Genomic DNA, 72,089 nt, shown 5'->3' on the forward strand with positions numbered 1-72,089 from the left:
GATGAGAGTGTTACCTCAAGGATGAGAGTGTTACCTCCAGGCCAGGATGAGAGTGTTACTTCCAGGATCAGAGTGTCACCTCCAGGTTGAGAGTGTTACCTCCAGGATGAGGGTGTTACCTCCAGGATGAGAGTGTTACCTCCAGGAGGAGAGTGTTACCTCCATGCCAGGATGAGAGTGTTACCTCCAGGATGAGAGTGTTACCTCCAGGCCAGGATGAGAGTGTTACTTCCAGGATCCGAGTGTCACCTCCAGGTTGAGAGTGTTACCTCCAAGATGAGAGTGTTACCTCCAGGATGAGAGTGTTACCTCCAGGATGAGAGTGTTACCTCCAGGATGAGAGTGTTACCTTCAGGCCAGGATTAGAGTGTTACCTCCAGGATGAGAGTGTTACCTCCAGGTTGAGAGTGTTACCTCCAGGATGAGAGTGTTACCTCCAGGATGAGAGTGTTACCTCCAGGATGAGAGTGTTACCTCCAGGATCAGAGTGTTACCTCCAGGATGAGAGTGTTACCTCCAGGATGAGAGTGTTACATTCAGGATGTGAGTATTACCTCCTGGATGAGAGTGTTACCTCCAGCATGAGAGTGTTACCTCCAGGCCAGGATGAGAGTGTTACTTCCAGGATCAGAGTGTTACCTCCAGGATCAGAGTGTTACCTCCAGGTTGAGAGTGTTACCTCCAGGATGAGAGTGTTACCTCCAGGATGAGAGTGTTACCTCCAGGATGAGAGTGTTACCTACAGGATCAGAGTGTTACCTACAGGATCACAGTGTTACCTCCAGGATGAGAGTGTTACCTCCAGGATGAGAGTGTTACCTCCAGGATGAGAGTGTTACCTCCAGGATGAGAGTGTTACCTCCAGGATGAGAGTGTTACCTTCAGGCCAGGATTAGAGTGTTACCTCCAGGCCAGGATGAGAGTGTTACTTCCAGGATCAGAGTGTTACCTCCAGGATCAGAGTGTTACCTCCAGGATCAGAGTGTTACCTCCATGTTGAGAGTGTTACCTCCAGGATGAGAGTGTTACCTCCAGGATGAGAGTGTTACCTCCAGGATGAGAGTGTTACCTCCAGGATGAGAGTGTTACCTCCAGGATGAGAGTGTTACCTCCAGGATCAGAGTGTTACCTCCAGGATGAGAGTGTTACCTCCAGGATCAGAGTGTTACCTCCAGGATCAGAGTGTTACCTCCAGGATCAGAGTGTTACCTCCAGGATCAGAGTGTTACCTCCATGTTGAGAGTGTTACCTCCATGTTGAGAGTGTTACCTCCAGGTTGAGAGTGTTACATCCAGGATGAGAGTGTTACCTCCAGGATGAGAGTGTTACCTCCAGGCCAGGATGAGAGTGTTACCTCCAGGATGAGAGTGTTACCTCCAGGATGAGAGTGTCACCTCCAGGATGAGAGTGTCACCTCCAGGATGAGAGTGTCACCTCCAGGATGAGAGTGTCACCTCCAGGATGAGAGTGTCACCTCCAGGATGAGAGTGTCACCTCCAGGTTGAGAGTGTTACCTCCAGGATGAGAGTGTTACCTCCAGGATGAGAGTGTTACCTCCAGGATGAGAGTGTTACCTCCAGGATGAGAGCGTTACCTCCAGGATGAGAGTGTTACCTCCAGGATGAGAGCGTTACCTCCAGGATGAGAGTGTTACTTCCAGGATCAGAGTGTTACCTCCAGGATGAGAGTGTTACCTCCAGGATGAGAGTGTTACCTCCAGGCCAGGATGAGAGTGTTACTTCCAGGATCCGAGTGTTACCTCCAGGATCAGAGTGTTACCTCCATGATGAGAGTGTTACCTCCAGGATCAGAGTGTTACCTCCAGGACGAGAGTGTTACCTCCAGGTCAGGTTGAGAGGGTTAGGATGTGGATCTGGAGATAAGTGGGAGCTTCCGAGTGGCGCTGTGGTCTAAGGCACTGCATCGAAGTTGCTACCTGTGCCGCTAGAGATCCTGGTTCAAGTCCAGGCTCTGTTGCAGCCGGTCGCGACCGGGAGACCCATGGGAGAATTTTTTACAATTCCTGACATGTGAAATGTCAGAATAATAGTAGAGAGAATTATTTATTTGAAATTGTATTTCTTTCATCACATTCCCAGTGGGTCAGAAGTTTACATACACTCAATTGGTATTTCGTAGCATTGCCTTTAAATTGTTTAACTTGGATTAAACGTTTCGGGTAGCCTTCCACAACCTTCCCACAATCAGTTGGGTGAATTTTGGCCCATTCCTCCTGACAGAGCTGGTGTAACTGAGTCAGGTTTGTAGGCCTCCTTGCTCACACATGCTTTTTCAGTTCTGCCCACACATTTTCAATAGGCTTGAGGTCAGGGCTTTGTGATGGCCACTCCAATACCTTGACTTTGTTGTCCTTAAGCCATTTTGCCACAACTTTGGGAGTTTGCTTGGGGTCATTGTCCATTTGGAAGACTCATTTGTGACCAAGCTTTAACTTCCTGACTGATGTCTTGAGATGTTGTTTCAATATATCCACATAATTTTCTCACCTCATGATGCCATCTATTTTGTAAAGTGCACCAGTGCCCCCTGAAGCAAAGCACCCCCACAAAATGATGATGCCACCCCCGTGCTTCACGGTTGGGATGGTGTTCTTCGGCTTGCAAACCACCCCCTTTTCCTCCAAACATAACGATGGTCATTATGGCCAAGCAGATCTGTTTTTGTTTTATCAGACCAGAGGACATTTCTCCAAAAAGTAAGATCTTTGTCCCCTTGTGCAGTTGCAAACCGTAGTCTGACTTTTTTATGGCATTTTTGGAGCAGTGGGTTCTTCCTTGCTAAGCAGCCTTTCAGGTTATGTCGATATAGGACTTGTTTTACTATGGATATAGATACTTTTGTACCTGTTTCCTCCAGCATCTTCACAAGGTCCTTTGCTGTTGTTCTGGGATTGGTGTGCACTTTTCGCACCAAAGTACGTTCATCTCTAGGAGACAGAACGCGTCTCCTTCCTGAGCGGTATGACGGCTGCGTGGTCCGATGGTGTTTATACTTGCATACTATTGTTTGTACAGATGACCGTGGTACCTTCAGGCATTTGGAAATTGCTCCCAAGGATGAACCAGACTTTTGGAGGTCTACAATTTTATTTCTGAGGTCTTGGCTGATTTCTTTAGATTTCCCCATGATGTCAAGCAAAGAGGCTGAGTTTGAAGGTAAGCCTTGAAATACATCCACAGGTACACCTCCAATTGACTCAAACTATGTCAATTAATTATGAAGCTTGATATAATTACTGGAATTTTCCAAGCTGTTTAAAGGCACAGTCAACTTAGTGTATGTAAACTTCTGACCCACTAGAATTGTGATACAGTGAATTATAAGTGAAATAATCTCTGTTAACAATTGTTGGAAAAATGACTTGTGTCATGCACAAAGTAGATGTCCTAACCAACTTGCCAAAACTTTAGTTTGTTTAACAAGAAATTTGTGGAGCGGTTGAAAAACAAGTTTTAATGACTCCAACCTAAGTGTACGTAATTTTCCGACTTCAACTGTACGTACGGTCACACACACACACGTCACCATAAAGTTGGTTCCAGAGAACTTATGCCTAGCAACAGAGACCATGTTGAGTGGGTTTTAAGGTCCTGTTTGAGACGGTGTAGGTTCACAGGAAAAGCACAGAGGTGGTTGGTGGTTTATCACTATCTAGGTGAGAGGTGGAAGTGTATGACAGGTTTCAGTGGAACAGAAGAGGACACACACACACACACACACACACACACACACACACACACACACACACACACACACACACACACACACACCTGAAGAAGAGAGTGCAGGTAGTCTGTTCCAGGAACCACCTCTCCAAACTCCCCTCACAAACTTCACCATGGGGTTTTCTCTCTGCACAGGAAAGAACAGCAAGAAGACACATTAGTAACACATTGCTATGCTTTATTAAGCTATTGGTAACCTTGGTTAACCCAGAACTAAAGTATTGTGTAATTGGTCAGATGCTCGATTAAGTTCTTAAGAACGAGGGTGGAACCGGAACGAAGAGCTCCACCCTCTCTCTTCGCAAAGTTATGGACAAGTCTCTGGGACAAATGTCCCCCTGCCCTTCTGAATTTCCAAAGATGCTAACCAGCTGAGAAATTGTGATTTGTCCAAAACTCGTTATCTCTCTCATCCAATTGCATCATGATCTACGGTTTCTATGTTTAGCTAATAGGTAAAGTCTTTCTGAACAGACTTTCAACTCAATTATGTTGTAGTTTGGCCATAATTTATGAGCTCTCTGTCTCCTCCGGCCAAATGGCAAATGGCCCAAGACAATGTCTAAGGGTCAGCACGTCCTTCCCCCCCACTGAGGGGCCAAAATGTATCTCTCTCTACCTGTAGAGGCTGCTGAAGGGAGGATGGCTCATAATAATGTCTGGAACAGAACCGATGGACTGGCACCAAACACATGCAAAGAATGGGTTTGATGTATTTGATACCATTCCACTTGTTCCACTCCAGTCATTACCACGAGCCCGTCCTCCCCAATTAAGGTTACTGTAAACTTGTATCGTTTGATTTGGTTTTGGGTTGAAAAATTCACACCTTCAGATGTTATAAGTGAAGGTATTCTGTGCTCTCTCTTATCCTGTATCCAGTCCATGGAGGTGTTTAAAGATGTATCTATACATTCTGTGTCTCTATAGTACCAGTCAAAAGTTTGGACACAACTACTAATTATTATTTTTTACTATATATTTTTTTAAACTATTTTCTACATTATAGAATAATAGTGAAGACATCAAAACTATGAAATAACACATATGGAATCATGTAGTAACCAACAAAGTGTTAAAAAAATCAAAATATATAACAGAATTTGAGATTCTTCAAATAGCCACCCTTTGCCTCGATGACAGCTTTGCACACGCTTGGCATTCTCTCAACCAGCTTCACCTGAAATGCTTTTCCAACAGTCTTGAAGGAGTTCCCACATATGCTGATCAATTGCTGGCTGCTTTTCCTTCCCTCTGCGGTCCGACTCATCCCAAACCATCTCAATTTGGTTGAGGTCGGGGCGATTGTGGAGGCCATGTCATCTGATGCAGCACTCCATCACTCTCCTTCTTGGTAAAATAGCCCTTACTCAGCCTGGAAGTGTGTTGAGTCATTGTCCTGTTGAAAAACAAATGATAGTCCCACTGTCACGACTTCCACCGAAGGTAGTTCCTGTCCCTGTTCGGGCGGCGCTCGGCGTCGCCGGTCTACTAGCCATCACCGGTCTACTAGCCATCACCGATCTACTAGCCATCACCGGTCTACTAGCCATCACCGGTCTACTAGCCATCACCGATCTACTAGCCATCACCGGTCTACTAGCCATCACCGATCTACTAGCCATCACCGATCTACTAGCCATCACCGGTCTACTAGCCATCACCGGTCTACTAGCCATCACCGATCTACTAGCCATCACCGGTCTACTAGCCATCACCGATCTACTAGCCATCACCGATCCCTTTTTCCTTTTCTGTTTGTTTTGTCTTTGGTTCTTTTTCACACCTGGTTTCATTTGCCTTAATTTCTGTGTGTATATTTTTACCCTGTTGCCTGTCTAGGTTTGTGCAGGATTATTCTTTCATTGCACGCCTCTGAGAAGAGGGAACGCAACACCCTGCTACAACTCAACTCCCCGTGAAGTGAAAGAGGTATGGACTGTAGGTGCGAATAAGGATGACAAAAGTCAGAATTTACCGTTTACTAGGATTTATTTCCTTAAACGGTAATATGGGGAAAAAGGGGCTGGACGGAACCAAAGCAAAGAAAGTAAATATCAAAGCTCCCCCTATCCTATCTAACCTGCCTACCCACTACTTACCTAACTTAGCACCGCCTGGTGCCCTAACCAAAATACAAAGGGTGGTCCGCCCAGGTCTTACCTAGTGTGCCTAGACATTGAATATACTACGGGTATATGTATGCCCTCGGGCCTCTTGCCTAAGCACTCCCTAAGTGCCTTCCCCTTCCCCCCTGGGAACAAATGAAACAGAATAATTATTAACAATTTCACAAACACTTTACAACAAAACTGAGTAAACTAACTCAGACCACTAAAGAAGCTTTGACAAAGCAACAAACACAGAACTCTTTCTAATGATTTCTCCAAAACATTCAATCTCCCTCTAATCTTTTCTCCAAAATATTCAATCTCCCTCTAACCTCCAATCATTTTTCTTTCTCGCCTGAGCAGAACACTGGCTTTATATCTTCAGGTGGCAATGGTGATTAGAGTCAGCTGCTTCTTGACGAGGGGGCGGGGTCAGCTCCAATCATCAATTAGCCTGGGGTCGACCAATCAGCCGGTTGGGGAGTTTTCAGGAATCTATCTCCTGAAACACACACACTCAAATACAACACAGAAACTGGGGAACGTAACAATTGTGATGTGCTCGGTGAGGTTATGCCATGTTTTGTTTTCACGGATTCATAAGAGTGTGTTATTGTCGGAACATTGTTTGTTCTTCCGTGTGTTTGTACGGGTTCTTTGTTGTCGAGGGCGTTGTATCTTTATTTTTTGTGCCAGACCTGTGTTGAGGGACTTGCCAATTAAAGTACGCTTCTCAGACATCTCTGCTCTCCTGCGCCTGACTCCTTCACCTACCTCCTAAATGCAACATTATCACAGAATCCTGCACCACATTCAATGGAGTCAGCAGGAGCGGACGTGCTCCCAATATCTATGGAGGAGCGCGTTCAACACCACACGGCAGTGTCACACCGGCTTGGGACTGCCATGGATCAGGTGATGGCGACGATTGAAAGATGGGAGAGAGGTGGCCTTCCCACAGCTCCATCAGCCACACTCCAACCAGTACCACAACCCTCTCCTTCATTGGCTGGGCCCAGTGGTATACTCCTGAGGAAGTACGATGGAACGGCGGCCGGGTGCCAGGGGTTCTTACTCCAGATGGAGTTATACCTGGCAACCGTTCACCCGACTCTGTCGGGAGGTGAGAGGGTGAACGCCCTCGTCTCCTGCCTCTCAGGCAAAGCCCTGGAGTGGGCCAACGCGGTATGTAAGGGAACACCCCCCTGAAATGGACAAAAATGAATGGGAAGTTATTGGCACCGTACGAAACATATACACAATGTACAATACCACTCAATTCGGTGTTGTTTCATTCAAAACTGATTGCAAATGTCAAGTGGAACACTGCAAAAATCCAATAGATGGCGAGTGCGCTTTACCGTAAGTTTTCATATTGCAAATGTAACACAAGTCAAGACCCAAGAGTAAAATTTTGAAAATTTGAAAATTTAACAAAAAACTTAGCACCCCCTTAAAAAAGTGCTTTCTGTACCGTTTTTCGAAATTCTTGTGATATTTATATCAATTACACATGTATAAGAACTGTAATGAACATAATTTTGTCAAATTTTATTATCATACTTTTTTATTATTATTTTTAAATTGTCCATAAGGCATATGATTTCATAGGAAGTCAAAAGTCAAAAGTCTAAAATTAGAAAAAAATGAAAAAAACGTATCACCCCATTTAAAAAAGTGCTTTCTGTACCGTTTTTTGAAATTCTTGTGATATTTATGTCAATTACACATGTATAAGAACTGTATGAACATATTTTGTCAAATATTATTATCATTATTTTTATTTTTATTTTTTTTTACTTGTCCATAATGCACATGTTTTGTCCATTTGCAATATGATCTCATATTGGAAGTCAAAAGTCGAAAATGTGAAGAAAAAAAATCTAAAAACGTATCACCCCCTTAAAAAAGTGCTTTCTTTACCTGATGCTCCTTAATGTCTCAAAATAGTCTAGATCATATGAATTGTTAAAGAATAAGCACACAACTCAGGATGTTAAAGGAAATACACTGTATATTGAGCATTTTATTCACAACACAGGATGCTAAAGGATATATGTTGAACATTTTAATCCAAAACTGTCACGCTGTTGTAGTAGTGTGTTGAATAAAGTAACATTTATTGTCTGAAAATTGGCCATATGCTTATGGCTTCTTCAAATGGGGGGACTATATACATAAGGTTTATTCAGTTCTAAACAATGAAAACATGTATAAAAATACCCTCAAATAAAAGTTGATCTTATATACTGTCAGCTCATGTGAAACATTTGATTTAAAATCCAAAATGCTGGAGTAAAGAGACAAATTAAAAAATATATACAAGTGTACAAAACATAAGAACACCTTCCTAATATTGAGTTGGACTCTACAAGGTGTCGAAAGCGTTCCACAGGAATGCTGGCCCACGTTGACGCCAATGCTTCCCACAGTTGTGTCAAGTTGGCCGGATGTTCTTTTGGGAGGAGGAACATTTTTGATACACATGGAAAACAACCCAGCAGCGTAGCAGCTCTTGACACAAACTGGTACGCCTGGCACCTACTACAATGGTACGCCTGGCACCTACTACAATGGTACGCCTGGCACCTACTACAATGGTACGCCTGGCACCTACTACAATGGTACGCCTGGCACCTACTACAATGGTACGCCTGGCACCTACTACAATGGTACGCCTGGCACCTACTACAATGGTACGCCTGGCACCTACTACAATGGTACTCCTGGCACCTACTACAATGGTACGCCTGGCACCTACTACAATGGTACGCCTGGCACCTACTACAATGGTACGCCTGGCACCTACTACAATGGTACGCCTGGCACCTACTACAATGGTACGCCTGGCACCTACTACAATGGTACGCCTGGCACCTACTACAATGGTACGCCTGGCACCTACTACAATGGTACGCCTGGCACCTACTACAATACCCCATTCAAAGGCACTTAAATATTTAGTCTTGCCCATTGAACCTCTGTCAGTGTGGGTAGAGTCCAGTCAGTGTGGGTAGAGTCCAGTCAGTGTGGGTAGAGTCCAGTCAGTGTGTGGGTAGAGTCCAGTCAGTGTGGGTAGAGTCCAGTCAGCGTGTGGGTAGAGTCCAGTCAGCGTGTGGGTAGAGTCCAGTCAGCGTGTGGGTAGAGTCCAGTCAGTGTGTGGGTAGAGTCCAGTCAGCGTGTGGGTAGAGTCCAGTCAGCGTGTGGGTAGAGTCCAGTCAGTGTGTGGGTAGAGTCCAGTCAGTGTGTGGGTAGAGTCCAGTCAGCGTGTGGGTAGAGTCCAGTCAGTGTGTGGGTAGAGTCCAGTCAGTGTGTGGGTAGAGTCCAGTCAGTGTGTGGGTAGAGTCTAGTCAGTGTGTGGGTAGAGTCCAGTGAGTGTGTGGGTAGAGTCCAGTCAGTGTGGGTAGAGTCTAGTCAGCGTGTGGGTAGAGTCCAGTAAGCGTGTGGGTAGAGTCTAGTCAGTGTGGGTAGAGTCCAGTCAGTGTGTGGGTAGAGTCTAGTCAGCGTGTAGGTAGAGTCTAGTCAGCGTGTGGGTAGAGTCCAGTCAGTGTGTGGGTAGAGTCCAGTCAGTGTGTGGGTAGAGTCCAGTCAGTGTGTGGGTAGAGTCCAGTCAGTGTGTGGGTAGAGTCCAGTCAGTGTGTGGGTAGAGTCCAGTCAGTGTGTGGGTAGAGTCCAGTCAGCGTGTGGGTAGAGTCCAGTCAGTGTGTGGGTAGAGTCCAGTCAGCATGTGGGTAGAGTCCAGTCAGCGTGTGGGTAGAGTCCAGTCAGCGTGTGGGTAGAGTCCAGTCAGTGTGGGTAGAGTCCAGTCAGTGTGGGTAGAGTCCAGTCAGTGTGTGGGTAGAGTCCAGTCAGCGTGTGGGTAGAGTCCAGTCAGCGTGTGGGTAGAGTCCAGTCAGTGTGTGGGTAGAGTCCAGTCAGTGTGTGGGTAGAGTCCAGTCAGTGTGTGGGTAGAGTCCAGTCAGTGTGTGGGTAGAGTCCAGTCAGTGTGGGTAGAGTCCAGTCAGTGTGTGGGTAGAGTCCAGTCAGCGTGTGGGTAGAGTCCAGTCAGCGTGTGGGTAGAGTCCAGTCAGCGTGTGGGTAGAGTCCAGTCAGTGTGTGGGTAGAGTCCAGTCAGCGTGTGGGTAGAGTCCAGTCAGCGTGTGGGTAGAGTCCAGTCAGTGTGTGGGTAGAGTCCAGTCAGTGTGTGGGTAGAGTCTAGTCAGCGTGTGGGTAGAGTCCAGTCAGTGTGTGGGTAGAGTCCAGTCAGCGTGTGGGTAGAGTCCAGTCAGCGTGTGGGTAGAGTCCAGTCAGTGTGGGTAGAGTCCAGTCAGTGTGGGTAGAGTCCAGTCAGTGTGTGGGTAGAGTCCAGTCAGCGTGTGGGTAGAGTCCAGTCAGTGTGTGGGTAGAGTCCAGTCAGTGTGTGGGTAGAGTCCAGTCAGTGTGTGGGTAGAGTCCAGTCAGCGTGTGGGTAGAGTCCAGTCAGCGTGTGGGTAGAGTCTAGTCAGTGTGTGGGTAGAGTCCAGTCAGTGTGTGGGTAGAGTCCAGTCAGTGTGTGGGTAGAGTCCAGTCAGTGTGTGGGTAGAGTCCAGTCAGCGTGTGGGTAGAGTCCAGTCAGTGTGTGGGTAGAGTCCAGTCAGTGTGTGGGTAGAGTCCAGTCAGCGTGTGGGTAGAGTCCAGTCAGTGTGTGGGTAGAGTCCAGTCAGTGTGTGGGTAGAGTCTAGTCAGTGTGTGGGTAGAGTCCAGTCAGTGTGTGGGTAGAGTCCAGTCAGCGTGTGGGTAGAGTCCAGTCAGCGTGTGGGTAGAGTCTAGTCAGTGTGTGGGTAGAGTCCAGTCAGTGTGTGGGTAGAGTCCAGTCAGTGTGTGGGTAGAGTCCAGTCAGTGTGTGGGTAGAGTCCAGTCAGCGTGTGGGTAGAGTCTAGTCAGTGTGTGGGTAGAGTCCAGTCAGTAAGCATAGATCCAACGCAAGAGATTTAGTGCAATGAAAAGGGGTTCACTGCAAATAGCCCGAATAGCAATGTGATTAACTGTTCAGCAGTCTTGGGGCTGGAAGCTGTTCTGGAGCCTTTTGGACCCAGACTTAGTGCTCCGGTATCGCTTGCCATGTGGTAGCAGAGAGAACGGTCTGTGACTTGGGTGACCGGAGTCCTTGACAATTTTAGGGCATTCATCTGACACCGCCTGGTATAGAGGTCCTGGAGGGCAGGGAGTTCGGCCATATGATTCACCCTCTGTAGCGCTTTAAGGTCAACGAAGCGGTGATACAACCAGTCAAGATGCTCTCAGTGGAATAGTAGATCGAACTTTTTTGACGTTCTGAATGGCCCATGCCAAATCTTTTCAGCCTCCTGAGTTGGCGTTGTCGTGCCCTCTTCACAGCTGTGTTGGTGTATGTGGACCATGATAGATCATTAGTGATGTGGACCCAACTTGAAGCTCTCGACTCGCTCCACTGCAGCTCCGTCGATGTGAATGGGCGCGTGCTCCTGTAGTTTCCTGTAATCCACGATCAGCTTCTTTGTCTTGCTGACGTTGAGTGAGAGGTTGTTTTTTCTGGTACCACACTGCCAGGTCTCTGACCTCCTCCCTATAGGCTGTCTCATCGTAGTCTGTGATCAGGCCTACCACCGTCGTGTCGTCTGCAAACTTAATGATGGTGTTGGAGTCGTGCGCGGTCACGCAGTCTTGGGTGAACAGGGAGTACAGGAGGGGACTGAGCACGCACCCCTGAGTTGCCCCCTTGTTGAGGGTCAGTGTGGCAGAAGTGATGTTGCTTAACCTCACCACCTGGGGGGCTGCCCGTCAGGAAGTATAGGAGCATACCTTTGCTCTCTGCTGCTGGGGGGTCTGATGACTGAGCCACTGACGCCCCGAGAACAGATAAGACCTGTGTGTGTGTGTGTGTGTGTGTGTGTGTATGTGTGTGTGTGTGTGTGTGTGTGTGTGTGTGTGTGTGTGTGTGTGTGTGTGTGTGTGTGTGTGTGTGTGTAATCAGTATGAGCTGTTTCTTAGTTATGCAGGAGGGAGTATTCTAGGATGTTCTTAGGCCTGTGTGTCCGTGGCGATGGGAGCCTGGAATGTGACCTCACATCACTAAGCAACAACTGTAAACGAGTGTGCCCATATATCATATCTCTCTCTCTCTCTCTCTCTCTCTCTCTCTCTCTCTCTCTCTCTCTCTCTCTCTCTCTCTCTCTCTCTCTCTCTCTCTCTCTCTCTCTCTCTCTCTCTCTCTCTCTCTCTCTCTCTCTCTCTCTCTCTCTCTCTCTCTCTCTCTCTCTCTCTCTCTCTCTCTCTCTCTCTCTCTCTCTCTCTCTCTCTCTCTCTCTCTCTCTCTCTCTCTCTCTCTCTCTCTCTCTCTCTCTCTCTCTCTCTCTCTCTCTCTCTCTCTCTCTCTCTCTCTCTCTCTCTCTCTCTCTCTCTCTCTCTCTCTCTCTCTCTCTCTCTCTCTGTGTGTGTAAGTGCAATCTTCGTGAAAAATGTGTGTGTTTAATCAAGTAACACTCCCAGATTTCACCCTGGCAGGCAGCAGCCCCATCATTCCTCTGTCTCGCTGAAGGGTATAAAACACAAGAGGACCAGCCAGAACACGGCTCCGTACAGTTTCACTGTGGACCTACAACTCCTCCCACGGGCCACAATACTCGCTACCTTCATCTTTCATTTGGGAACATTCTGGAACAAGAGTGTATGGTAGCAGGACAATGAGGATGTGTTGGTAAGTGTGTGTGTGTGTGTGTGTGTGTGTGTGTGTGTGTGTGTGTGTGTGTGTGTGTGTGTGTGTGTGTGTGATCCATATCTTTACTGCCGAACATGTATGTCTTTACTGCTATGTATATCTTTACTGCCATAGCTCTGCTGTTAAACCTCTTAGTGCTGCTTCTAACTTTCCGTTGAAGAGCTGATGGCTGGGTTGGGACTGCGTGTGTTATTGTTGTTCTCAGTGAGATGTCACCTCTTCACCTGATATCCCACCTGGGCCTTCACTGTGTGTTGTTGTTGTTCTCAGGGAGATGTCCCCTCTTCACCTGATATCCCACCTGGGCCTTCACTGTGTTGTTGTTGTTCTCAGTGAGATGTCACCTCTTCACCTGATATCCCACCTGGGCCTTCACTGTGTGTTGTTGTTGTTATTGTTGTTCTCAGTGAGATGTCACCTCTTCACCTGATATCATTTACATTTACATTTAAGTCATTTAGCAGACGCTCTTATCCAGAGCGACTTACAAATTGGAAAGTTCATACATATTTATCCTGGTCCCCCCGTGGGAATTGAACCCTGGTCCCCCTGTGGGAATTGAACCCACAACCCTGGCGTTGCAAGCGCCATGCTCTACCAACTGAGCCACACGGGACCTATCCCACCTGGGCCTTCACTGTGTGTTGTTGTTGTTATTGTTGTTCTCAGTGAGATGTCACCTCTTCACCTGATATCCCACCTGGGCCTTCACTGTGTGTTGTTGTTCTCAGTGAGATGTCACCTCTTCACCTGATATCCACCTGGGCCTTCACTGTGTGTGTCATTTGGACAACAGCTATAGGTGACCAGACTCCAGTCTTCATCCCTCTAAACACACCGACAGCCAGGGAGACCAACACACCCACAACCATCCACCCTAGCACAGACAGCGTTCCAACAGACATTAGCGGTCCAGACGGACATGTCTCCAACAGCGTTCCAACAGACATTAGCAGTCCAGGCGGACATGTCTCCAACAGCGCTCCTACAGACATTAGCAGTCCAGACGGACATGTCTCCAACAGCGTTCCAACAGACATTAGCAGTCCAGATGGACATGTTTCCAACAGCGTTCCAACAGACATTAGCAGTCCAGACGGACATGTCTCCAACAGCGTTCCAACAGACATTAGCAGTCCAGATGGACATGTCTCCAACAGCGTTCCAACAGACAGGTGAGTAGCTCTAACATCCACTGCTTTAGTCTAGATCTGATAGATATGAATGGCTGAATCCAGTTTAGAACTGGAGTGATGTTTTTTTTTTTTAAATACAAATATTGAAACTTTATTTAACAAGGCAAGTCAGTTGAGAACAAATTCTTATTTACAATTACGGGCCTACCACCCCGGCAAAACCCGGACGACGCCGGGCCAATTGTGCGCCTCCCTATGGGACTCCCGATCACGGCCGGTTGTGATACAGCCCGGTGATCAAACCAGGGTCTGTAGTGACGCCTCTAGCACTACGATGCAGTGCTTTAGACCGCTGTGCCACTCGGGAGGCCTAAATGTGACAGCCCAGAGAGGCTGTAGTCATAGGTCTGACGGATAGGAATGGAGTTCAGGCTGAATCTAGTTTACAACTGGAGTGATAGCCCAGAGAGGCTGTGCATTTTTCTTACCATTATCTTCACTACAGAGTAAATATATATTATGTTTGCTGTGCTTACAGATATGAGAGGCTGGGGAGCTCCACACAGAGAGTTCTAGAAACAGTGACCGTGACGACCATTGCAGGGACCATCAAGACCACCGCTGCCGTGACAACAGTAGTAACCAGTGCAACAGTCGCTCCTCAGGCCTCAAGCACCCGGCCGCACATCCCTCACACGGTCATATCACCGGTGGCGACAAACCCCACGGCAACAACCTCAGCACCATCTCGCGCCCCCAAAAAACCACCCTGCTGTCCTCAACCCACTCGCATGCCCACCCTTCCCCCTCATCAGTTCATAGGTGACGTGGGCGACTATGACGATGAGTCTGAAGAAGAGGAGGAAGGAACGGAGGAGGAGGAGGAAGGAGGCAAACTCATAAAGGAGAATCTGTGTGACTTTGACCCCTGCTTGCACCTGCAGAGACCCTGTCCAGAGGTCAGGGAAGCCAAGGGGCAGAGCTGCCGCTGCCCGGGCCTGACTCCAACCTCTGTGACCCCTGACCCTGTGGTGGCGCTGGAGGTGTGGGGAGTATGGCCTGAGGCTGTGAGGGTGCGTTGGTGCTCCCCCTACTCGGCTGTGAGTAAGTTTGGTGTGTGGGCGCTGAGAGAGAACGACAGTGTGTTCAGTAACGGCAGCGTGAGCGCCTGGTCACGCCAGGCCAGTGTGTTCGGGCTAAAAGCGGGACGGAGGTATAGAGTGTGTGTAAGCGCACTGAATGGAGCTGGAACGTCACACACCCGCTGTGTGCCTGTGTCCACCCCAGTAGGTGTAGAGACGGTTGTGTTGTACGTGCTGACGGGACTGTGTGCAGCCCTGGGGGTGACGGTTGTTGTGCTGAGTGTGTTTCTTCACAGGATCTGGAAGATGCGAAACACACACTCTCTGTTTGACCCGCGGGCACACACGCTCTACAACCCACGTCTCGACACCAAAGTTTCACCGCCCACGTCTCACCACCCACGCCTCACCAGCCTGGTTTCAATCACTAACCCGGCCTACACACACACCGACGAACACACTGTGTCTCCCTCTGCACGATACACGTAGACGGACCAGCTGAAGTTATCCACTAACGTACGCAACGAATAATAACACCTGTAACCACCCATACCACCCTTACCCACATGCCTTCCACCCTTACCCACATGCCTACCACCCTTACCCATATACCTACCACCCTTACCCACATGCCTACCACCCGTACCCACATGCCTACCACCCTTAACATGCCTACCACCCTTAACATGCCTACCACCCTTACCCACATTCCTACCACTCTCACCCACATATCTACCACCCTTAACCACATATCTACCACCCTTACCCACATGCCTACCACCCTTACCCACATGCCTACCACCCTTACCCACATGCCTACCACCCTTACCCACATAACTACCACCCGTACCCACATAACTACCACCCGTACCCACATGCCTACCACCCTTAACATGCCTACCACCCTTACCCACATTCCTACCACTCTCACCCACATATCTACCACCCTTAACCACATATCTACCACCCTTACCCATATATCTACCACCCTTACCCACATGCCTACCACCCTTACCCACATGCCTACCACCCTTACCCACATAACTACCACCCGTACCCACATGCCTACCACCCGTACCCACATGCCTACCACCCTTAACATGCCTACCACCCTTAACATGCCTACCACCCTTACCCACATATCTACCACCCTTAACCACATATCTACCACCCTTACCCACATGCCTACCACCCTTACCCACATGCCTACCACCCTTACCCACATGCCTACCACCCTTACCCACATGCCTACCACCCTTAACATACCTACAACCCTTACCCACATTCCTACCACTCTCACCCACATATCTACCACCCTTAACATGCCTACCACCCTTACCCACATGCCTACCACCCTTACCCACATGCCTACCACCCTTAACCACATGCCTACCACCCTTAACCACATGCCTACCACCCTTACCCACATGCCTACCACCCTTAACCACATGCCTACCACCCTTACCCACAAGCCTACCACCCTTACCCACATTCCTACCACCCTTAACCGCATGCCTACCACCCTTAACCGCATACCTACCACCCTCACCCGCATACCTACCACCCTCACCCACATATCTACCAACCTTACCCACATTCCTACCACCCTTATCCACATACCTACCACCCTCACCCACATATCTACCACCCTTACCCACATTCCTGCCACCCTTATCCACATACCCACCACCCTCACCCACATATCTACCACCCTTACCCACATTCCTACCACCCTCACCCACATATCTACCACCCTTACCCACATACCCTACCACCCTACAGCAGATTGCACATATCAGCACCATTTTATACATCTTACCACCCAGTACTCAACTCAAAACTTCGATTTTAACAAATAAAGTCAAATCATTTTGTTTTGAACATGTAATTTTCCAGTAAATTGTAATAAAAGTAGATTTTCATACTTGTATTGTTTAATGTTGTAGAACCCTGCAGAGAAAGGACAAGGAGGCTATATTTGCATATCACATTTATTTCCATAACGGTATGTACGGTGGCCAGATGAGGGCAGTATAACTACAGTATAACAATGTGGGAACTAGACTGGGTTTGGGTATGAGAATTTTATATTTGATTTTTATTTCACCTTTATTTAACCAGGTAGGCTCGTTGAGAACGAGTTCTCATTTACAACTTGCTACCTGGCCAAGAATAAAGCAAAGCGGTGTGACACACACTACAACAGAGTTACACATGGAATAAACAAAACATACAGTCAATAATACAGTAGAAAACAAAAAAGTCTATATACAGTAGAATATATATAATATAAGTATATATAGAATATAAGTATATAGGAATGTATGCACAGCCGGGACATACAACAGTTCCTGCAACACTCAATTTCCATCAGTCTACCTGTACAAGCATACACAGTCATTGGCTAAGGCCTCGGTATCTCAGCAGGGTTTGGCAATGTGTGCCTTCTCCCCTCTCCGGGACACGGTAGTCTGATCTGTCTGGAGAGGAGAGACACGGTAGTCTGATCTGTCTGGAGAGGAGAGACACGGTAGTCTGATAGATCTGAGTCTGAAGAGGAGAGACACGGTAGTCTGATCTGTCTGGAGAGGAGAGACACGGTAGTCTGATCTGTCTGAAGAGGAGAGACACGGTAGTCTGATCTGTCTGGAGAGGAGAGACACGGTAGTCTGATCTGTCTGAAGAGGAGAGACACGGTAGTCTGATCTGTCTGAAGAGGAGAGACACGGTAGTCTGATCTGTCTGGAGAGGAGAGACACGGTAGTCTGATCTGTCTGAAGAGGAGAGACACGGTAGTCTGATCTGTCTGAAGAGGAGAGACACGGTAGTCTGATCTGTCTGAAGAGGAGAGACACGGTAGTCTGATCAGTCTGGAGAGGAGAGACACCGTAGTCTGATCTCTCTGGAGAGGAGAGACACGGTAGTCTGATAGATCTGAGTCTGAAGCGGAGAGGCTCTAGTGATGTTTAATGTAGTTCATCAGGGTTCTAGTGATGTGGTATGTTTAAAATAGAGATATCTTTTTTTTTCATGGGCTGTGTCTCAATTTACAGGCCCGTTTGTTAGACCAGGAGACATTCCAAAAATCAGTCTTCTCACGAAATGTCAATAGCATCCGAAAGGTATAGCCAACAAAATAAATAATATGACCACTCTATGGAAAGAGGTGGTGTATACTGTATATACAGTACCAGTCAAAAGTTTGGACACATCTACTCATTCAAGGTTTTTTCTTCATTTGTACGATTCTCTACATTGTAGAATAATAGTGAAGACATCAAAACTATGAAATAACACATATGGAATCATGTAGTAACCAACAAAGTGTTAAACAAATCAAAATATATTTTATATTTGAGATTCTTCAAAGTAGCCACCCTTTGCCTTGATGATAGCTTTAAACACTCTTGGCATTCTCTCAACCAGCTTCTTGAGGTAGTCAACTGGAATGCATTTTAATTAACAGGTGTGCCTTGTTAAAAGCTCATTTATTTTCTTCTTACTGCATTTGAGCCAATAATTTGTGATGTGAACAAGTTAGGGGTGGTATACAGAAGAACATATTATGGAACATTTCAAGAACTTTGACAGTTTCTTCAAGTGCAGTCGTAAAAACCATCAAGCACTATGATGAAACTGGCTCTTATGAGGACCGCCACAGGAAAGGAAGACCCAGAGTTACCTCTGCTGCAGAGGTTAAATTCATTAGAGTTAACTGCATCTCAGATTTCAGCCCCCCAAAAAAATGCTTCACAGAGTTCAACTATCTGTAAGGTCTGTCTCTCTCCTCATCCTCGGACGAGGAGAGGAGAGAAGGATCATCAGACCAAAATGCAGCTTCAGGGAAATAAGCCATCTTTTTATTTAACACGATGATGATGGCAACACGAAACACAAAACACTTTCAAATTTACAAAACAAGAAAACGACGTCAACGAAACCTGAACATAAACTTACATAACTACACGTAAACTCACGGACAGGAAACAGACGACATCGAAACGAAAACGAACAGCCAAACAGTCCCGTATGGTACATACATCGACACGACACAGGAGACAATCACCCACAAACAAACAGTGAGAACGCCCTACCTAAATATGACTCTTAATTAGAGGAAAACGCAAACCACCTGCCTCTAATTAAGAGCCATACCAGGCAACCCAAAACCAACATAGAAACAGATAACATAGACTGCCCACCCAAAACACATGCCCTGACCATAAACACATAAAAAACAACATAAAACAGGTCAGGACCGTTACACTAACAGACACATCTCAACATCAACTGTTCAGAGGAGACTACGTGAATCAGGCCTTTGTGGTCGAATTGCTGCAAAGAAACCACTACTAAAGGACACCAATAAGAAGAAGAGATGAGGAGGTGAGCAAATCCAAAAGGCTGTGACGTATCGATGGGACCGTGTCCCTTTACACTTCCAGGACTACACCTTCACAATCAAAAATTCATACGTGCCTGACAGAAAAAAATGCCTGACAGAAATTCAACGCCAGGTGCAAACATCCAATCAATACATTCAAGAAATATGTGCCTTTCAAATAGGTTTGTTGAAATATATATAAATCTCAGTAGAGGCTGCTGGGGGGAGGACGGCTCATAATAATGTCTGGAACGGCACAACTGGAATGGCATCAAACACATAGAAACCATGTGTTTTATATCATTCCACATCTATTCCGCTCCAGCCATTAACACGAGCTCCAATTAAGATGCCACCAACCTCCTGTGATGAATGACTATTATATACAGTTGAAGTCGGAAGTTTACATACACCTTAGCCAAATATATCTAAACTTAGTTTTTCACAATTCCTGACATTTAATCCTAGTAAAAAATTCCCTGTCTTAGGTCAGTTAGGATCACCACTTTATTTTAGTAATGTGAAATATCAGAATAATGGTAATAATTCATCACATTCCCAGTGGGTCAGAAGTTTACATACACTCAATTAGTATTTGGTATTATTGCCTTTAAATTATTCAACTTGGGTCAAACGTTTTGGGTAGGCTTCCACAAGCTTCCCACAATAAGTTGGGTGAATTTTGGCCCATTCCTCCTGACAGAGCTGGTGTAACTGAGTCATGTTTGTAGGCCTCCTTGCTTGCAAATGCATTTTCAGTTCTGCCCACAAATTTTCAATGGGATTGAGGTCAGGGCTTTATGATGGCCACTCCAATACCTTGACTTTGTTGTCCTTATTAAAACTTATTGAGGGCAGGGGGCAGCATTTTCACTTTTGGGAAAAATAGCATGCCAAAATCAACTGCTTGCTACTCATCCCCAGAATATAAGATATGCATATTATTAGTAGATTTGGATAGAAAACACTCTGACGTTTCTAAAACTGTTTGAATCATGTCTGTGAGAATAACAGAACTTATGTAGCAGGCAAAACCCCGAGGACAAAACATTCAGATTTGTATTTTTTTGATCTAACTGTCTTTTCAATGTTTTTTTTTAGAGACACCAGATTTCTAATGGACTTGTTTGCAGTTCCTACCGCTTCCACTGGATGTCACCAGTCCTTGGAAATCGGTTGAGGTTATTCCTTTGTGTAGTGAAGAAGTAGGGCTATCGTAAATGAGGGTCACATGAAGTAAATTTTTGGAGCGTCACGTTATGAAAAAAGTTGCGTCAGTTTGTTTTCTTTTTGTATTGAATACAGATCATCCCGTCTTCAAATTGATCGATGATGAACGTTTAAAAATACCTAACGTTGTATGACAAAAGTAGTTTGAAATGTTTTGGTTAAGTTTACATGTAATTTGATACATTTTGTAGTGAAGTGGCGAAAGTTGGAAGCTGTGTTTTTCTGGATGAAACGCGCCAAATAAATTGACATTTTGGATATATATCGACGGAATTAATCGAACAAAAGGACCATTTGTGATGTTTATGGAACATATTGGAGTGCCAACAAAAGAATTTCGTCAAAGGTAAGGCATGATTTATATTTTATTTCTGCATTTTGTGTCGTGCTTGCAGTGTTGAAATATGCTACTCTGTTTGTTTACTGATGTGCTATCATCAGATAATAGCATCTTATGCTTTCACCGAAAAGCTTTTTTGAAATCTGACATGTTGGCTGGATTCACAACGAGTGTAGCTTTAATTTGGTATCTTACATGTGTGATTTAATGAAAGTTAGATTTTTATATCATGTTATTTGAATATGGCGCGCTGTATTTTCCCTGGCTATTGGCCGGTGGGACGTTTGCGTCCCACCTGCCCCAGAGAAGTTAAGCCATTTTGTCACAACTTTGGAAGTATGCGTTGGGTCATTGTCCATTTGGAAGACCCATTTGCAACCAAGCTTTAACTTCCTGACTGATGTCTTGAGATGTTGCTTCAATATATCTACATAATTTTCCTTTCTCATGATGTCATCTATTTTGTGAAGTGCACCTGCAGCAAAGCACCCACACAACATGATGCTGCCACCCACGTGCTTCACGGTTGGGATGGTGTTCTTCGGCTTGCAAGCCTCCACCTTTTTCCTCCAAACATAACGATGGTCATTATGGCCAAACAGTTCAATTTGTTACATCAGACCAGAGGACATTTCTCCAAAAAGTACGATCTTTGTCCCCATGTGCAGTAGCAAAACGTAGTCTGGCTTTTTTATGGCGGTTTTGGAGCAGTGGCTTCTTCCTTGCTGAGCGGCCTTTCGGGTTATTTCGAAATAGGACTTGTTTGACTGTGGATATAGATACTTTTGTACCTGTTTCCTCCAGCATCTTCACAAAGTCCTTTGCTGTTGTTTTGAGATTGATATGCACTTCTCGCACCAAAGTACGTTCATCTCTAGGAGACAGAATGCGTCTCCATCCTGAGCGGTATGACGGCTGCGTGGTCCGATGGTGTTTATACTTGCATACTATTGTTTGTACAGATGAACGTGGTACCTTCAGGCATTTGGAAATTGTTCCCAAGGATGAACCAGACTTGTGGAGGTCTCCAATTTTTTTCTGAGGTCTTGGCTGATTTCTTTAGATTTTCCCATAATGTCAAGCAAAGAGGCACTGAGTTTGAAGGTAGGCCTTGAAATACATCCACAGGTACACCTCCAATTGACTCAAATTATGTCAATTAATTATGAAGCTTGACATAATTTTCTGGAATTTTCCAAGCTGTTTAAAGGCACAGTCGACTTAGAAATTTTCCAAGAAATTTGTGGAGTGGTTGAAAAACAAGTGTTAATGACTCCAACCTAAGTGTATGTAAACTTCAGACTTCAACAGTACTACTGTTGTAACTCATTTTCAGCCTTTAAGTATTAAAGCGATGATATAATAGTGGTAGCCTATCGAAAGCTTGGAACTAAAAGGTTCTATCAGAATTCTTGTCAAAATGTTCTATTCAATGTTCTCTATCTATATAGTACTCTAAACACCCCAATTAATGTGGTTAAGTTCAAAAGAACACGATGTAACAATTGCTGACACCATTCAAACCAATCAGGGTTCGGGAACTTGTTGTCATCGCGGTACATTGGTCAGCACTTTGCAGTCCTGTCAAGGTTGAGGTATAGTTGTATTCTTTTTTGCAGTCCTCTTCTACATTAGCCACTGCCCTACTTTCTCTACACCCATCCCATTCTCTCATTCCCTTGATCCTTGTCTGTCATCCTCCCTCCACTCTACTGCTCCACATCTTATTTCTCCTTTGTTCCTCTTCCCCTCCTAGTCTTTAGTGCTGCTTCCCCTCCTGGTCTTTAGTGCTGCTTCCCCTCCTGGTCTTTAGTGCTGCTTCCCCTCCTGGTCTTTAGTGCTGCTTCCCCTCCTGGTCTTTAGTCCTGCTTCCCCTCCTGGTCTTTAGTCCTGCTTCCCCTCCTGGTCTTTAGTCCTGCTTCCCCTCCTGGTCTTTAGTCCTGCTTCCCCTCCTGGTCTTTAGTCCTGCTTCCCCTCCTGGTCTTTAGTCCTGCTTCCCCTCCTGGTCTTTAGTCCTGCTTCCCCTCCTGGTCTTTAGTCCTGCTTCCCCTCCTGGTCTTTAGTCCTGCTTCCCCTCCTGGTCTTTAGTCCTGCTTCCCCTCCTGGTCTTTAGTCCTGCTTCCCCTCCTGGTCTTTAGTCCTGCTTCCCCTCCTGGTCTTTAGTCCTGCTTCCCCTCCTGGTCTTTAGTCCTGCTTCCCCTCCTGGTCTTTAGTCCTGCTTCCCCTCCTGGTCTTTAGTCCTCTACATGTCTTCCTGTCCTCATCTCACTTATTGTCCTCTACATGTCCTTCTGTCCTCATCTCCCTTATTTTCATCTACATGTCTTCCTGTCCTCACCTCCCTTATTGTCCTCTACATGTCTTCCTGTCCTCCTCTCTCAGTCTCTTTTGTTTCTCCTCCCTCCACTCCTTTTTCCTCTCCATATCCTTCATCCTTTCCCTCTCCCTCATCCTCTATTTCAGTCCCCTTCGCCTGCTCCTCTCCCTCCACCTCTCCTCGCTCCCCCTCAACTTCCATCCCCACCCCGTCCCTTCTCTCCACTTCCCCTCCCTCTTCCCCTCCCTCCTCAAACAGGTTGTCCTCCCAGCCCTCTGTTTCTAGCTCCAATTGCTCCACCCTGGCCAGGATCTTGCGGTTGCTGGACTCCAGCTCTGCCATTAGACGGGCCAGCTTGGTCTGCAGGGTGTTCAGGTTACCCTCCAGTCTCTCCACCTTGACCTCCACCTTCTCCTCGTCTTGCTCCTCCTCGCCTTCTGCGGGCTCCACCAACATGCCCATCTTAGTGAGGATTTGACGGCCCTTCTCCTCCAGGTGTCTCTTGGCAGCTGGGAATTCAGACAGCACGTCTGTCAGGTCCTCCTTGGAAAGGCTGAACAGGTCTGAGTGGCCGATGCTGCGGATGTTGGCCGTCCGACGGTTGCCTGATTTGTTTCCTGCCAGAGGATGAGGAATGTTGTATTTGTGTGAGGCATTTTGACATTTCATTTGCTTGACTTCTGCTCTACAGTCTATACTGTGAGTCCATTGAGGCATTGTGTTGGAGTGTTAGGTATATGATTGTACATTGAGACATTATGTTGGAATGTTAGGGATATGATTGTCCATTGAGACATTGTGTTGGGTTATTAGGGACATGATTGTCCATTGAGACATTGTGTTGGGTTTTTAGGGACATGATTGTCCATTGAGACATTGTGTTGGGTTTTTAGGGAATGATTGTCCATTGAGACATTGTGTTGGAATGTTAGGGACATGATTGTCAATTGAAACATTATGTTGGAATGTTAGGGACATGATTGTCCATTGAGACATTATGTTGGAATGTTAGGGACATGATTGTCCATTGAGACATACTGTTGGAATGTTAGGGACATGATTGTCCGCTGAAACATTATGTTGGAATGTTAGAATGCTGGAATGTTGGAATGTTAGAATGATGGAATGCTGGAATATTAGATTGTTGGAATGTTAGATTGTTGGAATGTTAGGGATATGATTGTCCATTGAGACATTATGTTGGAATGTTAGAATGCTGGAATGTTGGAATGTCAGAATGTTAGATTGTTGGAATGTTAGGGATATGATTGTCCATTGAGACATTATGTTGGAATGTTAGAATGCTGGAATGTTGGAATGTCAGAATGTTAGATTGTTGGAATGTTAGAATGCTGGAATGTTAGAATGTTAGAATTCGGGAATGTTAGATTGCGGGAATGTTAGATTGCGGGAATGTTAGATTGTTGGAATGTTAGATTGTTGGAATGTTAGATTGTTGGAATGTTAGATTGTTGGAATGTTAGATTGTTGGAATGTTAGATTGTTGGAATGTTAGATTGTTGGAATGTTAGATTGTTGGAATGTTAGATTGTTGGAATGTTAGATTGTTGGAATGTTAGGGACATGATTGTCCATTGAGACATTATGTTGGAATGTTGGAATGCTGGAATGCTGGAATTTTGGAATTTTGGAATGTTAGGGACATGCTATAAATTGTGCTGTATTACTCTCTTTCTCACCTTTGATGTTCAGGATGCTAATTTCCCCGAAGAAATTGCCGTCACTCAACACAGCGAACTGTGTGACGCCATCGTCTGCCACCACAGCCAGTTTCCCATCCTTAATGATGTACATCTCATGTCCCACGTCCCCCTTTCTGCACACATACTCCCCAGGACTATACACCTACAGGCAAGAGAACATGTCTGAGAAGGCATGGCTACAGTCGCACAAAAACAAAAAGTAATGTTTAACTGAAATATTGTTCTCTAGCACTAGTCAAGTTAGCAGTCATATACAGTACATGTCAACCGCCATTGACTATGCAGACATAACAAGAATTACACCCGGCTTTAAAGGGACAATCTGCAGTTAGAAAAAGAACAAAGCTGATACCCCACCACTAATTTTGTAAACAGCTAAGGGATGGGGCTGGAGAAATGACTGGCCATCCATGATATCAAAGTGATACTTTTAACCATGATTAAATAGGAAGCGGGTAGGCTAGTGGTTAAGAGTGTTGGGCCAGTAACTGAAAAGTAGCTGGTTTGAATCTCTGAGCTGACTAGGTGAAATCTGTCGACGTGCCCTTGAGCAAGGCACTTCGCTAATCGCTCTGTATAAGAGCGTCAGCTAAATGTGTTTGTTTACATTTAATTTGTTTACAAACAAAGGAGTTAAAGAACATTTTGGGTTCTGACGGAGTAAGTTTTATTCTACAAGAATCAATGGGTGCATATATTTTTTAAATTTATAAGTCCAAAAAAATGGATGTAGCAACTGCAGATTGTCCATTTGTCACAAGCCGGCTCATAGCCTGTGACAAAAATGAGGGGACACGAACAACAGGTATAGGCCAATTTAAAAGTGCTCTTTATTATAAACAAAACTATTAACTTAAACTAAGAAACAGGAATGAGGTGTGGATGTATCATAATGTAAGGTGTATGTAAAGTGCATGGGTGCATGAATATGTGTGTGTAAACATGACTGAGTGAAAACTATGCAAAACTACAAAGGAACAAACAAATCATGAGCATACCTGGAGGAGCAGAGAGAGAGAGAGAGAGCAAGAGAGATTAGTGACAGCTTTATACCCTGAGCCCAGGTGGCTCCAATCACTAACGACCCTCCTCCGCCTGCAGGAGGAACCACCCCCTGCACGGCAGAGGAGGAGCCGTGACACCCCCCTCCTTAAAATGAGGGTCCCACCCTCAACCCAACTTCCTCCAACATATTCAAAATAATTCAAATTTCCCAAAAAACAAATAAACAACAAAAATACCAATCCCGGCTCCTAGCAGTAGCCCCGTGTCCCCCAGCTGACTGTCCGCCCCTCAAACTCAGCAGCCCTGGTACCTGGGGAGCAATTTAAGAGAAAAGAGGCGCAGACAGCCCGTAGGGGTCAGCAGAGAAAAGATACAAGCTAGGTTAAAGGAGCACGGGACAGAGCATCAGCAATGATATTATCCTTACCACTAATGTGTCTAATATCAAGGTTGAAAGGTTGCAAGAACAAAGCCCAACGCATCAGGCGCTGGTTTGGGTTTTGCAGAGACCTCAGAAAAACAAGTGGGTTGTGGTCAGTGAACACAGTTAAAGGGATCAAACCAGAACCAACATAGACCTCGAAGTGCTGTAAAGCCCAAATGAGACCTAAAGCCTCCTTTTCAATTACAGAATAGTTTTTCTGATACTTATTAAATTTTCGGGAGAAGAAACTGACTGGGCACTCAACCTTGTCGCCATTCTCCTGGAGAAGCACAGCCCCAGCACCGATTTGACTGGCGTCTACCTGCAATTTGAAAGGTTTCCCAAAATTTGGTGCTGCCAACACAGGTGCCAAACACAAAAGAGTCTTAACTGCATCAAATGCCTCTTGACACTGGGTGGACCAGATAAATTCAGCCTTGGCCTTCAACAGATTGGTCAGTGGGGACACTACTACCGAAAAGTTTTTACAAAAAGCACGGTAGTACCCCGCCATTCCCAGGAAGCGCATCAGTTCTTTCTTTGTAGAGGGCTGTGGGAACTGCTTCACAGCCTGAACCTTGGCTTCTACGGGACAGACAAATCCCTGACCAACAACCTTGCCTAGGTATGTGACTGTAGCTTTGGCAAACACACATTTTGCCAAATCAATACCTGTGTCCAACATAGACTGCATCTCTGTTTCCAGTTTTAGTCTCTTCTCCTCAGATACACGATAAAATCTGTGTTTGATAGGCTTAGCATCTCAGATGTCTATATCATGTTCAATTAAGTGGGTTTGTGATGGAGTGTCAGAAAACAAAACAGGGTAGTTTCTAATAAGAGCTACCAATTCATCACGTTTCTCAGAGTCTAAATGATCTACCAAAACCCCAAGGTTTTGCAAAGTCTGAGAGTTTTTCAACCGACCTTGTAAGACCTGGTTTGGTTTACTTGTACACTGACACATATGACAAGTTTTAATAAACTGAGATACCTCCCGCTTTAAACGTGGCCAGAAAAAATAACGAAGTATACGATCATACGTTTTACGAACACCCATATGACCTGCCACATCACCATGTGAAGTTTGCAACACTTTATTTCGCAAAGTAGTAGGTACAACTATTTGAAAGACTGGTTCTCCTAGACCCTGATCATAGTGTGGAACCCATTTCCTGACCAACAGCCCATCAAGAAGAAAATAACACTGAGCACTATTCCTCACCACTGAATCAGGAACCACTTTATCAAACAGATCAGCCAAATTAGTATCGGCTTTTTGCTCAGCCATCAATGAATCTCTAGAACTAGTCAACTGTTCTGTCTGGAGTTTGACTAGCAACTCAAGACTTTCTGGCTTACTCTCAATCTCCTTACGAGAGGCTGCGCGGGTAACCGCACAAACTGGAAATACCTCAGGAGACACACAGTTCTGATCCGGAGATTCCCTTGCAGGGGACACTGAAGGTTGCTTCTTACAGATGTTTAATTTACCATCTGCCCACACCTTACTACCTGCCAAGTCATTCCCCAAAATCATGTGCACTCCCTCTACTGGCAACTGAGGTCTAACCCCAACATCTACATCACCCTCTACCAGACCACATTTTAGGGTAACTCCATGTAAAGGACAAGAGAATGGAACTAAACCCATACCACATACCATTACACAACGGCCAGTATCAGACTCTTTAGAGAACGGCAAAACAGATTCCAGAATAAAAGAATCTAAAGCTCCAGTGTCTCTTAGGATCTTGATTTTAACATTCTGGTTGCCATCTACCAGGGACACTACACCATCTGAAATAAAGGCTGAAAAATCACAGCGGGAAAACTGAGAATCAAACTCAACTAGTGGCTGAAACAGCTCACCCTGGTGGTCAGAGGCTGTAACAGGACTTGCCATCACAACAGGTTTAACTTGACCTGACTGTTTTGAATGAAGCCGAGGACAATCTTTCTTCCAATGTCCTTCAACTAAACAGTAGCGACAAGTATTAGCATTAACCGGTGCTTTAAGTCCTCCAGACCCAAACTTCTGCTGAGGCCTTTGGAAAGAAGCCCCCAAAAAAGGTGACCTACTATTCCTAGGAGTAAAGTTATTCTTATGGTACATGTCACTGTTTGACTCAAAATGTCTTTTATGTGTTAGCCTGTACTCATCTGCAAGGATTGCTGCATCACTTGGAGACTTAACTTTACGTTCATTCATGTATGTAGCAACCTGGTCAGACACAGAATTTTTGAACTGTTCTAACACAATCAAATTAGACAGACCCTCAAAAGTACTAACTTCAGAAGCTGTACACCAACGATTAAATGCAGAAGTCAAATCACAAACAAACTCAGAATAGGTTTGTGAATCTAACTTTTTCCTGTAACGAAAACGTTGACGATATGCCTCTGGCACAAGCTCGTAGACCTTCAGAACTGCTGATTTAACTTTAGCATAAACTTTACTGTCAGCTACACTCAGTGCTGCAAAAGCCTCACGTGCTTTACCTGTAAGTACACATTGCAACAACATAGTCATGTCCAAATCTGACCAAGCTCTAGCTTCCGCAATACGCTCAAATAAAGTAAAGTATGTGTCTGGATCTGACTCATCAAATTTAGGCAACAAACGAAGATTCTGTGAAACATCAAACTGTGGTAGTCTTTCCGGTCTATTAGCATTTCTCAATCGCTCTATCTCTAATTGCATTTGCAACAGTTCCCTCTGCTGCTCAAAAGTTAATGAAGGGCTAGACTGAAAACTTGCACCCTCACTACTAGCAGACTGACCGCCAAAAACACCCATTTCCCTAAGACCCTGCTTTAAGCTAGTTTTAACAGTCTCTTTAATTTTTTTATCAACAATCTCAATCTGATAATGTTCAGCAATTTCAATTAACTGCTCCTTAGTACACAACTCTAAGGCTACCTCTGAAGGAGCTTGAACAAAACTACACAAAATGGAAGACATTTTCCTCAACCAATACAACTATTACAAATGCTCAAAAAAACACAACTCACCTGCTGTCAATCTGGGTTCAAGGACAGGAGCCACACCCCACTATCCTCCAAAACTACTAACTAACTGGCCCTGGTCTTCGTGCAGTCACATGTGGTGGGGTTTTATGCACACAAAACCAGTGGAGTGGAAAAGACAACCAGAAACTGGCGGCCCTCCCATAACCACGGAGGTGCTCCCGAGCCGATGTAGGGGAAAAGGGAAAGGGATGCTCTACCCACGTTCACTGCCACCTAAAACAAAAACACCACAAGCCTCCTATTGACACTTGCTGATATGCCTGAACAGGAGAGGACTCCCACCTGAACAAAACCCAGAAAAACACAGAGTGAATTGCTTAGCTACCAAGCTAACTGAACCAAAAGAACACATGGCTCTCAACTCTCTCTTAAACAAAATTGGCCCAACCAAAACATCCACTCAAACAAAAAAACATTTGGCAAACTAAACTAAACTAACCCAAGTTAACTACAATCCCGGACGAGTCCCCACTTGTCACAAGCCGGCTCATAGCCTGTGACAACAATGAGGGGACACGAACAACAGGTATAGGCCAATTAAAAGTGTTCTTTATTATAAACAAAACTATTAACTTAAACTAAGAAACAGGAATGAGGTGTGGATGTATCATAATGTAAGGTGTATGTAAAGTGCATGGGTGCATGAATATGTGTGTGTGAACATGACTGAGTGAAAACTATGCAAAACTACAAAGGAACAAACAAATCATGAGCATACCTGGAGGAGCAGAGAGAGAGAGCCAGAGAGGTGATTAGTAAGCAGTTTTATACCCTGAGCCCAGGTGGCTCCAATCACTTAACGACCCTCCTCTGCCTGCAGGAGGAACCGCCCCCTGCACTGCAGAGGAGGAGCCGTGACACATTTGACCTCTGACCTGCGGGATGAGTTTGAGCACCAGCTCCTCCAGCAGACTGGTCTCACAGTTCTGGAAGATGGTGACCTTGGAGAGCGTTGGCAGATGTACGCTCACAGCGATCTCCGTCTGCAGCTGGACAGGAAGCTGCTGCAGGATCTCGTTCTCCCTCGTGATCTTACGGTTGATGTACAGGTGCTGGTACCAGTCGTTGACACGGTTACGCAACTCCTTGCTGATGTACCTGTTGCGCAGGTAACCTTTGACCTGGAATGAAATAAAGTAGGATTAGCCCGGCATGTCACAAATCCCAAGATCCTTCAGAAAGTATATTGCCACGGGCAGAGAATACAAGGTAAACTCTTTTAGATGAAAAGGCAACAGAACTATCAATCAAATGTATTTTATAAAGCCCTTTTAACATCAGTAGTTGTCACAAAGTGCTTTACAGATACCCAGCCTAAGATCCCAAAGAGCAAGCACTGTAGAGGCAGAAGCACAGTGGCTAGGAGAAACTAAGGCTGCCTGACGCCCCCCCCCCCCCCCCCCCCCCGACCCCACCCCGACCCCCCCTGACCTCCCCCTGACCTCCCCCTGACCCTGACTATAAAATAGAGGAGAAAACAGTGCTCTGGCCCCTCCCCCTCACCAGCTCGTGGTTGGGGAAGAAGACGTTGTCTCGGTCCCTGAGGTTGGTGATGACGTTCCCCACGTTCCCCACGACGGAGGCAAACACCAGCACGGCGATCAACAGGTCAGCGATCATAAACAGGTACTCCTCTTCACGGTCGGGCAGTGGCGTGTCGCCCACCGTGGTGAAGATCAGCGCAGAGAACCAGAAGCAGTAGATGTACTGGTGCCTCGCGGGGGCGAACACAGGGTCGGAGATGTTTGGGTAAACCCAACGGTCCACCCCGAAGCCGATGTAATTGGACAGGGCGAAGTAGATGCAGGCGTTCCAGTGGATGAGCACGAAGATGTAGAGCATAAGCTTGGAGATGCGGAAGGTGTTGGGGTAAGAGGTACGGGTCTCCATGCGGTCCATGGCTTCGTTAAGCCGGGAGATACGGAGGAAGCGGTTGACCCTCACCAGCGGCTGGTGAATGCCGAAGTACAGATATAGGAGGTCGGTGGGCAGTAGGGAGGCTAGGTCCAACAGGAAACGTGAGGAGAAGAGGTAGCGCTTCTTCAGACGGTCCCTGTCCTGCACCAGGATGCCCTGTTCCAGGAAACCTGCAGGGGGGCAACACAGCACAGATACAGTCTGGGTCAGAGTGAAGTTCATATCACCAGAGAAATAGAAATACAGTATTTCATAACTTTAACTGAGCCTTGGAGTCATCACGAAAGAAAAGGAAGTCATTAACTCTCTCTCCGTCCTCTTACAGAATTCAGTCATGGGCTCTCCACATGGGCTCTCCACATGGGCTTTTCGAATGCTTTTAAGAGCATTAAAGAGCAACTGCCTTTAAAAAGCAACAGATTCCTTTGAGAACGGCCTATGTGGCGTCGATATGAGTCAGCTACTATTATTCCAGACGTATGAAAGCATAGTTATATTATCACAGCAATTTGAAATATCTGAATAGGAAACGTTATACAATCGTAAGACAAGTCACACAGGATCTAAATACAAAATCTGTGACAGTGCAAAGTCATTATTAAGATGAATCAAGGAGCAAATGTCTGTCTGCTCCCCAGATAAATTGGGGCTCCCGAGTGGCGCAGCGGTCTAAGGAACTGCATCTCAGTGCAAGAGGCATCAGTCCCTGGTTTGAATCCAGGCTGCATCACATCCAGCCGTGATTGGGAGTTCCATAGGGCGACGCACAACTGGCCCAGCGTCATCCGGGTTGGTCCTGGGTTAAGCCGTCATTGTAAATAAGAATTTGTTCTTAACTGATTTATCTAGTTACATAAATAATATTCTGTGCTGTGATCCACTTTTGGAATTCTACTTTGACACAACTAATAAAACAAAACTTGATCTTTAACCTAAAACCGAGAAGAAAACAAAGCCGGTGTAAATAGGATAATTTGGGTCATAATGTCTCGTCTAAAACAGAGTTTGGAACATCCGTGTGTCACAACAGGTAAATGAAGGTTGGGTTTTGATTTGACGGTGTCCATTTGCCCACTAACACGGTGTGATCAGCTGTGGTGATTGCTCCTTATCCAATAGCATTAGACAGTGAAACAGACCTGTCCAGCAGACCGACTTTGTTTACATTAAAAAAAACACTTTGCAAATACTGCACCAGACACTTTAGATGTAAAATTGCGCAACAAAACATTCACAGAAAAAAAAACAGATTTCTTGTGTTATCTTAGATTCATTCTGGAGATTTTGAGCAAGTGATATTGGCTCCGTGTCTACAGTGTCTAATGAGGGACAATCGTCAATAACCAAATGCGGAATCGAAAAACACACGTGACAATTGGCGTGTTCAGTGGCTCTTTAAAATACCACTGTGGATCGTGATCTAATAAGTACAATAATGACAAAAGATGATCTCTAACCCACCACTGGCAGACCACACACAGTTCCTATATGTAAAAAAAAAAGACATCTTTACCAGTGCGAAATTTGATGATGGTATCAGCCACGTACAGGAGATCGGAGCAATAGTCCAGCGTGAGCCACAGTGTCAGGAATGCATCCTCTATGTCCTTAAAGCATGTCCTAGAAAATGAGGTCAAATTCCATTTTCAAATATCTACAAATTTACATGTTCAATCGGTTTACATGTTTCAGGTTTCTGTGAGGGTCTATTTATTATTCAGATGGGTTTTTTGACCATCGGCACCTGTAGAAATTATACTACAATGCTTAAAATGTATATTGAGCAAGGGGAAATTAAATATTATTATTATTCTACATTTGAGACACCCACCTACAGATGATGAGAATCCAGTTGTAGAAGATGGGAAAAATCATGACCTGGAGCCATCCATAATAAAACTCCTCTGATGGGTCAACCACCCACTCCGTCCATCTGATCCGGAGATGGACAGAGAGAAACATCTTGGATGATTCACATTCAGATCAGATTTATTAGCATGAATGGCAAAGCCACTGTTGCTAAAGCGAAGTGAGACGATGACATCAACAATAACCATAAAGGTTAAAAACTGAGTAAAGGTGATTAGATTTAAGGAGTAACATTCAACAACATCAATCTAGAGCTGGGAAAGCATCTACACTGTTATAACTTGTTAAATAATCAATTGTGTCTATGCTATCATGTATCCGTCATATTTTGCCCAAGTCTCTTACTTCACTTTGGGTTTTGCCAGAAGCTTCTTCTCATCTTTCCCCTCCTCTTTCTTCTCCTCTACTTCACCGTCCTCCTTCTGCATCCGATGCCACCTGAACACCCTAGCCCATCGGTTCATTCTGCCCTTATCTAATCCGTCAGGGGTTTTGCCTCAGTCATAGGTTCTCTCTGGTGTTCCCTTCACCTTCACCCTGATGGTCAAGCAGAGGTACCTGGTAGTAATAAGGGAGTAGAAGTGAAAGCTGCCCACACAACTCTGTTGTCTGGTGTTATAGCAGCATTGCTGTGTTAACATGACAACAAGCCAAGCCTACCTGAGTAGCGGCACACCTGTTGATCATGCTGAACTGTCTCCGCGGAGGGGAGCAGGTGAATCTCTAACCAGGCAGGCAGGTAGATCCCTTCAGGGACCTAATTTGTTCATGAACCAACTCGCGCTGTCCTGCAGCAACAAATCCCAAAGGGTTGAGATGGTGTCGACTTCTCAGTCCATTTGATAAGGATAGGCTATAAAACCAACAAAGATGTCATCTTAGCCTATGGTTTTATTAAATTGAGCTCTAATATTTTCTATAGTCCTCCTCTGTTTTACCCTCACTCACCCCACATTTTATGTATTTTGTGGGGGTCCAAGATTCCTTGGAGGATGTACATCTTAGCACCTACTCTTGTAATTAAATCAGAGGACCACCACGGATTATCTTTCAGGCTACCATGGATTTTGCCTGAAATCCAATATGGCGTCATACATCCAATATGGCGTCATACATCCAATATGGCTCCCATAATACCATTTGATGGAGGTTGATGACATGTAAATATACATTTTGTATGAAGTGGCACTGCCATGCCTCTGTTGTGTTTGAATACCTGAAGCCAAATAGATTTTCCCTTTCACAGCATATCAACAATGGGTAATTCTGTGAAATGTAACAAGGCTTTTTACGACACAAGCGCACAGTTGCGTAACCAAGTTACAGGGAAGCAACCTGTGATACAACAGTCAGCCTCTCTAGTAGCGTTTGCAAACACAGTGCCGTCAGAAAGTATTCACACTCCTTAACATTTAAGTCATTTAGCAGACGCTCTTATCCAGAGCGACTTACAAATTGGTGCATTCACCTTATATCCAGTGGAACAGCCACTTTACAATAGTGCATCTAAATCATAGTGCACCTTAACCTTTTCCACATTGTGTTGTGTTACAGCCTGAATTTACTGGCCTTCATACTACCCCATAATGTGAAAGTGGAATCATGTTTTTTTATTTTTTTTATTAGAAATTCATTAAAAATGAAAAGACTTAAGTCAATAAGTGTTCAATCCTTTTATTTTTTTTAAACTTGGCAAGTCAGTTAAGAACAAATTCTTATTTACAATGACAACCTAGGAACAGTGGGTTAACTGCCTTGTTGAGGGGCAAAACAACAGATTTTTACCTCATCAGCTCAGGGATTTGATCTAGCAACCTTTCGGTTATTGGCCCAACTCTCTAACCACTAGGCTACCTGCTGGTTATTGGCCCAACTCTCTAACCACTAGGCTACCTGCTGGTTACTGGCCCAGCACTCTAACCACGAGGCTACCTGCTGGTTATTGGCCCAACTCTCTAACCACTAGGCTACCTGCTGGTTATTGGCCCAACTCTCTAACCACGAGGCTACCTGCTGGTTATTGGCCCAACTCTCTAACCACTAGGCTACCTGCTGGTTACTGGCCCAACTCTCTAACCACTAGGCTACCTGCTGGTTACTGGCCCAACTCTCTAACCACTAGGCTACCTGCTGGTTACTGGCCCAACTCTCTAACCACTAGGCTACCTGCTGGTTACTGGCCCAACTCTCTAACCACTAGGCTACCTGCTGGTTACTGGCCCAACTCTCTAACCACTAGGCTACCTGCTGGTTACTGGCCCAACTCTCTAACCACTAGGCTACCTGCTGGTTATTGGCCCAACTCTCTAACCACGAGGCTACCTGCTGGTTACTGGCCCAACACTCTAACCACTAGGCTACCTGCTGGTTATTGGCCCAACTCTCTAACCACGAGGCTACCTGCTGGTTATTGGCCCAACGCTCTAACCACTAGGCTACCTGCTGGTTATTGGCCCAACACTCTAACCACTAGGCTACCTGCTGGTTATTGGCCCAACACTCTAACCACGGGGCTACCTGCTGGTTATTGGCCCAACTCTCTAACCACTAGGCTAGCTGCTGGTTATTGGCCCAACTCTCTAATCACGAGGCTACCTGCTGGTTATTGGCCCAACACTCTAACCACGAGGCTACCTGCTGGTTATTGGCCCAACGCTCTAACCACGAGGCTACCTGCTGGTTATTGGCCCAACGCTCTAACCACGAGGCTACCTGCTGGTTACTGGCCCAACGCTCTAACCACTAGGCTACCTGCTGGTTACTGGCCCAACTCTCTAACCACTAGGCTACCTGCTGGTTACTGGCCCAACTCTCTAACCACTAGGCTACCTGCTGGTTACTGGCCCAACACTCTAACCAATAGGCTACCTGCTGGTTACTGGCCCAACACTCTAACCACTAGGCTACCTGCTGGTTACTAGTCCAACACTCTAACCACGAGGCTACCTGCTGGTTATTGGCCCAACTCTCTAACCACGAGGCTACCTGCCGCCCCTAAATTATGGCAAGGCTAAATAAGTTCAGAAGTAAAAATGTACTTAACAAGTCACATAAGTTGCATGTACTCAATAATAGTGTTTAACATGATTTTATGACTACATCATCTCTGTACCACACACAAGTATCTGTGTAAGGCGTCTAGGTGTAGCAGGTAAGGCGGAGTCAGGCAGGACACAGAGAGGAGTAATTCACGCAACTTTACTCAAAACAACAAATATTCCAAAAAGGAAAATATTCAAGCTCACAAATACAGACCAACTTACAACGAACAAACACGCACAAAAACATGGGGGAACCAGAGGGTTAAATAAGGAACATATAATTTATGGGAATGGAAACCAGGTGTGTACAATGAAGACAAAACAAATGGAAAATGAAAAGTGGATTGGTGGCGGCTAGAAAACCGGTGACGTCGACCGCCGAACACCGCCCGAACAAGGAGAGGGACCAACTTCAGCGGAAGTCGTGACAATCTGTAACTTACAGAGTTTAATGGTTGCGATAGGAGAAAACTAAAGGATGGATCAACAACATTGTAGTTACTCCACAGTACGAATCAAAACGACAGAGTGGAAAAAAAGGAATCCTATACAGAATAAAAACATTCTAAAACATTCATCCTGTTTGCAACAAGGCAATAAAAGTAAAACTGCAAAAAAATGTGGCAAAGAATTACATTTTGGTCCTGAATACAAAGTGTTGCTTGAGGCAAATCCAATACAACACATTACTGAGTACCACTCTCCATATTTTAAAGCATAGTGGTGGCTGCATCATGTTATGGGTATGCTTGTCATCGTAAAAAAAAATCGATAAAAAATAAATGGAATGGAGCTCATCACAGGCTAAATCCTAGAGGAAAACCTGGTTGTCTGCTTTTCACCAGACACTGGGAGATGATTCCACCTTTCAGCAGGACAATAACCTACAACACAAGGCCAAATCTACACTAGAGTTCCTTACCAAGAAGACAGGGAATGTTCTTGTGTGGCCGAGTTACAGTGTTGACTTAAATCTACTTAAAAATCTATGGAAAGGCCTGAAAATGGTTGTCTAACAACGATCAACGACCAATTTGACAGAGCTTGAAGAATTATGGGAAAAAAATAATGGGCAAATGTTTCTCAATCCAGGTGTATAAAGCTCTTAGAGACTTACCCAGAAAGACTCACAGCTGTAATCACAGCCAAAGGTACTTCTACAATGTAAGGGTGTGAATACTTACAGTATGTAAATGAGATATTTCCATATTCCCATTTCAATAAATTTGCTAACGTTTCTAAAAACATGTTTTCACTTTGACATTATGGGGTATAGTGTATAGATAGGTGAGAGAGAGAGAGAGAGAAACATAATAGATTTAATCCATTTTGAAATTCAGGCTGTAACACAATGTGGAATAAGTCAAAGGGTATGAATACTTTCTGGAGTTATTCCATTATTATTTACGATTATTACGGTTAAGGTAGGGTTTAAGGTTAGGGTTTAGAGTAAGGACGTCCCAAGGATACTCAATGGTACTGACTCTTTCAAATAGGAGGCTGCCTTCAAGGGTGGTGGAGGGATTGTGCACCTGTGTGAAGCTAGCCACAATAAGGAATAGCAACAATAGTGGAATTTGAGTTCTGCCTTCAAAATAAAAGTCCCCCATTGAAAGTGATCCAAACGGATACGTAGAGTGGAATCAAGACATATTTGGGGTAGATTATACTAAACAAGGTTGTAATGTTGTTACATAATTTACAGTTAAGTACAATAATTCATTATTTTGTTAATAAATTGAAAAAACTGTTTAAATCCCGCTGTGGATGTATTAGACTACGTCATTTAATTGGGGGCGTTCTTATATGCACTGTACTGCCTAACCTATGGATTGTGCACCCATGAAATGGGGTATCAGCCTACTCAGTGACATTCACAGGACACAACTATGTATACAGTATGGTCTTAGCTCGTATTGCTGGACTTTGAAAACAGTGTGAAATGAGCAACATTCATATTGCTATGTACACTGTACAGCCTTACCTGTGGATCTTGGCGCCATGAGAAAGCATACATGTGACAGTATTGAAGATACCCAATGATAACAAATTGCAAAAATAAATGTTTTAATCAGTATTTTTTTTATTTATTATTTTCCAGAGGGAATCGAAAAACAGCAACCCATTTGAGCCAATACGTGAGAAACTGAAAAAGTTCCCTGGTCTTTTTTTAACAAGATAAGCGAGCAAGCTCGTGGAAACTACACAAAGCATCAACATACACCCATTAACTATTTACAAGATAATGTAGAATAAAGTACACTGAAGAATAGCACTTCTTTACCTATCAGGGCTGTTCTTTACCTACCAGGACTGTTCTTTACCTATCAGTACTGTTCTTTACCTATCAGGGCTGCTGTTCTTTACCTATCAGGGCTGCTGTTCTTTACCTATCAGGGCTGCTGTTCTTTACCTATCAGGGCTGCTGTTCTTTACCTATCAGGGCTGCTGTTCTTTACCTATCAGGGCTGCTGTTCTTTACCTATCAGGGCTGCTGTTCTTTACCTATCAGGGCTGCTGTTCTTTACCTATCAGGGCTGCTGTTCTTTACCTATCAGGGCTGCTGTGCTTTACCTATCAGGGCTGCTGTTCTTTACCTATCAGGGCTGTTCTTTACCTATCAGGGCTGTTCTTTACCTATCAGGGCTGTTCTTTACTTATCAGGGCTGTTCTTTACCTATCTGGACTGTTCTTTACCTACCAGGGCTGTTCTTTACCTATCAGGGCTGCTGTTCTTTACCTATCAGGGCTGCTGTTCTTTACCTATCAGGGCTGCTGTTCTTTACCTATCAGGGCTATTCTTTACCTATAAGGGCTGTTCTTTACCTATCAGGGCTGCTGTTCTTTACCTATCAGGGCTGCTGTTCTTTACCTATCAAGACTGTTCTTTACCTACCAGGGCTGTTCTTTACCTATCAGGACTGTTCTTTACCTATCAGGACTGTTCTTTACCTATCAGGACTGTTCTTCACCTATCAGGACTGTTTTTTACCTATCAGGACTGTTCTTTACCAATCAGGACTGTTCTTTACCTATCAGGGTTGTTCTTTACCTACCAGGGCTGTTCTTTACCTACCAGGGCTGTTCTTTACCTACCAGGGTTGTTCTTTACCTATCAGGGCTATTCTTTACCTATCAGGGCTGTTCTTTACCTACCAGGGCTGCTGTTCTTTACCTATCAGGGCTGTTCTTTACCTATCAGGACTGTTCTTTACCTATCAGGGCTGTGCTTTACCTATCAGGGCTGCTGTTCTTTACCTATCAGGGCTGTTCTTTACCTATCAGGACTGTTCTTTACCTATCAGGACTGTTCTTTACCTATCAGGGCTGTTCTTTACCTATCAGGACTGTTCTTTACCTATCAGGGCTGTTCTTTACCTATCAGGACTGTTCTTTACCTATCAGGGCTGTTCTTTACCTATCAGGACTGTTCTTTACCTATCAGGGCTGTTCTTTACCTATCAGGACTGTTCTTTACCTATCAGGGCTATTCTTTACCTATCAGGGCTGTTCTTTACCTATCAGGGCTGCTGTTCTTTACCACCTGCAGGCTGTTCATGCTTTTGTTCCAGACCGGTCCTACCACACCTGATTCTGCTACTCTTGGTCATGTTGAGCAGTTGATAAGTAAACATAGGTGTGGTAGAATGGTGATTGAACATAAGCCTGTGTGTCCTCTGTGGCTGAGAGAAGGGTTAGGCACTCCTTGACAAATACTGTAATGAATGACATACTGTTGGGAAATAATCGGCATTATACAAGTGTTACAAAAATATAGAATTTGTCCTAAGCTAACACAAATGCCATAAGATGTGCTTATGAGTATCCACACAGCTTCCACTTGGTTCTCTATTTGTGATTTCAAGCGATTTACCATGGTGAGTAACAACACATCTCAAAGTGTCACACCCTGAAATGTATCACCTGCCACTTTAAACAATGTTTACATACCCTACATTACTCATCTCATATGTATATACTGTGCTCTATACCATCTACTGCATCTTGCCTATGCCGTTCGGCCATCACTCATTTATATATTTTTATGTACATATTCTTAGTCATTCCTTTACATGTGTGTGTATAAGGTAGTTGTTGTGAAATTGTTAGTTTAGATTACTCGTTGGTTATTACTGCATGGTCGGCACTAGAAGCACAAGCATTTCGCTACACTCGCATTAACATCTGCTAACCCATGTGTATGTGACAAATAACATTAGATTTGATTTGATTATGCAACAAAGCAATGAGACACTGCCTGTTCTATGAGTTGACAGAATAAAAAGTATTTGTTTAGAAAGATCTAGCTGTGTGATATCATTTAATGATAAGCCTGTTGTGAAATCATTATTTTTGAATGAATCATTTCATGAATTAAGTAATCTAATGAAATGTAGATGGTCCTGGGATCTCATTTTAATTAGTTTAGTTTTAGTTTAATTAATTAGTTTAATTTTGTCTTTCAGGAGCTGAAAGTCTGGGACCTTTCTGTCAGGTATCAAGGTAAGACCCAGATGCAGACCGTGTCGAAGTAACAATGTTTATTACAGCAACAGGGGCAAAGGTAGAGGACGGAAGGCAGGCTCAGGGTCAGGTCAGGCAGAGGTCGGTAATCCAGAGGTGGGGCAAAGGTACAGGACGGCAGGCAGGCTCAGGGTCAGGAAGAGTGGTCAGGCGGGTGGGCACAGGGTCAGGCAAGGGTCAAAAACCAGGAGGACGAGAAAAGAGAAACTGGGGAAAAGCAGGAGCTGAGACAAAAAACGCTGGTTGGCTTGACAAACAAGATGAACTGACAACAGACAAACAGAGAACACAGGTATAAATACACAGGGGATAATGGGGAAGATGGGCGAACTCTGGAGGGGGGCTGGAGACAATCACAAAGACAGGTGAAACAGATCAAATCAAATCAAATGTTATTTGTCACATACACATGGGTTAGCAGATGTTAATGCGAGTGTAGCACAATGCTTGTGCTTCTAGTTCCGACCATGCAGTAATATCTAACAAGTAATATAACCTAACAATTTCACAACAACTAACTTATACACACAAGTGTAAAGGAATGAATACGAATATGTACATAAAAATATATAAATGAGTGATGGTACAGAACGGCATAGGCAAGATGCAGTAGATGGTATAGAGTACAGTATATACATATGAGATGAGGAATGTAGGGAATGTAAACATATAAAAGTGGAATAGTTTAAAGTGGCTAGTGATACATGTATTACATAGAGATGGCAAGATGCAGTATATGGTATAGAGTACAGTATATACATATGAGATGAGTAATGTAGAGTATTAAAAAAATTATATGAATCACTTAATGCATTATATGAATCACTTCACTTAATGCTTTGCCGTGAAAGGACCGCTTTGGTAAACGAACGTATGTACTGTAGATACCACAACTGCTGCAATTTGACAGTGTTTTATTTTATTTACTTCGATGCCAGAATTCATAGTAAAGGACAATATCAATCACAACTCTATTATGTATTTTACATTCTACAGTTTAATGTTCTGGTCTCATTATGCTACAGTTTAATGTTCTGGTCTCATTATTCTACAGTTTAATGTTCTGGTCTCATTGTTCTACAGTTTAATGTTCTGGTCTCATTGTTCTACAGTTTAATGTTCTGGTCGTCTCATTATTCTACAGTTTAATGTTCTGGTCTCATTATTCTACAGTTTAATGTTCTGGTCGTCTCATTATTCTACAGTTTAATGTTCTGGTCGTCTCATTATTCTACAGTTTAATGTTCTGGTCGTCTCATTATTCTACAGTTTAATGTTCTGGTCGTCTCATTATTCTACAGTTTAATGTTCTGGTGGTCTCATTATTCTACAGTTTAATGTTCTGGTGGTTTCATTATTCTACAGTTTAATGTTCTGGTCGTCTCATTATTCTACAGTTTAATGTTCTGGTCGTCTCATTATTCTACAGTTTAATGTTCTGGTCGTCTCATTATTCTACAGTTTAATGTTCTGGTCATCTCATTATTCTACAGCTTAATGTTCTGGTCGTCTCATTATTCTACAGTTTAATGTTCTGGTGGTCTCATTATTCTACAGTTTAATGTTCTGGTCTCATTATTCTACAGTTTAATGTTCTGGTGGTCTCATTATGCTACAGTGTAATGTTCTGGTCTCATTATTCTACAGCTTAATGTTCTGGTCGTCTCATTGTTCTACAGTTTAATGTTCTGGTCTCATTATTCTACAGTTTAATGTTCTGGTGGTCTCATTATTCTACAGTTTAATGTTCTGGTGGTCTCATTATGCTACAGTTTAATGTTCTGGTCTCATTATTCTACAGCTTAATGTTCTGGTCTCATTATTCTACAGTTTAATGTTCTGGTCTCATTATTCTACAGTTTAATGTTCTGGTGGTCTCATTGTTCTACAGTTTAATGTTCTGGTCTCATTATTCTACAGTTTAATGTTCTGGTCTCATTACTCTACAGTTTAATGTTCTGGTCGTCTCATTATTCTACAGCTTAATGTTCTGGTTGTCTCACTCTGTGCTCCATGTCAATTGTTACGCCAACCCAATGTGAGGAACTGAAATTCCCTGGAATTATCACTAAACCTAGCTCAGAACACCAGCAAGTGAACTCTGCTATGGGGAACTCAGGCAGAACGTCTATTTTCCCAATAGAGGTTCTGAAAATATTTGGCTAAGAAAAGCAGGAGGTATTAATACAGACTTCACAGACTTGTTTTGAAAGCAAGATTTCACCAGAAAATCCCACCACTAAATCTTCACCAGATTATTGTCGACATTATAATCCCACCACTAAATCTTCACCAGATTGTTGTGGACATTCATAATCCTTTTTCAGGGGCAGAACAGATTTTTACCTTGTCAGCTCGGGGATTTGATCTAGCAACATTTCGGTTACAGGCCCAACGCTCTAACCGCTAGGCTACCTGCCACCAGTCTCTCTGACCCAGCTTTGATGCACCTGTACTGACCTCGCCCTTTGGATGGTAGCGGGGTTAACAGGCAGTGGCTTGTGTGGTTGTTGTCCTTGATGATCTTTTTGGCATTCCTGTAACATCGGATGCTGTAGGTATCCTGGAGTGCAGGTAGTTTGCCCCCGGTGATACGTTGTGCAGACCGCACCACCCTCTGGAGAGCCCTGTGGTTGTGGGCGGAGCAGTTGCCATACCAGGCATTGATTCAGCCCCGACAGGATGCTCTCAATTGTGCATCTGTAAAAGTTTGTGAGGGTTTTAGGTGACAAGCCAAATTTCTTCAGCCTCCTGAGGTTGAAGAGGAGCTTTTGTGCCTTCACCACGCTGTCTGTGTGGATGGACCATTTCAGTTTGTCCACGATATGTGTACGCCGAGGAACTTAACTTCCCACCTTCTCCACTGCTGTCCCGTCGATGTGAATAGGGGGGTGCTCCCTCTGCTGTTTCCTGAAGTCCACGATCATCTCCTTTGTTTTGTTGACGTTGAGTGAGAGGTTGTTTTCCTGACACCACACTCCGAGTGCCCTCACCTCCTCCCTGTTGGCTGTCTCATCGTTGTCTGTGATCAATTCTACTACTGTTGTGTCATCTGCAAACTTGATGATCGAGTTGGAGGCGTGCATGGCCACGCAGTCATGGGTGGACAGGGAGTACAGGAGGGGGCTGAGAACGCACCCTTGTGGGGCCCTAGTGTTGAGGATCAGCGACGTTGAGATGTTGTTTCCTACCTTCACCACCTGGGGGCGGCCCGTCAGGAAGTCCAGGATCAAATCGCACAGGGCGGGGTTGAGACCCAGGGCCTCCAGCTTAATGATGAGCTTGGAGGGTACTATGGTGTTGAATGCTGAGCTGTAGTCAATGAACAGCATTCTTACATAGGTATTCCTCTTGTCCAGATGGGATAGGGCAGTGTGCAGTGTGATGGCGATTGCATCGTCTGTTGACCTATTGGTGCGGTATGCAAATAGCAGTGGGTCTAGGGTGACAGGTAAGGTGGAGGTGATATGATCGTTGACTAGTCTCTCAAAGCACTTCATGATGACAGAAGTGAGTGCTACGGGGCGATAGTCATTCAGTTCAGGTACCTTTGCCTTCTTGGGTACAGGAACAATGGTGGCCATCTTGAAGCATGTGGGGACAGCAGACTGGGATAGGGAGAGATTGCCAGCTGGTCTGCACATGCTCTGAGGACGCGGCTAGGGATGCAGTCTGGGCCAGCAGCTTTGCGTGTTCGGAGAAGGAGAACCCACAGTTCTCTTTCTCCAAATCCACAGCGGGCCGCGTCGGGGGCACTGTTATCCTCAAAGCGGGCAAAGAAGGTGTTTAGTTTGTCTGGGAGCAAGACGTCGGTGTCCGTGACGTGGCTGATTTTCTTTTTGTAATCTGTGATTTCCTGTAGACCCTGCCACATACGTCTCGTGTCTGAGCCGTTGAATTGCGACTCCACTTTGTACCTATACCGACATTTCGCTTGTTTGATTGCCTTGCGGTGGGAATAACAACACTGTTTGTATTCGGCCATATTCCCGGTCATCTTTCCATGGTTAAATGCGGTGGTTTGCGCTTTCAGTTGTGCGAATGCCGCCATCTATCTACGGTTTCTAGTTAGGGTAGGTTATAATAGTCACGGTGGGTACAACATCTCCTATGCACTTCCTTGTAAACTCACTCACCGAATCAGTGTATAAATCTATATTATTCTCTGAGATTACCCAGAACATGTCCCAGTCCATGTGATCAAAACAATCTTTAAAGCGTGGACTCTGTCAATGCAGATATGGGTGGTCTCAGGTGGAAATCCAGTATCTTTATGTTTTTTGTTGTAGTATATGCTACCACAACAAATGTAGCCTGGTAAAAAATGTTTACCTCTTCAAACACAGACTCTACATTTCGGGGGATGGTATGCACAATCTGATGGAATTGACTTTCAACAAAAATCTGACAGAGGTGACTTCAGACAATGAGTTGACTAGACAAAAATCTGACGGAGTTGATGTTTTACGGAGTAGTATACACAGTAGCAATTTTTTTCTCCTCAGTTGCTTTATGACTCTAAAACCTAATTAAATGTATCATAATCTATCGTAACCTATCAGGCAGAAGGAGTTTACAGTTTATGGTTGTGACCATGGTGATTCCAATATGGTTTGTTTAAATCGATCAAAAGTAGAGAACTTTCCAGACCATGAGTGGTCTTGTTTCACTACATGTAGTGAGGACATGAATAAGGGGTCCTTATGGTATAGCTGTCTGTCACGATCGTCAAAGGGACTGAGGGAGGACCAAGGCGCAGCGCGTGGAAAGTACATCTTCTTTTATTATAGAAGAGAGAAATACAAGAAACTAACAACTTTACAAAAAACTAACAAAGTAACAAACTGACGACCGTGAAGCTATACATATAAATAGTGCTGACACAAACACTACACTGACATAGACAATTCCCCACAAACAGCTAAAGCCTATGGTAAATATGGCTCCCAATCAGAGACAACAATAACCAGCTGTCTCTAATTGAGACCCAATTCAGGCAACCATAGACTTTCCTAAACACCGACACTCAACCATAGACACAGCTAGACAACTATACTAAACATAAACCCAACTACTCTAAATAAACCCCCTAAACCTTACAACCACCCTAGACACTACAAAACCCACATAAATTACCCATGTCACACCCTGACCTAACTAAAATAATAAAGAAAACAAAGAATACTAAGGCCAGGGCGTGACATAACCCCCCCCTTAAGGTGCGAACTCCGGGCTCACCAGCACATAGTCTAGGGGAGGGTCTGGGTGGGCATCCTTCCATGGCGGCGGCTCCGGTACTGGTCGTGGTCCCCACCCCACCATAGTCACTACCCGCTTACGTAGCCTTCTCCAAATGGCCACCCTCCACCTCAACCCCACTGGGTTAAGGGGCAGCACCGGATTAAGGGGCAGCACCGGACTAAGGGGCAGCACCGGACTAAGGGGCAGCACCGGACTAAGGGGCAGCACCGGACTAAGGGGCAGCACCAGGGTAAGGGGCAGCACCAGGGTAAGGGGCAGCACCAGAATAAGGGGCAGCACCAGGATAAGGGGCAGCTCCGGACTGAGGGATGGCAGCTCCGGACTGAGGGACGGATCCTGGCTGGATGACTGCTCTGGCGGATCTTGGCTGGACGGCTCTGGCGGATCCTGGCTGGACGGCTCATGGCTGGCTGACGGATCTGGCTGCTCATGGCTGGCTGACGGCTCTGGCTGCTAATGGCTGGCTGACGGCTCTGGACGCTCATGGCTGGCTGACGGCTCTGGACGCTCATGGCTGGCTGACGGCTCTGGACGCTCATGGCTGGCTGACGGATCTGGCCGCTCATGGCTGGCTGACGGATCTGGCCGCTCATGGCTGGCTGACGGCTCTGGAAGCTCATGGCTGGTTGGCGGCTCTGGCAGATCCTGTCTGGTTGGCGGCTCTGGCAGATCCTGTCTGGTTGGCGGCTCTGGCAGATCCTGTCTGGTTGGCGGCTCTGGCAGATCCTGTCGGGATGGCGGTTCTGGCAGATCCTGGCTGGACGGCTCATGGCTGGCTGACGGATCTGGCTGCTCATGGCTGGCTGACGGCTCTGGCTGCTCATGGCTGGCTGACGGCTCTGGACGCTCATGGCTGGCTGACGGCTCTGGACGCTCATGGCTGGCTGACGGATCTGGCCGCTCATGGCTGGCTGACGGATCTGGCCGCTCATGGCTGGCTGACGGATCTGGCCGCTCATGGCTGGCTGACGGATCTGGCCGTTCATGGCTGGCTGACGGCTCTGGAAGCTCATGGCTGGTTGACGGCTCTGGAAGCTCATGGCTGGTTGGCGGCTCTGGCAGATCCTGTCTGGTTGGCGGCTCTGGCAGATCCTGTCTGGTTGGCGGCTCTGGCAGATCCTGTCTGGTTGGCGGCTCTGGCAGATCCTGTCTGGTTGGCGGCTCTGGCAGATCCTGTCTGGTTGGCGGCTCTGGCAGATCCTGTCTGGTTGGCGGCTCTGGCAGATCCTGTCTGGTTGGCGGCTCTGGCAGATCCTGTCTGGTTGGCGGCTCTGGCAGATCCTGTCTGGTTGGCGGCTCTGGCAGATCCTGACTGACGAATGGCTCTAGCGGCTCCTGACTGACTAACGGCTCTGACGGCTCGGGACAGATGGATGGCTCAGACGGCACTGGGGAGACGGATGGCTCAGACGGCGCTGGGGAGACGGATGGCTCAGATGACGCTGGGGAGACGGATGGCTCAGATGGCGCTGGGGAGACGGATGGCTCAGATGGCACTGGGCAGACGGATGGCTCTGGCCGGAATAGGCGCACTGTAGGCCTGGTGCGTGGTGCCGGAACTGGAGGCACCGGGCTAAGGACACGCACCTTCAGGCTAGTGCGGGGAGAAGGAACAGGGCATACTGGACCCTGGGGACGCACATTAGGCCTAGTGCGTGGTGCCGGAACTGGTGGTACCGGGCTGGGGACACGTATCTCAGGGCTAATGCGGGGAGCAGCAACAGGATGCACAGGACTCTGGAGACGCACAGGAGGCTTGGTGCGTGGTGCCGGAATTGGTGGTACCGGGCTGGAGACACGCACCATAGGACGAGTGCGTGGAGGAGGAACAGGGCTCTGGAGACACACTGGAAGCCTGGTGCGTGGTGTAGGCACTGGTGGAACTGGACTGGGGCGCGAAGGTGGCGCCGGAAATACCGGACCGTGCAGGCGTATTGGCTCCCTTGAGCATTGTGCCTGCCCAACCTCACCTGGTTGAATGCTCACCTTCGCCCGACCAGTGCGGGGAGGTGGAATAACCCGCACCGGGCTATGTAGGCGAACCGGGGACACCATGCATAAGGCTGGTGCCATGTAAACCTGCCCTAGGAGACGCACTGGTGGCCAGATATGTAGGGCCGGCTTCATGACATCCGGCTCAATACTCAATCTAGCCCTGCCAGTGCGGGGAGGTGGAATAACCCGCACCGGGCTATGCACACGTACAGGAGACACCGTGCGCTCTACTGCATAACACGGTGTCTGCCCGTACTCTCGCTCTCCACGGTAAGTACAGGGAGTAGGCGCAGGTTTCCTACCTGACTTCGCCACTCTCCCTTTAATCCCCCGCCCCCCCAAGAAATTTTTGGGCTTTTCTCACAGGCTTCCTACCGCTTAGTCGTGCTGCCTCCATACGCCGGTATCCCTCCTCGCACTGCGCCAGAGAATCCCAGGCGGGCTCCGGCACTCTCCCTGGGTTGATCACCCACCTGTCGATCTCCTCCCACGTAGTGTAGCCCACATCCTTTTCCTGCCTCCGAGCTAGCTCCTCATATCGCCGCCTCTCTGCTTTCGCTGCCTCCAGCTCAGCTTTGGGGCGGTTATATTCTCCTGGTTCTTCCCGGTCCAGAATTTCCTCCCATGTCCATGAATCCTTGCGCTGCTCCTGTTGCTGCTTTTCGCGCTGCTTGATCCCGCATTGGTGGGGAATTCTGTCACGATCGTGTGGGGGATTGACGGACCAAAACGCAGCATGTGGAAAGTACATCTTCTTTTATTATAGAAGAGAGAAATACAAGAAACTAACAACTATACAAAAAACTAACAAAGTAACAAACTGACGACCGTGAAGCTATACATATAAATAGTGCTGACACAAACACTACACACTGACATAGACAATTCCCCACAAACAGCTAAAGCCTATGGTTACCTTAAATATGGCTCCCAATCAGAGACAACAATAACCAGCTGTCTCTAATTGAGACCCAATTCAGGCAACCATAGACTTTCCTAAACACCTACACTCAACCATAGACAAAGCTAGACAACTATACTAAACATAAACCCAACTACTCTAAATAAACCCCCTAAACCTTACAACCACCCTAGACACTACAAAACCCACATAAATTACCCATGTCACACCCTGACCTAACTAAAATAATAAAGAAAACAAAGAATACTAAGGCCAGGGCGTGACACTGTCCCTGCTCATTCCTGATTCAATTTAGACAAATCTGACGGAGTTGACCAAATCGCCGGACACATCTTTTAGTTTTGAGAGAAAAATTCTTTAAAGTCACAGAGGGTTATTGCAATAAATGACTTCAGTTAATACCCATTATTGAAATGACATCAGTTAATATCCATTAATTTTACCTTTATGTATCTAGGCAAATCAGTTAAGAACAGATTTTTATTTACAATGACAGTCTAGGAACAGTGGGTTAACTGCATTGTTCAGGGGCAGAACAGATTTTTACCTTGTCAGCTCAGGGATTCAATCTTGCAACCTTTGCGGTTACAAGTCCAACGCTCTAACCACTAGGCTACCTGCTGGCCCAGATAGCCTAATGAAATAACATCAGTTAATATCAATTATGGAATTGACATCAGTTAATGTCAAGTTGTCTAGGTGTTATAATTATTTCAGCTCTGCCCAAACTTGAAAACGGCTTGCTCAACACGTGAAGGATGCAAAGGGACAACTCAATTCCTTTTTAGTGTTTTATTATGGTTTTGATGCCATTTGTTGAATATGTTGAAACAGTTGATTTGTTGAATAGAGTAGTTGAATGACAGAGGAATAAGGAATAGGAATAGGTTGATAACCTTAAACAGAGAATAAACATGTATTATTTTACACAATAAACAATGCATGACACAGTAACAAAGCATTGCTTTGAATAAAGTAAACGTTTAAACAATTTAATCTAGCACTTTTAAGCAATTACTTCTGCAGTCAGAAAATATCCACAACAAAAGAAGTCACCACTCCTACCAGAGTTAAACATATCAATTGTGCTAAGCACTGGATGCAACATTATAAATAATTCTAAACATTACATACCAGTTGCATCTTTAGGGTTGAACAATGAGCTGTTTGTATGTTGAGGACCCAAGCAAAGCTAAGCCCAAACATTTTATACCCATGCTTATCTGCCAGGTGCGAATGTAAAAGTAGTCCCTCCAGAAATCCTGGCTCAATTTTTTAGTTCCACCCGTGTTTTTGGGTTATCTGCCCTCTTGAGGCCTGGAGTTCTTTAAAGGAGGGTGTTTTCTATCCAATAGTAATAATAATATGCATATTGTACGAGCAAGAATTGAGTACAAGGCCGTTTGAAATGGGCACCTTTTATCTGGCTACTCAATACTGCCCCTGCAGCCCTTAGCCAGTAGCATACCACCCTGCATACCACTGCTGGCTTGCTTCTGAAGCTAAGCAGGGTTGGTCCTGGTCAGTCCCTGGATGGGAGACCAGAAGCTGCTGGAAGTGGTGTTGGGGGGCCAGTAGGAGGCACTCTTTCCTCTGGTCTAATAAAAATATCCAAATGCCCCAGGGCAGTGATTGGGGACACTGCCCTGTGTAGGGTGCCGTCTTTCGGATGGGACGTTAAACGGGTGTCCTGACTCTCTGAGGTCATTAAAGATCCCATGGCACTTATCGTAAGAGTAGGGGTGTTAACCCCGGTGTCCTGGCTAAATTCACAAGCTGGCCCTCAAACCTTCATGGTCACCTAATAATCCCCAGTTTACAATTGGCTCATTCATCCCCCTCCTCTCCCCTGTAACTATTCCCCAGGTCGTTGCTGCAAATGAGAACGTGTTCTCAGTCAACTCACCTGGTAAAATAACGGTAAAAAATAAAATAAAAAAACAGGTTATTAAAGGAAAAGCTGCCATTGTGCTCATGTTTTGAGTGTTCTGTTTTTTGACGCAACAGTTAATAACCATTATGGAAATGACATCAGTTAATAACCATTATGGAAATGACATCAGTTAATATCCATTATGGAAATGACATCAGTTAATAACCATTATGGAAATGACATCAGTTAATATCCATTATTGAAATGACATCAGTTAATAACCATTATGGAAATGACATCAGTTAATATTCATTATTGAAATGACATCAGTTAATAACCATTATGGAAATGACATCAGTTAATATCCATTATTGAAATGACATCAGTTAATAACCATTATGGAAATGACATCAGTTAATAACCATTATGGAAATGACATCAGTTAATATCCATTATTGACATGACATCAGTTAATAACCATTATGGAAATGACATCAGTTAATATCCATTATTGACATGACATCAGTTAATAACCATTATGGAAATGACATAAGTTAATATCCATTATTGAAATGACATCAGTTAATAACCATTATGGAAATGACATCAGTTAATATCCATTATTGCCAGGTTTTCGAACACATTTTTGGAGAGTTTGAAATTGGGATCATTTGCTCAGGACAAGGGCATTTCAAGGCATAGAGTCGACATGGAAACAAAATAAGATTGAAAGTATTTAGAAAATTCCCAAAACAAATATTTACCTTATAAAATTCCCTTAATGTACATTTTAATCTCAAATAATGCAAAGTCATTTTTACTCAACCATAAAAATCTATTTTCCCGCCGGACAAGGATTGTCCCGACTTTCAAGTATCACTGAGCTAATTTCCTGCTATTCTACACATTTGGCCATGAGGCTGAGAGTGCACCCATAGGTTAGGCTGTACAGTGTATAAGTATACCCCCAATGCAATTCTAAAGTCTGATACAGCCACAGTGCAATTCCAACCGATTTTTACTTTCAATTTAACTAATTATCGTCTTTTGTTGAAATTTGTTTAATAACATTCAGACCTTGTTTCGCATTATCTATTCCAAATATGGCACGATTCCATTATTTGTATCTGTTTAATCACTATCAGATGTGGACTTTTATTTATGAAAGCAAAAGCGCAAATTCCACATTTGCGGCTAACTATTCCTTATTGTGTCTAGCGTCACACAGGTGGAAGGGTTCACGGAGACGCCGTTTCTCTAAACGTCATAGCGTCCCTTGCGTGTGGGTGTGTCAGAGGAATTCAAGAAGGTAGCGAACAGAGAGAGTGATTGTGAAATCATGGAAATGGTTTGTTGTTGTCTGAACGAATAACCTATGCGACAAACTATACAATTCATAGGCTATCTTTTTTTTGCGTCCGTGTTAGCTAGTTACGTTTTCATAGTGTTGTCACATTATTATTTTATTTTTTTACTGTACACTCTGGTCGACTGACAGTGGAATACCCTGGATAGTAAACTGTTAAATGAGCTTTTTTTGGCTAGCTAGCTAGCGAAGTTATTCTGTGGAAATCACTGCTCCGCAGCAGTTGAGCGTTTTTTGTTAAGAATACTGCAAACCCAGACGGTGAGTATTTTGCTGGTCTAATTTGACTTTGTCATTTTGCTTGCTAACGTTATTTAACTACGTTTAGATAGTTAAGTGTGAAAGCATCAGTTTTGTTGCTAACGTTAAATCGCTGAAGGAGACATAACGTTGTATTAGCTAGCTAGATAGCCAGTTTATAAGCTACATTAGCGCATTACCTTTTTATTAGCTATACACTGCATCACACATCAGCACTGTGAATACATTCCGTGACAGAGATGTTATGCCAACGACCAGCAGGCATGCACACTAGTTCCTAAAAATATTCCCTTAATGTTACTGTTACTTATATTAACTTTGGTAGTTTTATCTAGTTTTGAAATGTGTAGCTAGCACAATTTCCCAGTGATTGTAATTGCTAACGTCAGCAATGCTAAAGCGAGCTAGCTGGCTATTTAGCTTAGCCAATCAAGTGCTAGTTAGCTAGCTTGTTGCTGGTTATTTTAGGATTGGGATAAATAGAAAACACTCTTTTCTAAAAAATGTATTCTTAGCTCATATCTATCAAATGTCTAATCTTCTTTATGAATATGTGACCTGCATCATGTCAAGATTGGCTGAGGATGTTGTAGCTCGTGTTTCAGAAAAACTTGTTGAGACACGATCTTCACTTTTGGAGTGTATGATCTACTAGTCTTTCTAGCTAGCCTTCATTGTTTTCAGAGTGTAACAGCTTGCCTTACATTCCTCTGTCTACTTTAACACTGGCACAGACCCTGAAATTATTCTGGATCTGATTTATAATTCTATAGCACATTTTTTAAGTTGGTATTGAGAACATTTGAGACGTGGCTGAACTGTCCAGGTCAAGAGGTTCTTTGTTGAGATGGACTTGACACGACAAGCTGAGCAATGGTGGTTGGCTTGCCACTCAATCATTTATCACGGAGACACGTCTCCCAGTGGCCAGGGGGAGAGAGACAGAGAGAGCAAGCACCCTATTACCGAAGTTATGTAGTGCACTACTTTTGACCAGAATCTTGTGGTCCCTGGTCAAAAGTAGTGCACTATACAGGGGATAGGGTGCCATTTCAGATTCAGGCACAGAGTTTAACAAACATGACTGATCAGTTGGCCTCTCATGAGAATCTCTTCCCTACCCTCATATTCTATCTCTGCCCATTTGTGAGCATTACATGGCTTTCACTGAGTCTATAGTGTGTGTGTGTGTGTGTGTGTGTGTGTGTGTGTGTGTGTGGGAAGAGTGATAACATCATATATAGACTCCCTCTCTGGGAACCGACTCTGCCTCTCTGCCTCAGGCCTGCTGGATCTCAGCAGAATCATATCTAGCCTATTCACCCAGTTTCTCATCTCTTCCTTTCACACACACCTTATTCTCTCTCTTTCTCTCTCCCTCTCATTCTCTCTTTCCCTCGACAGAATATAGACACTCTTAGAGATCCCATAAAGAGCAACAGTAGAGCCCATCCTAACTAGAGATCCCATACAGAGCAACAGTAGAGCCCATCCTAACTAGAGATCCCATACAGAGCAACAGTAGAGCCCATCCTAACTAGAGATCCCATAAAGAACAACAGTAGAGCCCAACCTAACTAGAGATCCCATACAGAGCAACAGTAGAGCCCATCCTAACTAGAGATCCCATACAGAGCAACAGTAGAGCCCATCCTAACTAGAGATCCCATACAGAGCAACAGTAGAGCCCATCCTAACTAGAGATCCTATACAGAGCAACAGTAGAGCCCAACCTAACTAGAGATCCCATAAAGAACAACAGTAGAGCCCAACCTAACTAGAGATCCCGTACAGAGCAACAGTAGAGCCCACCCTAACTAGAGATCTCATAAAGGCCTCTCACTGTGCTCAGGCAGGCTAACATGTCTAATTTCTGCTCTGACTGTCTGTGTTTACAGAACGGTTTAAAGGTTTGGTTAAGTTTATTTTGCTATTTTATTAGGATCCCCATTAGTTGTTACAAAAACAGCAGCTACTCTTCCTGGGGTTCCACACACACAACATGAAACCTAATACAGAACAACATTAGACATGACCAGCTCAAGGACAGAACGGCATAACTTTTTTTGTTCTGTTGACCTCATAACTGACCTTTTGTCTTTCCTGTCTACGTCTTATTGTGTACGTGCAGCCTAATGTCCTAGTGCTGGAATATGAGCAGGTGGACTTTGAGCTCAACTTACTGACTTTTTTTTATGGCACCTGAAGAATGTGACCTGGAAATGAAATCCCACAGTGTCGAATATTAACCGGATAGATAGTTCTGCCATGGCACACCCCCAAGCTTATTTTTTATTTTCCCGACATTAGCTCAGGGATTGAAAGGTTGACTTTGTTACTGTCGAGAAATATTAAGCCTTAAGCTTAGCTGCTGTTCAGCTTATTCATGCCATAGGATAGGCCTACTGTCAGCTCACGCCTATAAGGTGCTTTGTGGGAGTTCTGGCTATAAGTTGATTTTATATGATGTTGTACAACAGGCAAGAAAACCGATGAAAAATGACTGAAATACGCCTGGATTCAAAAACCGTTGATTGTTAGCCTTTTTTGTTGCTGTTGTAAAGTTTGAGTTCTTCTACTCTCCCTGACTGGGTCAGCCTAATAGAGAATCAGCATGATGTTGTTGGTATAGGCTAGATCCTCCATGACGGACACACCTTGCAATGCCCAGTGAATGAGTAGAGCACTGTTGTCTCTCGCTGCATGTAAAGCAGCCAGCATGGATAATGAAGTACGGTTACATACACACAACAATACAAGGAATGTGAATAGTCAGATTCATACAATAGTTTGATTTAAAAAAAAACGTTTTACATGCTTTTTCAAGAAGAACTAAATTCCCTAATAATCCTGTTTCCATGACACATCAGGCTACCCGCTGGGACTTCAGTAAATGCAGAAAAATCATATATTTTTTTAAAATAAACTGTTCTACCACAGTTGTTATTTTTTTGTGTGGAAGTGATTTGATTTTTAAGTTTGTACATTTAAAGTACGTGAGAACTATTTCTAAGATGCATACCTTTTTAAAAGTTTTTCAGAACTCACTTACACTCGTGTAAAAGAAGGAAGCTCGTACGTGCTAGCACCGCTGTAACTCTGTTTAAGGGCTTTACATGTTCTAATAATTAGAAAGATTGCTCAGAAATCCAGGTGTTTTTTAATCAGTGTTTTTCAATTGCTTACTTAGATTATGACCTTACCGCCATTAACATAAGTAGTGGAAAGTGTATGTCTAATGCGATACTCGACCTTCTGCCGTAATCAGTTTAATATCTAATTATTAGTGTGAATGTAGACCTACCGATTGATGCGTACGGTGTTTGGGATGGAAATTAAAGACCTTGTTATTAGACATGCAAATTGTGGTCAATTTGCAAATTGTGGTCAACCCACAAATGGGTACATTTTTGTATCAAACAGTAAAATGACATGACCAACAGAAGAAAAAAAAATACTGTTACAGAGATCTGTAAATAATGAGGAGATGCTTATGTTTCTGCCCCAAATGATGGGAGTCGGCCCAATGCGGGAAACCAGGCGAGTTTATTCCCTAAATAAGCCCATAGAAACTTTAGGCTTATTTTGGTTTAGGAGTGAAACCTCTCGCTTTGCCTATTCCTCTCTAATATCGGCTCTAATATATGCATGGATACAAGGGCCGGATGATTTTATCATTAGTGGGTCTTTTTGAACTGGACGACAATAGGTGTGGTGGTATTGTTGCATGTTTTCCTATTGAACAAGTAACTCCTGCAATGAAGCAACAAATTAAACGTCATTTGCAAATTTGCGGGAAACACTGTTGTAAACCTGATTCAAGCAGTTGTGACGAACAGCTCTGTTAGAAACTTAGAAAGAGGGGGAATGTGATGGCAACAACTATCAAATGGTTGCTTATATGACTAGGATTGAGACACGATCTTCACTTTTGGAGTGTATGATCTACTAGTCTTTCTAGCTAGCCTTCATTGTTTTCAGAGTGTAACAGCTTGCCTTACATTCCTCTGTCTACTTTAACACTGGCACAGACCCTGAAATTATTCTGGATCTGATTTATAATTCTTCAGCACATTTTTAAGTTGGTATTGAGAACATTATCAGAGATAATGCGGCTTCTGGACGACAAAACAAAGTTGGTATGAAAACCAATAGAACAGAAGATAAATTCTGGTTAACGGAATGAGGAAGTCTTTATAAAATAATTGCCTCTACGTTTTTCCGGATGGATTTTTGGCAAGGCTACTTTGAAGCAAGGTCAGACATGCCTCGTTATTTTAAGTGAAGTAAAACATTCAGGTTTCAAACAATTATGCTGCCTCAAGCTCAGATTGCGCGATGCTGCCTGACGGGATATTCCTCTAACTAGGCTCTGTGTCGTGTGATAAGTTAGATACATGACGACAAACAAATACACACTCCCCAATTTAATTCCACTATGCAAATTAACCTATAGACCAATAAGCATGACTGGGCAATTAATTTTCGGCGGCTAACCAAATATTTTTTTTAAAACATTTATTTAACTAGGCAAGTCAGTTAAGAACAAATTATTATTTTCAAAGATGGCCTGGGAACAGTTGGGTTAACTGCCTTGTTCAGGGGCAGAACGACAGATTTTACCTTGTCAGCTCTGGGGATTCAATCTTGCAACCTTTCGGTTACTAGACCTGCCGCCCCAGGTAGCCTAGTGAGCGTTAGTTAACGGTTAGTTATGTTAATTAGCGGTTAACTATTAACATCCCTACTTGTTATCTTCTTTTACGTTCCCCGTTTAATTGTTTTATTTTTGGTACTTTCATCCCCTTTTTCTCTCAAATTTCATGATATACAATTGGTAGTTAGTCTTGTCCCATCACTGCAGCTCCCGTACGGTGAAGGTCGAGGGCCATGCGTACTCCGAAACATGACGCTTCCAAGCCACACTGCTTCTTGACACACTGCTCGTTGAACCCTGGAAGCCAGCCGCACCAATGTGTCGTAGGAAACACCGTACAGCTGGCAACTGAAGTCAGCGTGCATTGCGCCCGGCCCGCCACAAGGAGTCGCTAGAGCTCGATGGGACAATGACATCCCGGCCGGCCAAACCCTTCCCCTAACCCGGACGTCACTGGGTCATTTGTGCTCCGCCTCACGTGTCCTTGTTTCCCTCTGTGTGTATTTGTTGACGGGAGGGTGGCAAAGTGAGAATGAGAGATGATACCATACCCTCTGCCATTCTGGAGAGAGCACTCCCACGTTGTCTCTGACTTGACCTGAGCTGTGCTTTTAGCGGTTTCTCCGGCGCTCCATAAACAACAGTTAACAAAACTAGAACACAAGGAGGATTCTGTCCTACTTCAGCCTCCAGTCGTTAAGCTGGAAGACTTCTGACGTCTTGTGTTTTGAAACAGCAGGGCCTATAGTGTTTGTTTAGGCTGGTGAGTAATGGCTGGGGCTCCCAGAGGACGGAGCTCCAGTAGGATGAAACAGAACACTGCCTGTCGTAGCCCAGCATTAGGAGACAGACTGCTGTAACAGTACACTTTCACTGTCACTACTCTCTGTCTGTCTCTGTTTGTCTCTGTCTGTCTTCACCAGACTAGACCTGTAAGTTCAGTATATTACAATGGTTTACCACAGCCTATAACCAAACTCTTGTCTGTCTGTCTCTCCGTCTGTCTGTCTCTCCATCTGTCTGTCTCTCCGTCTGTCTGTCTCTCCGTCTGTCTGTCTCTCCGTCTGTCTGTCTCTCCGTCTGTCTGTCTCTCCGTCTGTCTGTCTCTCTGTCTCTGTTTCAATATTTAGTCCCAGGTAGAGCAGTTGGGGCTAAGGAAGGCTAAGCTGATTGCTGCTTTCTGGTTACTTTCCTGAGAAGCTGGTGTTGGACTGGAGCAGCCAGCTAGGGCCATGAGCCAGAGGTACCCCTTCCCTCTGTGGACCAGAGCCAACATGGAGGTTTAGCCCAGACAGACGCTGAGCAAGTGTTCAGGTAAGATGGTGTGTTTTTATAGGACCTCTCTCTCTCTCTCTCTCTCTCTGTACACGTGATGTAAGCAAACTAAACCGCAATGAATCGTAGTGACTCTGAGGTGCTACAAAACCTACTTTATCTCCCAGCAGCCTCTGTTCTTGTCCTGAGCCAAGTATAGCAGTGTGTTGTCGTGATTGAGTTGTTTTGAGGAAATGTTCAAGACACTGCTTCTGTGAAGAATGATGGTAGCTGGTGAAGAATGTAGAATGATGATGGTGGAGCAGATCATGCTGTCTGTGGTAACCCATCCCTGATATCTTCACTTTCAGTCTTTTTAACTTCTTTGCGGATCATTGGGACGCTACCGTCCCATCTGGCCAACATCCGGTGAAATTGCAGAGAGCGAAATTCAAATTACAAAAATTGTAATATTTAACATTCATGACAATACAAGTGTTATACGTCACTTAAAAGCTTAACTTCTTGTTAATTGCTGTTAAATGTGGCCTGTCGTAGTCACAGAACAAGACATGCTCCAGCTCCGTCTTTATCCAATCTCTCTACTTTTACGTCAGTCGCGAGTGACAGATAGACCAAGAGAGACGGAGAGGCCTGTACATTCTTCTAATCCCGATTTTCTATAAAGCAAAAAACTTCTGCAGGGCTTTAAGTACTACTAGGAACCCCACACATAGTATTAACTCTCCTTTAGTTCTGTCTCACTTCCCCATCTCCCCGCCACCACAGTCTGTGTGGCACTAAACGCCCCCCGTCACCACAGTGTATTATGGTTGGCACGGTACCAGTATCAAGATACAATAGCTGATTTTACCATGGCAAAAATGAAAACGCAAAGCAGACTAAACTCTTTGGTCTTTTCAAAAAGCTGCTGTATGTAAAATATAGTGGTCTATAGCTTGGATAATAAGTCTGGTTTTGGGTCACAACAGTAGGACTGTTTTCCTCAGGAATATATTCCACTTCATGTTTTTTTTCCGCTGAGTGTCGCGATATTGGTATCGTGACATCCCTAGAGTCTCTAAACTCCCCATCTTACTAAAACTACAGTGATGACTCACTGACTGATAGCTGGTCATTTCCATGTCAAATGAAATCTAAGAGTCACATTTTTTATTTTTTATTAAGGCATATATTTACACATTTTTCTACATTTTTCTATACTAAATATTAGGAATAAGAAAATTATTTGATTTCTGGTTAACCAGATGGAAAAGGGGTTTTAGAGAAACATCAGACAAAGTATTTGAAATACATCAGAACACAATGTTGACATAGACCCCTGCCAACTAATATCAACACATATATTTTGTTTTAGAGAGAATATTTTGTCTTGGGTGTGTTTTAGGAAATATTTCCCTGTGCAAAAAAACCACAAATATATCTTTCAGATATGTTCTAAATTCTCTCCCTCATGAGGGGAGGATAATGACATTTCAGAGTAACAAGTAAAAGTAGACCTACCAATTAGTTACTTTTTTACTATTATCTATTTTTATTATCTATTTGGTTTAGTAATTACTAAGTGATTTAAAATTCTGTTACCAAATCTTTAACGGAATTACTACAATGGGCAATCATAGTAGTTACAAATCACAGTTGTCTCCTGCTACTGTCCTCCCTTCCACTGACATACTGTTATGTTGAGCTCATAACAGTTTTCTATCTGTCCTGGTGGTCAAAACAAAAGTGTGAAAAGAGTCTGGGAAAAACGCCTGTCTCTTGCTCAGTCTCTCTTTGACACTTACCCATGATCCACCTCTCTTTCCATTTACTGTAACCAGCATCCTTACTCAATGAGCACCGATCAACACCCAGACGTACATGGACGTTGAAATTTGGTCAGTTCACTCTGCCTTGATTTAAACTTCCACAGATTCCGTTGTTGTGTGTTTTTATACGGCACGGACCCGTTTTTAATTACAACGTCTACAGATGTCGTTTTTTGGTGCCGGACCGGCCTTGATTTGACCCAAACATAGATGTCCATGATTGGTTCAAATTTGGTCCTGTCCACACCGAACCAAATCTGAACCAATCATAGATGTTTATGTTTCACAAGTGTGTAGATTACAGTAAAAGTTGAGCAGAGTATAGTACAGTAGAGTTTCCCAACAGTACAGTAGAGTTTCCCAACAGTACAGTAGAGTTTCCCAACAGTACAGTAGAGTTTCCCAACAGTACAGTAGAGTTTCCCAACAGTACAGGAGAGTTTCCCAACAGTACAGTAGAGTTTCCCAACAGTACAGGAGAGTTTCCCAACAGTACAGGAGAGTTTCCCAACAGTACAGGAGAGTTTCCCAACAGTACAGGAGAGTTTCCCAACAGTACAGGAGAGTTTCCCAACAGTACAGGAGAGTTTCCCAACAGTACAGGAGAGTTTCCCAACAGTACAGGAGAGTTTCCCAACAGTACAGGAGAGTTTCCCAACAGTACAGGAGAGTTTCCCAACAGTACAGGAGAGTTTCCCAACAGTACAGGAGAGTTTCCCAACAGTACAGGAGAGTTTCCCAACAGTACAGGAGAGTTTCCCAACAGTACAGGAGAGTTTCCCAACAGTACAGGAGAGTTTCCCAACAGTACAGGAGAGTTTCCCAACAGTACAGGAGAGTTTCCCAACAGTACAGGAGAGTTTCCCAACAGTACAGGAGAGTTTCCCAACAGTACAGGAGAGTTTCCCAACAGTACAGGAGAGTTTCCCAACAGTACAGGAGAGTTTCCCAACAGTACAGTAGAGCGGTGTATCCCCCCAACATCTTACATTGTTGTTGTTGCCCCAGACAAACTCATCTGATTCAACTAATTGATTGCTTGGGGGACTGGAGTAGACTTGGCCGCAATACCGGGGTATTTGGGGAAAAAGCAAAGGGATGGTTTTGAAACTATTTTAAAATTTTGAATATTTGTAGGTACTATTTAAGTAAATACCTATAGCCAACTTGTGCAATACGTTAGTATATAAAGAACATTGCGTTCTTCTTTTCTCCTGTCACATTTATTATGAAGCTTAGGGTAGTCCCCCAGTCACGTGGTGTTTGTTTACGGCGATGAGACGGGAGCCTTCTGAGTCACTCACTGTTGTGCAGCAGGCGCCTGGTGATCTAATTACAGTATGGAATTCACTACTAAATGTTTACCAGCTAGATCTCTTATTTCTATTAAGTTAACTGTCTAAAATGTTATGCTACATGCTCTGCAGTTGTAGCATTTAGTTTTGCTTATTTAGTAGCTTGTTAGCTAAGTAGTTAGCTTCTTCCAAAATCAAGCATTTGCTTGGTAACAGCAGAGATCTCCCTTCAGGATCAAGAGCCTTTTTCGGCTAATATTTGTTATTTGTGCGTTCAGCAAACTGCGAGTAGCATTTTTGAGTTACTTGTTTAGGTCAGAAAGTGTACAAAATGTTCGCAATACGCTAGTTAGCATTTTGTTAGCAATCTCTATGGGATTTTACATGTACTTGTTACCATTGCTAACCTTCCGATTACGGTATCAGTGTGGTTTGAAAACAGCACCACTTGTTTTCAGTGCAGGTATTACTGAATATCCTGGTAGGTCAGTAGAGCACACTAGAGTTGAGTATACTGTACTGTACTCTACTGTACTCTGCCGGACTGTAGTGTTCTGTACTGTACTGTACTTAACTGTTCTGTACTGTACTGTACTTAACTGTACTGTACTGTACTCTGCTGTACTCTACTGTACTCTGCCGGACTGTACTAAACTGTACTGTACTGTACTGTGCTGTACTTTGATGTCCAAACTTGTGAAACATAGACATCCATGATTGGTCCAGATTTGGTCTGGTCCGAACCAACCAGATATGGTCTTGTTTTGTGGGAAGGGCTCATTAAAATAAGTCAGTGTGTAGAATACCGAAATATGCAAAGTAAGATATTGCATATTTAATACTTTTTGTTGTTGTTGTACCTAATTTAGGATACATCACCATGAAAATAATGACATTCAACTTCTTTAATTATGCAGTGCCTTAGACTGCTGCGCCTCTCGGCAGGCCCTTTCGAGTGATTATTATTTTATTTTTTATTTATTTTTTGCGTTGATCTGTGCCGTGTCTTGTGGACCCTCCGTTGGTGTGAGCCTGTAGGGTTATTGCTAGCATATTATTGTCAGGGCTGATTGTTACATGCTATAATAGTAAAATGCCTTTTTCATGTAGCCCATAGCCCATATCTCATAGTCCATGAGCTTGGATAGAACAATTGCTTTGTTCATCCGTAGGCTACACTTACCTTGCTCAACTGTGAACGATGCGCCGTGCATAAAGACTACATTCTAAAGTTGGTTACACACAAGGATAAAAAATAACAATGAATACTCTTACAAATGTTTGAATACAGACGTCTGTTTGGATATCCAGATTTTCAATTAACCGTGCCCATCCCTAATTGAATCAAATCAAATGTATTTTATATAGCCCTTCGTACATCAGCTGATATCTCAAAGTGCTGTACAGAAACCCAGCCTAAAACCCCAAAACAGCAAGCAATGCAGGTGTAGAAGCACGGTGGCTAGGAAAAACTCCCTAGAAAGGCCTGTCCAGGCTATGAGGGGTGGCCTGTCCTCTTCTGGCTGTGCCGGGTGGAGATTATAACCTAGGAAGAAACCTAGAGAGGAACCAGGCTATGAGGGGTGGCCAGTCCTCTTCTGGCTGTGCCGGGTGGAGATTATAACTTAGGAAGAAACCTAGAGAGGAACCAGGCTATGAGGGGTGGCCAGTCCTCTTCTGGCTGTGCCGGGTGGAGATTATAACCTAGGAAGAAACCTAGAGGAACCAGGCTATGAGGGGTGGCCAGTCCTCTTCTGGCTGTGCCGGGTGGAGATTATAACAGAACATGGCCAAGATGTTCAAATGTTCTCTCTCCCGCTGAAAGGAATGGCCTTTTGTACTCTTCCTCTGTCTGAGCCAAAGGAGGTTACCAGGGGCCCGTGCTGCTGTTCTGTGTTATGGATGGAGGTTACCATGGGACCGTGATGCTGTTCTGTGTTATGGATGGAGGTTACCATGGGACCGTGATGCTGTTCTGTGTTATGGATGGAGGTTACCAGGGGCCCGTGATGCTGTTCTGTGTTATGGATGGAGGTTACTAGGGGCCCGTGATGCTGTTCTGTGTTATGGATGGAGGTTACCAGGGGCCCGTGATGCTGTTCTGTGTTATGGATGGAGGTTACCAGGGGCCCGTGATGCTGTTCTGTGTTATGGATGGAGGTTACCAGGGGCCCGTGATGCTGTTCTGTGTTATGGATGGAGGTTACCAGGGGCCCGTGCTGCTGTTCTGTGTTATGGATGGAGGTTACCAGGGGCCCGTGATGCTGTTCTGTGTTATGGATGGAGGTTACTAGGGGCCCGTGATGCTGTTCTGTGTTATGGATGGAGGTTACCAGGGGCCCGTGATGCTGTTCTGTGTTATGGATGGAGGTTACCAGGGGCCCGTGATGCTGTTCTGTGTTATGGATGGAGGTTACCAGGGGCCCGTGATGCTGTTCTGTGTTATGGATGGAGGTTACCAGGGGCCCGTGATGCTGTTCTGTGTTATGGATGGAGGTTACTAGGGGCCCGTGATGCTGTTCTGTGTTATGGATGGAGGTTACCAGGGGCCCGTGATGCTGTTCTGTGTTATGGATGGAGGTTACCAGGGGCCCTTGCTGCTGTTCTGTGTTATGGATGGAGGTTATTAGGGTTGGAGGCTGCTCACCTCACCTCTGACTCACTGCACCACGTACAGCCCACTAGAAAAAGGGGGAGGGGTGAGGCCAGGGGCCCTCTACCAGGTGTGGGGTCAATTCAAATTGAAGGCAGTCAATTCAGGAAGTAAACTTACAATCAAATGTAATAATTTAAAACATTGCATCGATTTTCAATGACTTCTCAATAAACTGAAAAGGAGAAGCTCTGTGAAAAGTTTAACTGACTTGAACTCGAATTGACCCCAATCCTGCCCTCTACACACGAGGGCCTCACGCGACACGGCGCTGGCTCAAAGGTCACGGCGCTGGCTCAAAGGTCACCACAAACAGAACATTTTCGGCTCGCTGCTTCCGTGTTTGTGTGTGTTTGTAGAAGGGTATGGAAGCGTAGTGCCAGGTAGGTAGGTATGCCTTTTGGATTTCTATGTGTGTCTTAGATAGGCAAATAAATATTGGCCTTTTCACAGGAGGTAGGAGCATCTCAAATGCCTCTGAACTGTAGCTTAATGGGTTTTAGGACAGCAGTATAGGGAATGCAAACTTTTCTTGGACAGTGTACTAGCAAATCTTTCCCCTAACTTCGGACCCCCCCCCCCCCCCCCCCCCCAACTTCGAACCCCCCCCCCCCCCAACTTCGAACCCCCCCCCCCCCCCCCCCCCCTAACTTCGGACACAGGACACTTAGCGCACAGGTGTCAAACTCATTCCACGGGGGGCCGAGTGATCAATTAACAAAATTCTATTGATCAAAATAGTAAGGTGGCCAATAACTGTATGACGATTATACGGGACTTTTTTGTTGTCGGGTAAACCGCTTATCAAAAAGCTAATAGTAGTATTTCCACTGAAATGTCAAACATGCTAATTGCTAACATTAGCTAACATTTTTACGACACCAATAATCACAAAACCATTGATGGCTTAATCACAAGATAACACTGTTGAAGGTAATATATTTCCTGAACTCTGTTGAATATGCCGATTTTAATATGAGGTTTGTTATCCTTCCTATCTCACTCTGAGGTGAGTGGGTAATGTATGCGTCACTCTTGGTACCACCACTGCCGTTTCAGTTCGTCTGGGCCGGGGAACAGAGCTGGAAAGACAGCAGGAGCATACTGCTGCTTCTCTTTCTCAAGCTGTATTCTCTCCCTCTACTTTGTCTTCCTCCTCTTAGCAGGGACACAAACTGACATTTGAAACAGCTTTATGTAGTTAGACAAACAGTGGTTGGGGGGGGGGGGGGGGTTGCTGGGTTCAGTCAGAGATCCGTTGAAGGGACCCACCCAGCGACAGATGATGTCATTGGAACTTCGGACCAGGAAATGGTCACATGATGTTCCAGGGGTGTTTTGGTGGAAAGGCAGGACAGGGTAGGGTGGGGCAGGAGGATCTACCGGCTCTGTTTTGGTTGTTTGAGTCTGTCTGCTGTTAGCTCTTTGACTGACCATTTCAGAAGTTAACGTAAGAGACGCCTTGTGTCCTACTAAGACTTTAGCTTTGTGGTCTGTCCTTTCTTTTGACACGATAAACGTTAGAGAAGAAATCCTCTTTTAAGTTGTGGATGTTAATGTTCTCAAGTGCTATTTCATGTTCTGATTCCAGGTTTTCTTGAAATCAGTATTTTTTTTTCTATCTCAGCAGCGTCGTAACCTTGTTTTTGTGCCTAAAGGACAGAGCTGGCTGATTTGTAATGTGCAGTGACATCCATGAAAGAGATTGATATGCAGCTGATTATGCTGGGATAAATCATAAAGCCTGTGGAAAGGTTGTTGCTTCGGAATGTAGGAAACGTTGGTGTCGTCTAGGGGTTGGGGGCGCGGTCAAACGTTGTCCTATCGTGATCGTATATCGTGCTATTGCACATTTTTTTTCTTTCTGTAATATGAAGGAGCGAATGACGAGTGGATAAACTCACTTTAACATGTATTGCTGGTGAGTGCTAGAGGCGATTGTAGTCGTTTAGTTCAGTCAGGACACCATCCTGTAATCTAGTCATGGCTCATCCTATAATGACTACCTGTACACACACCTTTTTCTATTCGAATACTGTCTATACACACCATTCATATACACAGTGAGTCACGTGGCTGTACCTCCTGACTTCATTTGCACACACTGTATATATAATTTTTTCTATTGTGTTATTGTGACTGTACGTTTTGTTTATTCCATGTGTAACTCTGTGTTTGTGTCGCACTGCTTTGATTTATCTTGGCCAGGTCGCAGTTGTAAATGAGAACTTGTTTTCAACTGGCCTACCTGGTTAAATAAAGAGGTGAAATTAAAAACAAAGAAAGCAGGTAGACAGGCATCGAGGCATTCAGTTACTGTTTGATTGAACGTTAGAATGGACAGAACGAGTGACCCAAGGGACTTTGAGCGTGGTGTGATCATCGGTGCCAGGCGCGCCGGTTCCAGTACCTCCAGAAACGGCCGGCCTCCTGGGCTTTTCACACAGTGTTTACAGAGAATGGTGGCGACAAACAAAATAATTGTGTGTATTGTTGTCTATCGAGCCGTCGACTAAATGGGGTCAGTCCTACTATAGTGTATGTACTATTTAGGCACCTGTACTGAGCCATAAGGGAGACTGGACATCTACCACCCCACTATCAGATTAGAGCCATAAAAGAGACTAGACATCTACCACCCACTATCAGATTAGAGCCATAAAGGAGACTAGACATCTACCACCCTACTACCACTATCAGATTAGAGCCATAAGGGAGACTGGACATCTACCACCCCACTACCACTGTCAGATTAGAGGGGGGGGGGGTTGTAATGTAGCCTATATTTTAAAACATGTATTTTTCCATGTATAGGCACACCCCATCTGTTTTAATAAAAGCAACTACATGTACTGAGTTTGTCTGATGCTTTTAAGCACACTGTTTGATCAAATAATTAAGACGAATGACTTGAGGAAGCCAAAGATCAAGCCGGAGAGTAGAGGATTGCAGTAGTCTAGATTTATCTTTTCTGCATCATTTCTGGACCGAAACGTTCAGATATTTGCGATGTTATGAAGATGAAAAAAAATAAAAAATGAATCTGTCCTTGAAATATTCTTGATGTGTTCGTGAAAAGAGAGATCAGGGTCCAGAGTAACGCCGAGGTCCTTCACGTTTTTATTGGAGACGACTGTACAACCATCAAGATTTAATTGTCAGATCCTGTCAATCATTGTCATCAGAAGATGCTATTGTAAAATCGCCCTACCCTACTGTAATCTTAGTCTACTGTCGTCATGTGCTGCATGTTGGTACTCTGTCACAAAGAACAACATTGGAACGTAACTGTTATTTGAAAAGCTTTTGAACTGATTGATAATGTTATTTTTACGTTCTGGGCATTTTTTTCCCTCAGTCCCACAAAATAAAATTCAACAAAGCGCCTATTCACTGCCCTCACTGACCTCACTGCCACTCAAACTTATTCCAGCGTCTGCCTGCCACTGTAGCACCTCCCCCCCTGGGCGTGCCTAGTCTACCGTAGCCCCTCCCCCCCTGGGCGTGCCTAGTCTACCGTAGCCCCTCCCCCCCTGGGCGTGCCTAGTCTACCGCAGCCCCTCCCCCCCCTGGGCGTGCCTAGTCTACCGTAGCCCCCCCCCCCCGGGGCGTGCCTAGTCTACTGTAGCCCCTCCCGCCGGGCTGGTCTAGTCTACTGTAGCCCCTCCCCCTGGGCTGGTCTAGTCTACTGTAGCCCCTCCCCCCCTGGGCGTGCCTAGTCTACTGTAGCCCCTCCCCCCTGGGTGTGCCTAGTCTACTGTAGCCCCTCCCCCCCCGGGCGTGCCTAGTCTACTGTAGCCCCTCCCCCCCTGGGCGTGCCTAGTCTACTGTAGGCCCCCCCCCCCTGGGCGTGCCTAGTCTACTGTAGGCCCCCCCCACCTGGGCGTGCCTAGTCTACTGTAGCCCCTCACCCCCCCCTGGGCGTGCCTAGTCTGCTGTAGCCCCCCCCCCTGGGCGTGTCTAGACCTGCTGTAGCTACTGCCTTTACAGGCCTGATTCAGAGATTAGGGAGATGTTTAATTACAGAACAGTTATGAACTTTTTCAATGCTAGTTCAGAATACTACAGTTATCATGTTTCACATTGGGTTGTTTACTTTACTTCTGGTGCCGCTCTGCACACACACACGCTTTCTTGTTAGCTAGCTTGTTAGCTAGCCTGTTAGCTAGCCTGTTAGCTAGCCTGTTAGCTAGCCTGTTAGCTAGCCTGTTAGCTAGCTCTCTCAAACTCTAGGTGACATCGTGTGTAATGTAATGGAACTGAGTCATGGCCAAGGGCAAGTTCTGGTCCAACGTTCATTAAGCCAACTCTCTGAAGTTAAAAGACATTCAAAGTTCCTCTATAGAAGCTACTCCTCCGTAGGTATAATTTTGCAAATTCAGGTCTTGCACGTCATAACAACAAGATGCCCAGCGCCTTATTACCCAGAGTTCTCCTCACCCGCAAAGTTTCAGTCACATATCGTACCCTGCACTGTTCAGAACAAAGCTATTGGGAAATAATTTTGGTTCCAACCCGAGGTTAATTTAGATATTCTGCTCCTAAGTGGTGAATCATCCTCCCACGCTCTTTCTGTCCTTTACTCTTTCACGTTCATTCTCTCCTTCTCTTGCTCTCCCTCTCACATGCTTCAGTCCTCTTGTTTTCCCACTCTCCAGCTGTCTACTGTACTGACTTAAATGTCCCCATGGTGACAATATGTTGCAGTGTCATGTACACGTTTAAAGTGGCGTTTTTTTAAATAACAAAACAAGTTGACAATGCAACTTTCATAACAGTTACATAGCAATAAAAAGAGACAAGAGTGCTGGCCTTACTGAGTGGATAGGAACATTAGCCTGCTGGCCTTACTGAGTCTATAGGAACATTAGCCTGCCTGCCTTACTGAGTCTATAGGAACATTAGCCTGCTGGCCTTACTGAGTGGATAGGAACATTAGCCTGCTGGCCTTACTGAGTGGATAGGAACATTAACCTGCTGGTCTTACTGAGTCTATAGGAACATTAGCCTGCTGGCCTTACTGAGTCTACAGGAACATTAGCCTGCTGGTCTTACTGAGTCTATAGGAACATTAGCCTGCTGGTCTTACTGAGTCTATAGGAACATTAGCCTGCTGGCCTTACTGAGTGGATAGGAACATTAACCTGCTGGTCTTACTGAGTCCATAGGAACATTAGCCTGCTGGTCTTACTGAGTCTATAGGAACATTAGCCTGCTGGTCTTACTGAGTCTATAGGAACATTAGCCTGCTGGTCTTACTGAGTCTATAGGAACATTAACCTGCTGGTCTTACTGAGTCTATAGGAACATTAACCTGCTGGTCTTACTGAGTCTATAGGAACATTAGCCTGCTGGTCTTACTGAGTCTATAGGAACATTAGCCTGCTGGTCTTACTGAGTCTATAGGAACATTAGCCTGCGGGTCTTACTACGTCTATAGGAACATTAGCCTGCTGGTCTTACTGAGTCTATAGGAACATTAGCCTGCTGGTCTTACTGAGTCTATAGGAACATTAGCCTGCGGGTCTTACTGAGTCTATAGGAACATTAGCCTGCGGGTCTTACTGAGTCTATAGGAACATTAGCCTGCTGGTCTTACTGAGTCTATAGGAACATTAGCCTGCTGGTCTTACTGAGTCTATAGGAACATTAGCCTGCTGGTCTTACTGAGTCTATAGGAACATTAACCTGCTGGTCTTACTGAGTGGATAGGAACATTAGCCTGCTGGTCTTACTGAGTCTATAGGAACATTAACCTGCTGGTCTTACTGAGTCTATAGGAACATTAGCCTGCTGGTCTTACTGAGTCTATAGGAACATTAACCTGCTGGTCTTACTGAGTCTATAGGAACATTAACCTGCTGGTCTTACTGAGTCTATAGGAACATTAGCCTGCTGGTCTTACTGAGTCTATAGGAACATTAACCTGCTGGTCTTACTGAGTCTATAGGAACATTAGCCTGCTGGTCTTACTGAGTGGATAGGAACATTAACCTGCTGGTCTTACTGAGTCTATAGGAACATTAGCCTGCTGGTCTTACTGAGTGGATAGGAACATTAACCTGCTGGTCTTACTGAGTGGATAGGAACATTAGCCTGCTGGTCTTACTGAGTGGATAGGAACATTAACCTGCTGGTCTTACTGAGTGGATAGGAACATTAGCCTGCTGGCCTTACTGAGTCTATAGGAACATTAACCTGCTGGTCTTACTGAGTGGATAGGAACATTAGCCTGCTGGCCTTACTGAGTCTATAGGAACATTAACCTGCTGGTCTTACTGAGTGGATAGGAACATTAGCCTGCTGGTCTTACTGAGTGGATAGGAACATTAACCTGCTGGTCTTACTGAGTCTATAGGAACATTAGCCTGCTGGCCTTACTGAGTGGATAGGAACATTAGCCTGCTGGCCTTACTGAGTGGATAGGAACATTAGCCTGCTGGTCTTACTGAGTGGATAGGAACATTAGCCTGCTGGTCTTACTGAGTGGATAGGAACATTAGCCTGCTGGTCTTACTGAGTGGATAGGAACATTAGCCTGCTGGTCTTACTGAGTGGATAGGAACATTAGCCTGCTGGTCTTACTGAGTCTATAGGAACATTAACCTGCTGGTCTTACTGAGTGGATAGGAACATTAGCCTGCTGGTCTTACTGAGTCTATAGGAACATTAACCTGCTGGTCTTACTGAGTGGATAGGAACATTAGCCTGCTGGCCTTACTGAGATTTAGGAACATTAACCTGCTGGTCTTACTGAGTGGATAGGAACATTAGCCTGCTGGTCTTACTGAGTGGATAAGAACATTAACCTGTTGGTCTTACTGAGTCTATAGGAACATTAGCCTGCTGGCCTTACTGAGTCTATAGGAACATTAGCCTGCTGGCCTTACTGAGTGGATAGGAACATTAACCTGCTGGTCTTACTGAGTGGATAGGAACATTAGCCTGCTGGTCTTACTGAGTGGATAGGAACATTAACCTGCTGGTCTTACTGAGTCTATAGGAACATTAGCCTGCTGGCCTTACTGAGTCTATAGGAACATTAGCCTGCTGGCCTTACTGAGTCTATAGGAACATTAGACTGCTGGCCTTACTGAGTCTATAGGAACATTAGACTGCTGGTCTTACTGAGTCTATAGGAACATTAGCCTGCTGGCCTTACTGAGTCTATAGGAACATTAGCCTGCTGGTCTTACTGAGTCTATAGGAACATTAGCCTGCTGGCCTTACTGAGTCTATAGGAACATTAGCCTGCTGGTCTTACTGAGTGGATAGTAACATTAGCCTGCTGGCCTTACTGAGTCTATAGGAACATTAGCCTGCTGGTCTTACTGAGTGGATAGTAACATTAGCCTGCTGGCCTTACTGAGTCTATAGGAACATTAGCCTGCTGGTCTTACTGAGTGGATAGTAACATTAGCCTGCTGGCCTTACTGGGTGGATAGGAACATTAGCCTGCTGGTCTTACTGAGTCTATAGGAACATTAGCCTGCTGGCCTTACTGGGTGGATAGTAACATTAGCCTGTTATAGTCTTACTGAGTCTATAGTAACATTAGCCTGCTGGCCTTACTGAGTCTATAGGAACATTAGCCTGCTGGCCTTACTGAGTCTATAGGAACATTAGCCTGCTGGTCTTACTGAGTCTATAGGAACATTAGCCTGCTGGTCTTACTGAGTCTATAGGAACATTAGCCTGCTGGTCTTACTGAGTCTATAGGAACATTAGCCTGCTGGCCTTACTGGGTGGATAGTAACATTAGCCTGCTGGCCTTACTGGGTGGATAGTAACATTAGCCTGCTGGTCTTACTGGGTGGATAGTAACATTAGCCTGCTGGTCTTACTGGGTGGATAGTAACATTAGCCTGCTGGCCTTACTGGGTGGGTAGTAACATTAGCCTGCTGGCCTTACTGGGTGGATAGTAACATTAGCCTGCTGGCCTTACTGAGTGGATAGTAACATTAGCCTGCTGGTCTTACTGAGTCTATAGGAACATTAGCCTGCTGGTCTTACTGAGTCTATATGAACATTAGCCTGCCTGCCTTACTGAGTCTATAGGAACATTAGCCTGCTGGTTTTACTGGTTGGATAGGAACATTAGCCTGCTGGTCTTACTGAGT

At 44.8% G+C, this 72,089-nt stretch overlaps 3 protein-coding genes across 3 annotated transcripts in view; 2 read left to right on the forward strand and 1 right to left on the reverse strand.

The window, feature by feature from the left end:
* Positions 1-12,413: 12,413 nt before the first annotated feature.
* LOC129821513 (leucine-rich repeat neuronal protein 4-like) lies at positions 12,414-16,714 on the forward strand. The gene is made up of 3 exons (XM_055879186.1): positions 12,414-12,551; positions 13,304-13,747; positions 14,247-16,714. Exons 1-3 carry the CDS (start codon positions 12,538-12,540, stop codon positions 15,277-15,279), a joined length of 1,491 nt encoding a protein of 496 aa, XP_055735161.1. The 5' UTR covers positions 12,414-12,537; the 3' UTR covers positions 15,280-16,714.
* A 6,617-nt stretch (positions 16,715-23,331) lies between these two features.
* Positions 23,332-33,452, reverse strand: cnga4 (cyclic nucleotide gated channel subunit alpha 4; the record flags this gene model as incomplete). The annotated part of the gene is made up of 7 exons (XM_055877795.1): positions 33,384-33,452; positions 32,996-33,087; positions 32,678-32,784; positions 30,751-31,334; positions 30,123-30,368; positions 24,762-24,927; positions 23,332-23,678 (listed from the first exon to the last, which is right to left on the reverse strand). Coding segments are annotated over exons 2-7 (1,494 nt in total), but the record flags the coding sequence as incomplete, so codon positions are not given.
* Positions 33,453-57,187: 23,735 nt separating this feature from the next.
* LOC129820812 (FHF complex subunit HOOK interacting protein 1B-like) overlaps positions 57,188-72,089 on the forward strand; it is a gene marked incomplete in the record, with an annotated part of 81,671 nt that continues 66,769 nt past the window's right edge. The window contains 1 exon segment of the mRNA XM_055877796.1: positions 57,188-58,248.

This window comes from Salvelinus fontinalis, chromosome 23 (genome assembly GCF_029448725.1).
Source record: "Salvelinus fontinalis isolate EN_2023a chromosome 23, ASM2944872v1, whole genome shotgun sequence".
NCBI lineage: Eukaryota > Metazoa > Chordata > Actinopteri > Salmoniformes > Salmonidae > Salvelinus > Salvelinus fontinalis.

Coding starts and splice junctions, on each gene's coding strand:
- LOC129821513 (XM_055879186.1), top strand. Junction 13,748..14,246: donor AACAGCGTTCCAACAGACAG/GTGAGTAGCTCT, acceptor CTGTGCTTACAG/ATATGAGAGGCTGGGGAGCT.